This window comes from Arachis ipaensis, chromosome B4 (genome assembly GCF_059453495.1).
Source record: "Arachis ipaensis isolate K30076 ecotype BB chromosome B4, ASM5945349v1, whole genome shotgun sequence".
In the NCBI taxonomy this organism is placed as follows: Eukaryota; Viridiplantae; Streptophyta; class Magnoliopsida; order Fabales; family Fabaceae; genus Arachis; species Arachis ipaensis.
This window is the reverse complement of record NC_142439.1, coordinates 121,324,643-121,396,731: the sequence shown is the minus strand read 5'-3', so window position 1 is coordinate 121,396,731 and position 72,089 is coordinate 121,324,643. Positions and strand designations below refer to the sequence as shown.

The following is a 72,089-nucleotide window of genomic DNA, read 5'->3' as shown; positions in this document are numbered from 1 at the left end:
TATGCAATGCACCTGCAACCTTCCAGAGATGCATGCTCTCTATTTTCTCTGATATGGTGGAAAAATTTCTGGAAGTCTTCATGGATGACTTCTCAGTATATGGAGACTCATTCAGCTCCTGTCTTGATCACCTGAAACTTGTTCTGAAAAGATGCCAAGAAACCAACCTAGTTTTAAACTGGGAAAAGTGTCACTTCATGGTGACTGAAGGAATTGTTCTTGGGCATAAGATCTCAAACAAGGGAATAGAGGTGGATCAAGCAAAAATAGAGGTAATTGAAAAATTACCACCACCTGCCAATGTTAAGGCAATCAGAAGCTTTCTGGGGCATGCAGGATTCTATAGGAGGTTTATAAAGGATTTTTCAAAAATCGCAAAACCTCTAAGCAATCTGCTAGCTGCTGACACGCCATTTGTGTTTGACACAGCATGCCTGCAGGCGTTTGAAACGCTGAAAGCTAAGCTGGTCTCAGCACCAGTCATTTCTGCACCAGACTGGACATTGCCATTTGAGTTAATGTGTGATGCCAGTAATCATGCCATTGGTGCAGTATTGGGACAGAGGCATGACAAGCTTCTGCATGTCATTTATTATGCCAGCCGCGTTCTAAATGATGCCCAGAAAAATTACACAACCACAGAAAAAGAACTACTTGCAGTGGTTTACGCCATTGACAAGTTCAGATCATACTTAGTAGGATCAAAAGTGATTGTGTATACTGACCATGCTGCTCTTAAATATCTACTCACAAAGCAGGATTCAAAACTCAGGCTCATCAGATGGGTATTGCTTCTGTAAGAGTTTGATATAGAAATAAGAGACAGAAAAGGGACAGAGAACCAAGTAGCTGATCATCTGTCCCGGATAGAGCCAGTGGAAGGGACGTCCCTCCCCTTCCTTGAGATCTCTGAGACATTCCCTGATGAGCATCTATTTGCCATTCAGGAAACACCATGGTTTGCCGATATTGCAAACTATAAAGCTGCAAGGTTCATACCCAAGGAGTACAATAGAATACAAAAAAAGAAACTAATTACTGATGCAAAGTACTACTTGTGGGATGAACCCTATCTCTTTAAGAGATGTGCAGACGGAATTATCCGTAGGTGTGTCCCCAGAGAGGAAGCACAGAGAATCCTATGGCATTGCCATGGATCTCAATATGGAGGCCATTTCGGGGGTGAGCGAACAGCCACCAAGGTCCTCCAATGTGGCTTCTATTGGCCCACACTCTATAAAGATTTCCGAGAATTTGTACGTAATTGTGACAGTTGCCAAAGAGCTGGTAATCTGCCTCATGGTTACGCCATGCCTCAACAAGGAATCTTGGAAATAGAGTTGTTTGATGTTTGGGGAATTGACTTCATGGGACCTTTCCCACCATCATACTCAAACACTTATATTCTGGTGGCAGTTGACTATGTATCAAAATGGGTTGAGGCTATTGCCACACCCACCAATGATACTAAAACAGTGCTGAAGTTCCTCCAGAAACATATCTTTAGCAGGTTTGGTGTCCCTAGAGTGTTAATCAGTGATGGGGGCACTCACTTCTGCAATAAACAGCTTTACTCTGCCATGGTTTGGTATGGAATTCGCCACAAAGTGGCCACTCCATATCATCCACAAACCAACGGGCAAGCTGAAGTCTCTAACAGAGAATTAAAGAGAATCCTGGAACGGACAGTAAATACCCGTAGAAAGGATTGGGCAAGGAGCTTGGATGATGCTCTGTGGGCTTACAGAACAACATTCAAGACCCCTATAGGGACCTTTCCATACCAACTCGTGTATGGTAAGGCATGCCACCTGCCCGTGGAACTGGAACATAAGGCCTACTGGGCAACCAGATTCCTAAACTTAGATGCCAAATTAGCAGGAGAAAAACGATTGCTCCAGCTAAATGAGCTAGAGGAATTCAGATTCACAGCTTTCGAAAATGCCAAGCTTTATAAAGAAAAATAAAAAAAATGGCATGACAGAAAGCTGTCATCTAGAATCTTTGAACCAGGACAGAAGGTCCTGTTGTTTAACTCTAGACTCAGGCTATTCCCCGGGAAACTGAAATCCCGGTGGAGGGGACCATACGTGATTACAAGTGTGTCACCATATGGTTATGTGGAGCTTCAAGATATTGATTCTGATAAGAAGTTCATTGTCAATGGACAGAGAATCAAGCATTATCTTGAAGACAACACTGAGCAAGAATGCTCAAGACTGAAGCTAGATTAAAAGCTCAGCAAGGTCCAGCTAAAGACAATAAAGAAGCGCTTGCTGGGAGGCAACCCAGCCATGGGGCAACAATCCTCTAAGCATTTTGCCCTATTTCTATCTTTATTTTTTATATAGAGTTCATTGACAACAAGGTAAATAATCATTTACAGAAGACCTCGGCACACAAAACAGAGTAAAAGAGCTCACTGGCAAGAAAACGCCAGTAAAGGGGCATTTTGGGCGTTCAGCGCCCAAAATGGGCATCCACTGGGCGCTGAACGCCAGTAATGGCAGCATTTGGGCGTTCAACGCCAAAAATGGCCACCCACTGGGCGTTGAACGCCAGGAATGGCAGCAACTGGGCGCTGAACGCCCAAGAGATCAGCATTTGGGCGCTGAACGCCCAAAACAGGCAGTGTTTGGGCGTTCAAACGCCAGGAGGACAGGAAGGAGCCAAATCCAAGCAATCCCACACGTATTTCCATTTTAATTTCAAATTTTATGCTTCAATGCATGATTTTTACATGAACATATCAAGAACCCTAATTTCTAAAAACCTTAATTTCTAAAAATCCATCTTTCCAAATTCAATCCAACTCTTTTCAAAATCTTTTCTGAAAAATCTATCTTTTTCAAAATCTATCTTTTTCACTCAAAAATCTTTTTAACTAATCCATATCTTTTTCAATATCTTTTTCATATTATCTTTTTCAAAATCCAGAATTATCTTTTTCAAAAATCTATCCTATCTTTTTAAAATTAAACTATATCTTCTATCTTATCTTTTTCAACTCAATCTTTTTATCTTATCTCCTCCAATTTTTCGAAAATCCACCCCTCCCCCCTTTAAATTGGGTTCGGCCTCCCCCCTCCTTCATCAACAAGTGCTACTCAATCTCCTTCTATCCCTCTCCTTTCTTTTCTTTTGCTTGAGGACAAGCAAACCTCTAAGTTTGGTGTGTTTTTCCGAAATCACTAAAGATCATGGCTCCCAAAGGGAAACAATACACTCCTAGAGACAAGAAAGAGAGCATTCCAAAACCACTTTGGAATCAAGGGAAGTTCTTATCTAAAGAACATTCAGACCATTATCTTAAAGTAATGGGTCTGAGATCAGTGATCCCGGAAGTTAGATTCGATCTGAAAGAAGATGAATATCCGGAGATCCAGGAGCAAATTCGAATCAGGAACTGGGAAGTCCTAGCTAATCCTGAAACAAAAGTAGGAAGGAACATGGTCCAGGAGTTCTATGCTAATATGTGGCAGACTGACAAGCAAAGACTATCTGGAACAGCCTGCTACGAATTTCGGACCATGGTCAGGGGAAAGATTGTTCATACCACCCCTGACAAGATCAGAGAGATATTAAAGCTACCTCAGCTAAAGGATGATCCAGACTCCTTCAACAGGAGGATGATGAGAGTAGACATTGGCCTGGATAAGATTCTAAAGGACATCTGTATCCCTGAAGCCAGGTGGACCACCAACACAAAGGGCGTCCCAAATCAACTCAAGAGGGAGGATCTCAAACCAGTTGCCAGAGGATGGCTGGACTTCATCGGGCGTTCTCTGTTGCCCACCAGCAACCGTTCTGAAGTCACAGTTAAAAGAGCAGTGATGATTCATTGCATCATGATGGGAACGGAAGTGGAGGTTCATCAGCTGATTTCAACAGAGCTCTATAAGATCGCTAACAAAAATTCAAGAGAGGCCAGGTTGGCTTATCCAAGCGTGATTTCTCTGCTCTGCAAGGACGCTGGAGTCAAGATGGGAATAACTGAATATATCCTAATTGAAAAGTCAATCACCAAAGCATCAATGGAGAGACAACAAGCACAGGAGGATCCTATAAAGAAAAGAGCACAGGAATTCCTCCCAGAGATTCCTCAAGCAGAATATTGGGAATATCTTGAGACGTCTGTCACCAAAATACAGGAAGCTATGGAGCAAATAATAAAACAACAGAAGGAACACAGTCAAATGCTGACCCATATGCTTAAAGAACAAGAGGAGCAGGGACGTGACTTAAGGGAACTAAAGCGCCAAAAGTCTTCTGTGATACCAAGCCTCCCAAGGATCAGAGGAACCCCCATACCCCCAGAATAAAGGTTGTTAAATTCCAATTTCTGCCTTAACTCTGTGACAGTGTCCGTATAAAAAGTACCTTAGAAGTCATATAGTAGTAATTAGTATCTATTTTGATTTTATCTCCAATTAAGCTATAGTTTATTTTTCTCATCATCATTAAACATGAATAAAGTAGTAGATCTTTTGAATAAGAAGCAATAAAATTTCAAGTTTAAATAAAACAAATTCTAATTGGTTAAATGTGGTGGCAATGCTTTCTGTCTTCTGAATGAATGTTTGAACAGTGCATATGTCTTTTGAATTTGTTGTTTAAGACTGTTAAAAATGTTGGCTCTTGAAAGAACAATGAACATGAGACATGTTATTGATAATCTGAAAAATCATAAAAATGATTCTTGAAGCAAGAAAAAGCAGCAAAAAAAAAAAACAAAAAAAAAACAAAAAACAAAAAACAAAAAAAACAAGCAGAAAAAGCCAATAACCCTTAAAACCAAAAGGCAAGGGCAATTAAAAAGGATCCCAAGGCTTTGAGCATCAGTGGATAGGAGGGCCTAAAGGACTGAAATCCTGGTCTAAGCGGCTAAACCAAGCTGTCCCTAACCATGTGCTTGTGGCGTGCAGGTGTCAAGTGAAAACTTGAGACTGAGCGGTTAAAGTCAAGGTCCAAAGCAAAAAGAAGAGTGTGCTTAAGAACTCTGGACACCTCTAATTAGGGACTTTAGCAAAGCTGAGTCACAATCTGAAAAGGTTCACCCAATTATGTGTCTGTGGCATTTATGTATCCGGTAGTAATACTGGAAAACAAAGTGCTTAGGGCCACGGCCAAGACTCATAAAGAAGCTGTGTTCAAGAATCATCACACTGAACTAAGAGAATCAATAACACTATCTGAATTCTGAGTTCCTATAGATGCCAATCACTCTGAGCTTCAATGGATAAAGTGAGATGCCAAAACTGTTCAGAAGCAAAAAGCTACTAGTCCCGCTCATCTAATTAGAATCTGAGCTTCAATCAAAAACTCTGAGATATTATTGCTTCTCAACCTATTAGTCTTCTATTTTATTTGTCTAGTTGCTTGAGGACAAGCAACAGTTTAAGTTTGGTGTTGTGATGAGCGGATATTTTATACGCTTTTTGGGGATAATTTCATATAGTTTAGAGTATGTTTTAGTTAGTTTTTAGTCTATTTCTAGTAGTTTTTAGAAAAAATTTATATTTCTGGACTTTACTATGAGTTGTGTGTTTTTCTGTAATTTCAGATATTTTTCTGGCTGAAATTGAAGAAGCTGAGCAAAAATCTGATTCAGGCTGAAAAAGGACTGCTGATGCTGTTGGATTCTGACCTCCCTGCACTCAAAGTGGATTTTCTGGAGCTACAGAACTCGAAATGGCATGCTTCCAATTGCGTTGGAAAGTAGACATCCAGGGCTTTCCAGAAATATAAAATAGTCCATACTTTGCACAAGGATAGACGACGTAAACTGGCGTTCAACGCCAGTTCTCTGCCCATTTCTGGCGTCCAGCGCCAGAAAAGGATAAAAAACTGGAGTTGAACGCCCAAACTGGCATAAAAACTGGCGTTCAACTCCACAAATGGCCTCTGCACGTGAATTGCTTAAAGTCTCAGCCCCAGCACACACCAAGTGGGCCCCAGCACACCAAGTGGGCCCCAGAAGTGGATCTCTGCATCATCCATCATAGTCCACGCGTATTTTGTAACCCTAGGCTACTAGTTTAGTATTTAAACAACTTTTAGAAACTTATTATGTATCTCATGACATTTCAGATCTAAACTTTGTATTCTCTGACGGCATGAGTCTCTAAACCCCATTGTTGGGGGTGAGGAGCTCTGTTGTGTCTCGATGAATTAATGCAAGTATTTCTGTTTTCCATTCAAACACGCTTGTTCCTATCTAAGATGTTCATTCGCGCTTAACTGTGATGGAGGTGATGAGCTGTGACACTCATCACCTTCCTCAAACCATGAACGTGTGCCTGACAACCACCTCCGTTCTATATACGATTGAATGAGTATCTCTTAGATTCTTTAATCAGAATCTCCGTGGTATAAGCTAGAACTGATGGCGGCATTCATGAGAATCCGGAAAGTCTAAACCTTGTCTGTGGTATTCCGAGTAGGATTCAATGATTGAATGACTGTGACGAGCTTCAAACTCCTGAAGGCTGGGCGTTAGTGACAGACGCAAAAGGATAGTAAATCCTATTCCAACCGGATCGAGAACCAACCGGTGATTAGCCGTGCTGTGACAGAGCGCGTGAACGTAGTTTTCACTGGAAGGATGGAAGGTAGCCATTGACAACGGTGATCCACCAACACACAGCTTGCCATAGGAGGACGTGCGTGCGTGAATCAGAAGACAGAGGAAAGCAGAGATTCAGAGGACAAAGCATCTCCAAAACTCCAACATATTCTCCATTATTGCACAACAAGTAACTTTTAATTTATGCTCTACTGGTTATTCACAATTCAACTGATAAACATAATTGACTTCCTGACTAAGATTTACAAGATAACCATAGATTGCTTCAAACCAACAATCTCCGTGGGATTCGACCCTTACTCACGTAAGGTATTACTTGGACGACCCAGTGCACTTGCTGGTCATGTGTGCGAAATTGTAAGAGAGTAATAATTTCGTGCACCAATCACATTTCTGGACTTTACTATGAGTTTGTGTGTTTTTCTGTGATTTCAGGTATTTTCTGGCTGAAATTGAGGGATCTGAGCAAAAATCTGATTCAGAGGCTGAAAAAGGACTGCGATGCTGTTGGATTCTGACCTCCCTGCACTTGAAATGGATTTTTTGGAGCTACAGAAATCCAATTGGTGCGCTCTCAATTGTGTTGGAAAGTCGACATTCAGGGCTTTCCAGCAATATATAATAGTTTATACTTTGTCTGAGTTTTGACAACACAAACTGGCGTTTAAACGCCAACTTCCTGCTCTATTCTGAAGTTAAACGCCAGAAACAGGTTACAAACAAGAGCTAAACGCCACAAACAGGCTGCAACCTGGCGTTTAACTCCAAGAGAAACCTCTACACATGTAAAGCTCAATACTCAGCCCAAGCACACATCAAGTGGGCCCCGAAAGTAGATTTCTGCACTATCTATCTTAGTTTACTCATTCTCTGTAAACCTAGGTCACTAGTTTAGTATAAAAACTACTTTTAGAGACTTACTATGTACCGGATGACATTTCACATCTGAATTTTGTATCTTCTACCGCATGAGTCTCTAAACTCCATGGTAGGGGGTGAGGAGCTCTGCTGTGTCTCGATGGATTAATGCAATTACTTCTGTTTTCTATTCAATCACGCTTGTTTCTGTTCTAGGATACTCGCTCGTACTTAACCGTGATGAATGTGATGATCCGTGACACTCATCATCATTCTCAACCTATGAACGCGTGCCTGACAACCACTTCCGTTCTACCTTAGATTGAGTGTGTATCTCTTTGGTTCCTGGTTCACGAGTTTGATTGCCTCTCCTGACAACAGAGCATTCAAATCTGTGGGATCAGAGTCTTTGTGGTATAGGCTAGAATTATTGGCGGCCATTCCTGAGATCCGGAAAGTCTAAACCTTGTCTGTGGTATTCCGAGTAGGATCTGGGATGGGATGATTGTGACGAGCTTCAAACTCACGAGTGTTGGGCGTAGTGACAAACGCAAAAGGATCAATGGATCCTATTCCAACATGAGTGAGAACCGACAGATGATTAGTCGTGCGGTGACAGCGCATTTGGACCATTTTCACTGAGAGGACGGATGGTCGCCATTGACAACGGTGATCCACCAACGTACAGCGTGCCATGGAAGGAGCCTTGCGTGCGTGAAGAAGAAGACAGTAGGAAAGTAGAGATTCAGAAGACAGAGCATCTCCAAAACCTCAACCTGTTCTCCATTACTGCATAACAAGTATTATTTATTTTATGTTATTTACTCTTCATAAACCCAATCATTTTTATTAGTAATTTCCTGACTAAGAATTACAAAATAACCATAGCATGGTTCAAGCCGATAATCTCCGTGGATCGACCCTTACTCACGTAAGGTATTACTTGGACGACCCAGTTCACTTGCTGGTTAGTTGTGCGGAATTGCAAAAGTGTGATTGTGATTTCGTGCACCAAGTTTTTGGCACCATTGCCGGGGATTGTTCGAGTTTGAACAACTGACGGTTCATTTTGTTGCTTAGATTAGGAAAAATTTTTCTTTTTGGTTTAGAGTCTTCCGTTTGAGTTTAGTTTTATATTTTAAGTTTGGTGTCAATTTCATAAGTTTATTTTCTTTCATTTTTTTTTCGAATTGTTAGTGTTCAGAGTATAAAAATTTTTAAGTTTGGTGTCCTTTGTGTTTTATTTTTCCTGTTTGTTTTCTTTATTTTGATCTAAAAATTCTAAGTTTGGTGTCATTTTATTGTTTTTCTCTTTCCTCATTAATTTCAAAAATATCTTTTCTCTCTATCTAATTGAATTTTCGAAAATCTCACTTAAAAATTCAGATTTCTTTTTTTAAAAAGTTTTTATTTTATCCTGTTTTGGTTTTAAAATTTCAAAATTCAAAATCGTTTTTCAAAAATCATATCCAAAGTTTTTCAAATCTTCTTAATTAAGTAATTATTTCAGTTTTCGAATTTATTTTTTTTCTTTTTTCTATTTCGAAATTTATATTTTAATTTCTAATTATTTCATGTTATCTTATTTTTTTATTTATTTATTCGGTTGGCTTTTAATTAAATAAAAAATATATTTTATTTGCAATTCACCTCAATTCCCTTTTTTCCATCATGGACCAAAGTGGAAATGAATAGTCCAGAAGGACTCTGAGGTCATATGCTAACCCCATTACTGCTGCATATGGGAGTAGCATCTGTATACCTCCCATCAAAGAAAGTAGTTTTGAGCTAAATCCTCAGCTCATTGTCATGGTGCAGCAAAATTGCCAGTATTCTGGTCTTCCACAGGAAGAACCTACTGAGTTTCTGGCACGGTTTTTGCAAATTACTGACACAGTACGTGACAAGAAAGTAGATCAGGATGTCTACAGACTATTGCTGTTTCCATTTGCTGTAAAAGATCAAGCTAAGAGGTGGTTAAATAACCAACCTACAGCAAGCATAAGAACATGGAAACAGTTATCAGATAAATTCCTGAATCAATATTTCCCTCCAAAAAGGATGACACAGCTAAGGCTGGACATCCAAGGCTTTAAACAAGAGGATGATGAATCCCTTTATAACGCCTGGGAGAGGTACAGAGGGATGTTAAGGAAATGCCCCTCTGAAATGTTTTCAGAGTGGGTGCAGTTAGACATCTTCTACTACGGGCTTACAGAAAAAGCTCAGATATCTCTAGACCACTCAGCTGGTGGATCTATACATATGAGAAAGACTATTGAAGAGGCTCAATAGCTTATCGATGTAGTTGCTAGAAATCAGCATCTGTATATAAGTAATGAGTCCTCCATGAAAGAAGAAGCTAAGGCAGTATCAATTGACTTTAGTCCTCAGGAACAAGTTGCTGAACTCAATCAGCAACTATCTTCTATAACAAGGCAGTTAGCAGAATTTAAGGAGATGCTACAAGAAACCAAAATTACTAACAAGGATATGGAATCACAATTGAATCAGACAAAACAGCAGTTATCAAAATAGATAACAGAGGAGTGCCAAGCAGTTCAATTAAGAAGTGGAAAACATTAAATACCTCAACTCAAAGCAGCAGAAAGCCAAGAAAAGAACAGCTGACAGAGGATGAGCAACCTGCTATCCAAAATCCCTCTGAGGACAGTAAGAGCCCAGAGAGGAATAAGTCTGGCGTTCAAACGCCAGAAAAGGGTAAAAAACTGGCATTAAACGCCCAACCCATGTCCAGTTATGGCGTTCAAACGCTAGAAAAGGGTAGGAATCTGGCGTTCAACGCCCAATCCATGTCCAGTTCTGGCATTCAAATGCCAGTGAGGGATCAGACACCTGCAAGTGCTGATAATAACTCCCTCAAGAAAGCTTCTCAACCTGCCTCTGTAGGAAATAAACCTGCAGCAACTAAGGTTGAAGAATATAAAGCCAAAATGCCTTATCCTCAGAAACTCTGCCAAGCGGAACAGGATAAACAATTTGCCCGCTTTGCAGACTATCTCAGGACTCTTGAAATAAAGATTCCGTTTGTAGAGGCACTTGAGCAAATACCCTCTTATGCTAAGTTCATGAAAGAGATCTTAAGTCATAAGAAGGATTGGAGAGAAACAAAAAAAGTTTTTCTCACTGAAGAATGCAGTGCAGTCATTCTAACAAGCTTACCAGAAAAGCTTAAGGATCCCGGAAGCTTTATGATACCATGCACATTAGAGGGTACTTGTACCAAGACAGCTCTATGTGACCTTGGGGCAAGTATCAATCTAATCCCTGCACCCACTATCAGAAAGCTTGGCTTGACTGAAGAAGTCAAACCAACCCGGATATGTCTTCAACTTGCTGATGGCTCCATTAAATACCCATCAGGCATAATTGAGGACATGATTGTCAAGGTTGGGCCATTTTCCTTTCCCACTGACTTTATAGTGCTGAAAATGGAGGAGCACAAGAGTGCAACTCTCATTCTAGGAAGATCTTTCCTAGCAACTGGACGAACCCTCATTGATGTCCAAAAAGGGGAAGTGACCTTGAGAGTCAATGAGGATGAGTTCAGGCTGAACGCTGTTGAAGCGATGAAGCATCCAGACACATCAAAAGACTGCATGAGTGTTGATATTATTGACTCCCTGGTAGAGAAGATCAACATGGCTGAGAGTCTCGAATCAGAGCTAGAAGACATCTTTAAAGATGTTCAGCCTGATCTGGAGGAATCAGAGGAAATAAAAGAGCCTATGAAAATTTCTCAGGAAGAGGAGAAATCTCCTAAACCCGAGCTCAAACCACTATTACCATCCCTGAAATATGCATTTTTCTGGGAGAAGGTGACACTTTTCCGGTGATCATAAGCTCTACTTTAAATCCACAGGAAGAGAAAGCACTACTTCAAGTGCTAAGGACACACAAGACAGCTCTTGGGTGGTCCATAAGTGATCTTAAGGGCATCAACCCAGCAAGATGCATGCACAAGATCCTATTGGAGGACGATGCTAAGCCAGTGGTTCAACCACAAAGGCGGCTAAATCCAGCCATGAAGGAGGTGGTGCAGAAAGAGGTCACCAAGTTACTGGAGGCTGGGATTATTTATCCTATTTCTAATAGCCCCTGGATGAGCCCTGTCCAAGTTGTCCCCAAAAAGGGAGGCATGACATTGGTTTATAATGAAAAGAATGAACTGATTCCTACAAGAACAGTTATAAGGTGGCGTATGTGTATTGATTATAGAAGGCTCAATACAGCCACCAGGAAGGATCACTTTCCTTTACCATTCATAGACCAGATGCTAGAAAGACTAGCAGGTCATAAATACTACTGCTTTTTCGATGGCTATTCAGGTTACAACCAAATTGCAGTAGATCCTCAGGACCAAGAGAAAACAGCATTCACATGTTCTTCTGGAGTGTTTGCCTACAGAAGGATGCCTTTTGGTCTGTGCAATGCACCTGCAACCTTTCAGAGGTGCATGCTCTCTATCTTCTCTGATATGGTAGAGAAATTTCTGAAAGTCTTCATGGATGACTTTTCAATATTTGGAGACTCATTCAGCTCCTGCCTTGACCATTTAACACTTGTTCTGAAAAGATGCCAAAAGACTAACCTAGTTTTAAACTGGGAAAAATGTCACTTTATGGTGACTGAAAGAATTGTCCTTGGGCATAAAATTTCAAACAAGGGAATAAAGGTGGATCAAGCTAAAGTGGAAGTAATTGAAAAATTACCACCACCTGCCAATGTTAAGGCAATCAGAAGCTTTCTGGGGCATGCAAGATTCTATAGGAGGTTTATAAAGGATTTTTCAAAAATTGCAAAACCTCTGAGCAATCTGCTAGCTGCTGACATGCCATTTGTGTTTGACATAGAGTGTCTGCAGGCATTTGAAACTCTGAAAGCTAAGCTGGTCACAGCACCAGTTATTTCTGCACCAGACTAGACATTACCATTCGAACTAATGTGTAATGCTAGTGACCATGCCATTGGTGCAGTATTGGGATAGAGGCATAGCAAGCTTCTGCATGTCATTTATTACACTAGCCGTGTTTTAAATGATGCACAGAAAAATTACACAACCACAGAAAAAGAGTTCTTGCAGTGGTTTATGCCATTGACAAGTTTAGATCATACTTAGTAGGATCAAAAGTGATTGTGTACACTGACCATGCTACTCTTAAATATCTACTTATAAAGCAGAATTCAAAACCCAGGCTCATAAGATGGGTGTTGCTTCTGCAAGAGTTTGATATAGAAATAAGAGAAAGAAAAGGGACAGAGAACCAAGTGGCTGATCATCTGTCCCGGATAGAACCAGTAGAAGGGGCGTCCTCCCCCTCTATTGAGATCTCTGAAACCTTTTAGGATGAGCAATTGTTTGCCATTCAGGAAACACCATGGTTTGTAGACATTGTAAACTATAAAGCTGTAAGATTCATACCCAAACAGTACAGCAGGCAGCAAATAAAGAAATTGATTTCTGATGCAAAGTACTACTTATGGGATGAACCATATCTCTTTAAGAGAGGTGCAGACGGAATAATTCGTAGATGTGTGCCCAAGGAAGAGGCACAGAAGATCTTGTGGTATTGCCATGGATCACAATATGGAGGCCATTTCGGGGGTGAGCGAACAGCCACCAAGGTTCTCCAATGTGGCTTCTACTGGCCTACTCTCTATAGAGACTCCCGAAAATTCGTACGTAACTGTGACAGTTGCCAGAGAGCTGATAATCTGCCTCATGGTTACGCCATGCCTCAACAAGGGATCTTGGAGGTTGAGTTGTTTGATGTATGGGGTATTGACTTCATGGGCCTTTTCCGCCATCATACTCAAACACGTATATTCTGGTGGCAGTAGACTATGTATCTAAATGGGTAGAGGCAATTGCAACACCCACTAATGATACTAAGACAGTGCTGAAGTTCCTCTAGAAATATATCTTCAGCAGGTTTGGTGTCCCTAGAGTACTAATCAGTGATGGGGGCACTCATTTTTGCAATAAACAGCTTTACTCTGCTATGGTCCGATATGGAATTAGCCACAAAGTAGCAACTCCATATCATCCACAGACAAATAGGTAGGCTGAAGTCTCTAATAGAGAACTAAAAAGAATCCTGGAATGGACTGTGATTGCCCGTAGAAGGGATTGGGCAAAAAGCTTGGATGATGCTCTGTGGGCATACAGAACAGCATTCAAGACTCCTATAGGAACCTCTCCATACCAGCTTGTGTATGGCAAGGCTTGTCATCTGTCTGTGGAACTGGAGCATAAGGCCTATTGAGCAACCAGATTCCTAAATTTTGATGCCAAATTAGCTGGAGAGAAAAGATTGCTCCAGCTGAATGAGCTAGAGGAATTCAGACTCAATGCTTTCGAAAATGCTAAGATTTACAAAGAGAAAGCAAAACGGTGGCATGATAAGAAACTGTCATCCAGAGTCTTTGAACCAGGACAAAAGGTTCTGCTGTTTAACTTTAGGCTCAGATTATTTCCCGGAAAACTGAAATCCCGGTGGAGAAGACCATATGTGATTACGAGTGTGTCACCATATGGCCATGTGGAGCTTCAAGACATCGATTCTAATAAGAAGTTCATTGTTAATGGACAGAGAGTCAAGCATTATCTTGAAGGCAATGTTGAGCAAGAATGCTCAAGGCTGAGACTAGATTAAAAGCTCAATAAGGTCCAGCTAAAGACAATAAAGAAGCGCTTGCTGGGAGGCAACCCAGCCATTAGCAAGGTTTATTTGTTATTCAAATAATAATTATATGAGTTTGATATAAATTATCTTCAAGATTAATTCTCAATTACAGGAGTTTACAGAGTTACAGAAGGACTCAGAGGATTCACAGAGAAAAGGAGCTCACTGGCACAAAAACGCCAGTAAAGATACCTTTCTAGGCGTTAAACGCCAGAATGGGTACCATTTTGGGCGTTTAACGCCAAAATTGCAGCATCCTGGGCGTTTAGAAAAACGCCCAGCGACAAAGGATCTATGGCATTTAACGCCAGCAAGAAGCAACAGCTGGGCGTTAAACGCCCAAAAGAAGTATCAGCTGGGCGTTAAACGCCCAAAACAAGCAGCAATTGGGCGTTTAACGCCAGGAATGTGGAGGGGAGTAAGTTTTGTTTCCAACTCATTTTTTTTCAAATTTTCATGACTTCATCCATAATTTCTTACGTAAACATGTTACAAATTTTCATTTTTCAACTACAATTTCAAAAAAAAAAAATAAATAATGATAATAAATTTTATATTAATACTAAAAGTTCTCCTTATTCTTTCTTTAATTTCTTCTCAAATCTTTTTTTCAACTCATATTATCTTTTCAAATTCAAATTTATCTTTTTCAAATCTCTCTCATATCTTTTCAATTTTAAAATTGCATCTTTTGAATATCATATTTATCTTTTACAACTCACATCTTCTATCATATCTTTTACAACTCATATCTTCTATCAAATCTTTTACAAATCATATCTTCTATCATATCTTTTTTAAAATTTTCGTGCCCACCCCCTCCCTTTTAAATTGCCATTCGGCCACCCCTTCTCCTCCACCATTCGAATTTGGCTCTCCTTCTATTCCTCTCCTTTTCTTTCTTTTGCTTGAGGACAAGCAAACCTCTAAGTTTGGTGTGTTTTTCCGTGATCACCAAGCCAAGACTCACTAAGATCATGGCCCCCAACGAAAAACAAACCACTTCATGAGGGAAGAAAGAGAATAATCCAAAACCACTTTGGAATCAAGAGAGGTTCTTAACAAAAGAACATGCAGACCATTACTACAAAATAATGGGTTTAAGATCAGTGATCCCGGAAGTTAAATTCGATCTGAAAGAAGACGAATATCCGGAGATCCAAGAGCAAATTCAAAAAAGGGACTGGGAAATCCTAGCTAATCCTGAGACAAAGGTGGGAAGAAACATGGTTCAGGAATTCTACTCAAATCTGTGGCAAACAGATAAGCAGAGAAGGACTGGAACCGCCTTCTACACCTTTCGAACCATGGTCAGAGGGAAGGCTATTTACTTCCACCTTGACAAAATAAGAGAGGTCTTCAAGCTGCAACAACTACAAGATGACCCGGACTCCTTTAATAGGAGAATGGTGAGATCAGATAAGCGCTTAGACCAAGTTCTAGAGGACATATGCATCCCTGGAACCAAGTGGACAACCAACACAAAGGGTGTCACAAATCAACTCAAGAGAGGAGATCTCAAACCAGTCGCTAGGGGCTGGCTGGACTTCATTGGGCGTTCCAAACTGCCCACCAGTAACCACTCTGAGGTCACACTCAAAAGATCAATAATGATCCATTGTATTATGCAGGGAAACGAAGTGGAGATTCATCATCTGATTTCTTTGGAGCTCTACACAATTGCAAACAAGAACTCCAAAGAAGCCAAATTGGCTTACCCAGGCTTAATTTCTCTACTATGTAAAGATGCTGGGGTGAAGATGGGAGTGGATGAGTATATCTCAATCAAGCACCCAATCACCAAAAAGTCAATGGAAGGACAACAAGTGCAAGATAACTCCATCAAAAGGATGGCACAGGAGTTCCTCCCAGAAATCCCTCAGATTGACTACTGGACCCGCCTAGAAGCATCTGTCACCAAGCTGCAAGAAGCTATGGATCAACTGAAAGAAGAACAGCAAGTTCAAAATTGCATGCTCTGCAAACTGCTGAAGGAACAAGAGAAGCAAGGGCATGAGCTACAGGAGCTGAAGCGCCAAAAGCTGTCTCTTGAAGGGCCAGACACCCTACAGATTAAAAGAGCATCCATCTCCTAAAATAAAGGTTGTTGAGTCCTAATCTTAACTCTGTGATAACTTTTGCTATTAGAGATCTACCTTAGGAGTCACATGAATAATAGTAATTAGTATCTTTATTTTTATTTTTATATTTTTTTATTGTCTCCAAGTAAGCTATAATTTATTTTTCTCATCATCATTAAACATGAATAAAATAGCAGATTTTTTAGAATAAGGAGGCAGTTTTATTTTCGAGTTCTTAATAAGAAAAATTCGCATTATTTATATGTGGTGGCAATACTTTTTGTCTTATGAATGAATGCTTGAACAGTGCATAATTTTTTATAGTGAAGTTTATGAATGTTAAATTTGTTGGCTCTTGAAAGAATAATAAAAAAGGAGAAATGTTATTGATAATCTGAAAAATCATAAAATTGATTCTTGAAGCAAGAAAAAGCAGTGAATACAAAGTATTAAAAAAAAGCAAGCAGAAAAAGCCAATAACCCTTTAAACCAAAAGGCAAGGGTTATAAGGATCCAAGGCTTTGAGCATCAGTGGATAGGAGGGCCCAAAGGAATAAAATCCTGGCCTAAGCGGCGAAACCAAGCTGTCCCTAACCATGTGCTTGTGGCGTGAAGGTGTCTTGAGAAAAACTTGAGACTGAGCGGTTAAAGTCGTGGTCCAAAGCAAAAAGAGTGTGCTTAATAACTCTGGACATCTCTAACTAGGGACTTTAGTAAAACTAAGTCACAATCTGAAAAGGTTCACCCAGTTATGTGTCTGTGGCATTTATGTATCCGGTGGTAATACTGGAAAACAAAGTGCTTAGGGCCACGGCCAAGACTCATAAAGTAGCTGTGTTCAAGAATCAACATACTAAACTAGGAGAATCAATAACACTATCTGAATTCTGAGTTCCTATAGATGGCAATCATCCTGAACTTCAAAGGATAAATTGAGGTGCCAAAACTGTTCAGAAGCAAAAAGCTACTATTCCCGCTCATCTAATGAGAATTTGAGCTTCATATAAAACTCTGAGATGTTATTGCCTCTTGATTTTCTTTCTATTCTGTTTTATTTGTCTAGTTGCTTGAGGACAAGCAACAGTTTAAGTTTGGTGTCGTGATGAGCGGATATTTTATACGTTTTTTGGGGGTATTTTCATATAATTTTTAGTAGGATTTAGCTACTTTTTAGTATATTTTTATTAGTTTTTATGCAAAAATCACATTTCTAGATTTTACTATGAGTTTGTATGTTTTTCTATGATTTCAGGTATTTTCTGGCTGAAATTGAGGGACCTGAGAAAAAATCTGATTCAGAGGCTGAAAAAGGACTGCAGATGCTGTTGAATTCTGACCTCCCTGCACTCGAAATAGCCTTTCTGGAGCTACAGAAATCCAATTGGCGCGCTCTTAATTGCGTTGGAAATTAGAAATCCAGGGCTTTCCAGCAATATATAATAGTTCATACTTTGCCTGAGTTTTAACGACGCAAACTGGCGTTTAAACGCCAACTTCTTGCCCTATTCTGAAGTTAAACGCCAGAAACAGGTTACAAACCAGAGCTAAACGCCACAAACAGGCTGCAACCTGGAGTTTAACTCCAAGAGAAGCCTCTACACGTGTAAAGCTTAATACTCAGCCCAAGCACACACCAAGTGGGCCCCGGAAGTGGATTTCTACACTATCTATCTTAGTTTACTCATTCTCTGTAAACCTAGGTCACTAGTTTAGTATAAAAACTACTTTTAGAGACTTACTATGTACCGGATGACATTTCACATCTGAATTTTGTATCTTCTACCGCATGAGTCTCTAAACTCCATGGTTGGGGGTGAGGAGCTCTGCTGTGTCTCGATGGATTAATGCAATTACTTCTGTTTTCTATTCAATCACGATTGTTTCTATTCTAGGATACTCGCTCGTACTTAACCGTGATGAATGTGATGATCCGTGACACTCATCACCATTCTCAACCTATGAACGCGTGCCTGACAACCACTTCCGTTCTACCTTAGATTGAGTGTGTATCTCTTTGGTTCCTGGTTCACGAGTTTGATTGCCTCTCCTGACAACAGAGCATTTAAATCTGTGGGATCAGAGTCTTTGTGGTATAGACTAGAATTATTGGCGGCCATTCCTGAGATCCGGAAAGTCTAAACCTTGTCTGTGATATTCCGAGTAGGATATGGGATGGGATGACTGTGACGAGCTTCAAACTCACAAGTCTTGGGCGTAGTGACAAACGCAAAAGGATCAATGGATCCTATTCCAACATGAGTGAGAACCGACAGATGATTAGCCGTGCGGTGACAGCGCATTTGGACCATTTTCACTGAGAGGACAGATGGTAGCCATTGACAACGGTGATCCACCAACGTACAGCTTGCCGTGGAAGGAGCCTTGCGTGCGTGAAGAAGAAGACAGTAGGAAAGTAGAGATTCAGAAGACAGAGCATATCCAAAACCTCAACTTGTTCTCCATTACTGCATAAGAAGTATTATTTATTTTATGTTATTTACTCTTCATAAACCCAATCATTTTTATTACTAATTTCCTGACTAAGAATTACAAAATAACCATAGCTTGCTTCAAGCCGACAATTCTGGGGATCGACCCTTACTCACGTAAGGTATTACTTGGACGACCCAGTGCACTTGCTGGTTAGTTGTGCAGAATTGCAAAAGTGTGATTGTGATTTTGTGCACCATATGCCTAATTATTGGTTATGGTATCCAAGGGGTGGGTTGGTAAAAGGTGCAAAGAAATAAATGGTAAGAAAATAAAGCAACAACTAAGGAAACAAATAATAAAGAGAGACATTCATGACAAAGATTGAGAATGTAGGCTTTCTATCCTAGTCATACAATGATTAACAAGAATTTAACCTATTTCATCATCTTCAACATCGAGAGAACGTACAATGTTATCTCCTCATCGGAAGAAAGTCAAATAAGCCTAACTAATCTCAATCCAAAAGTTCTAATCAACTCACTAATTGAATTAGCAAGAGATTAGTGTCAATGGAAACAATATTAGCTAACAACCCTAGATCACCAACATGAGTTGGGTATTCATGACTCAAGATTGCCTAATTCGTCTTTCCAAGCCAAGAATACTAAAAAATCTACTCTAAAGCCCAACCAAACATTTTGTCAAACACTTGGTGGGTATAAAAGGAAAGCATGGTAAATTGCAAGGGAAGATAAAATCTACCAACTACTAATTGCAACGAAGCAACAAGAATAACTCAAATCAACAACAAAAGAACATCAATCATCAAATTGCATTAAATGAAGATCCAAATCCAACATGAGCATTCATAAAACTAAGAGAGGCATAAAAGCAAAATTAAAACTACAAAATAAGAGAATGAAAGTGTAGAAACAAGAAATCATAGAGGAAACAAGAAGAAAATAAGAAATCAAACCTAGATCTAAGATGCAAAATAGCCTAAGAACCCTAATTCTAGAGAGAATATGGAGCTTCTCTCTCAAGAAAACTAAACTACATGATGCTATCATACAACTAAGTGCTCCCCCCTTTGCTCAATCCTCAATTCTGCATGAAATAGCCTCAGAAACGAGTTGGATTTGGGCCTGGGAAGCTCAGAAATCGCCCCCAGCAAATTCATTTTAAGTGGGTCACGTGCTTGACGTCACGCGTGCGCGTGGGAGACGCGTGCGCATCGATGGCAAAAATCCCCCTCACGCGTGTGCGTGGATGATGCGTGCACGTGGCTTGCAAATCTCTTCTCACGCGTATGCGTGGATGACGCATGCGCGTGGCCCTTAATTCTCCAAATGCTCATTTCTTCATTCAATCTCCAATTTGAATGCTTTTCTCTTCACTCCTTCCATTCAATACTTGCCTTATGAATCTAAAATCACTCAACAAAACATATCAAGGCATCGAATGGAATTAAAGGTGAATTAAAATTAGCTATTTAAGGGCCTAAAAAGCATGTTTTCACTCAGGAGAATTACAAAATCATGCTATTTCATTGAATAAATGTGAGAAAAGGTGATCAAATCCCCCAAAATAAGCATAAGATAAACCACATTGGAGTTTATTAGGAGTGTGCCAACGGATCTTCGTGATTCAACCTAATCTTTCTTTTCTTTTGAAACCTGCATTGAAACTCTATCCGGAGTTCTTCTTAAATGACTTGATCATCTTTCCAGTTTTACTCCTTACGAACATGAATTTTGATTCTTCCAGGATGAGCTTGAGCTTGTCTTGGTATAAACACGTAATCCTTGAATCTTGAGAGCTCATTATGAACAGAGTTGCTATTATTCGCAAAATGTATTCTTCAAAGTCAGCTGAGATTTTCGTGAATCTGTACGCTCTGTTCTTTCTACCAAAAGTTCTTGATTTGAACTATTTTCTTGAGATGCACCTTAGTTCTTCTTGTGCATTCCATTATTTCAGTACAATTCTATTTGACCATATACAGGATTTTCTTTCTGATTTTTCACGAATGTCGTTCGTATTGTTCATTCATCTTTTGAGCTTAATGTCTTTTTGAAAATCAACTTGAGCCTATATTAATACCGCGTAGGAATCCTAGCTGTAACCATCGAGACATTGATTCTTTAGAGCAAGGCTTTTGGACGCAGAAGGTGGAACATGTAAGTGTGCGCCATCAAGAGGAGTTTTGCAGCTTTAAATTCTTGCCGACCGTAATGCCTATGAGTAAGTTAACGCGCTAGAATGCACCGTCTGTATGGATTCCTGAATGAGAAGAGAGCTTTCGAATCTCGAGAGAAGAATTAACCTCAATGCCAGTAGTCATAATACCCGAACTTAATTAACTACTCTGAATCATTGTGATGCATTATCAAAGGGGTTTAAGATGTGCCCGAATACAACATCGTGAAGTGATGACAGACACCTGAGCAGAAAGTCTCTGAGTATTGCTTGGATGACCAAAGAGAAAGAACTGTTGAGTAAGTTAAGGTCTTGAATTGGGTGTTGAGAAACTGGATGGAGGTGTCAAATTGAACCAATTACAAATTACAAGATATCATAAGGTCGAGAACTTAAGGAGCTACTAAGGGTATTGAAGCCTATTGAATTAAGAAGATACCAAGAGAGAATTTTGTATCTAAATCGGAAGTTGAAACAAGAAACTATTGTCCAAAGCTCACAAGAGAGGGTTTTCGAAATTTTCCTGAGATTATTAAAATGTACCACAAATCAAAGAAGATATTTTTGAGTGGCCAGAAATGAAGAACGACGTGGTGATGCATGTGATTGCGTGTTTGACGCATGAGAAAGTAAAGAGTGACCACCAGAAGTCATCCGGGATGCTGCAACCATTGAACGTTCTACACCAAAAGTAAGAGTAGTTATCAATTTCGTAATGGATTGCCGAGGTCTAGGACAGAAGGTGAGGCTTCCCGCTGCACTAAATGCCTTTGTATTGTTCGGAAACTGGAGCATCAAACATCTTAGTATTAGTTCCTGAAATTGATAGCCGAGACAACGGAGAAAAGCTACGCAAAATCGAGTTAAGATTCTCACTACGAAAAGCTGACAGAAGAGTTATGCGGACCTGAAGAGAAATTTTTCAAGTTTAAAGAGGGAAGTCCTGTATTCGTGAAGTTCACTTCAACAAGCCGAAAACAAGGAGTAAATCAAGACTAAGGGGTTGAAGCCGAAGTGTTTTAGGACCGGAATTAATGGCAACGGCGAACTATTTCAAATTCTGAAGAGAATTAGGCCAGTGGCGTATCGGGTAACTCTATCTCCACATCTTTTGAACCAGTACGACGTATTTTACGTCTCAGTTTCAAAAGTACACTTCGGATGCCAATCACGTATTAGGACCTAAACCAGTACAACTGAGGGAGGATCTAACGCTTCAAGTAACCTCGGTTGGAATTTATAATATGATACCATTGCTAAGAAGCTACGCAGGGGACGAGTTATGTTAGCAGAAGATGCTGAGAGTGGAGTGGTGCACGAAACTGGCTCCGCACGTTTCACACAGATAGACCGGCAAGTATACTGGGTCGTCCAAATAATACCTCAGGTGAGTGAGGGTCGATCCCACAAGGATTGTTGGTTTGAGCAAGCAATGGTTACCTTGCAGGTCTTAGTTAGGCAGATAGAAAATATAGTTTGTCATGAAAAATGCATAAAAACAGATAAATAAATAAAAACATTACTAGATATGTGTGGAATCAATGGTATGAGAACGGTTGAGGCTTCGGAGATACTTTGTCTTTCTGGATTAACTTTTCTTATGGTCTACTTCAATAACTTTCTGATTCATTCAATGGCAGTCGTAAGTGATTAACTCATGTCCTCTCATCAAGTTAACCTCCTCCACTGTAGTAATCCACCATGTTGCAAGTGACTCATGTCCTCTCATCAAGCCACCTTTAGGTTTCTCACTGTAGTAGAAGATGAAGCTCTAAGCAATGCATTCCCCTTTGTGATCCTACTCAAGGTGCCATAAACAAGGCAGATCTTCTGGATTAGGGAACACTGCTTCTCAGACTCTAGCCTTAGCGCCACAGAGACCTCACTTACCCACGGTCAACGGGATTTCATGTCACAAATCCAAAGTTGCCCAGGTACTCTATTGGAATCTGCAATGCAATCTCTAGCTTTGGTTCAACGCTATCCGGGTCAGGACTCGCACGGAACCCATGTAGAACAAGGGTGATTGTCACGGGTCACCCTCAATTCATAAGATGAAGAACGAGGTTGCATATGAGAATAGAATCAGACATATTGAAATAGAACAGTAATATTATTAATCCATAAACTCAGCAGATCTCCTAACCTTAACCTTAGGAGGTTAGTGACTCCTACTGTACAAAGAACAATGTAATTAAAAAATAAGATATGCTGGAGAGATCCTAAACATGCTTGATCTTCTCCTATATATACTAATCTGCTAACTAGGAATTACAGAAATAAGATAACTAGACTTAGAGGTGCGAATATCCACTTTTCGGGCCCATTTGGTGAGTGTTTGGGCTGAGCTTGGGGTGTCTCCATGAACTAGTACCCTTTAGGGCATTGAACGCTAGCTTGGGACTCCCATTTAGGTGTTGGATGCCAGCTACCCCCTTTTGGGCGTTGGACGCCAGGAATGGGCTGGTGGCTGGCGTTGAACGCTAGTTTTGGGCCTTTATTTCTAAAGCAAAGTAGGGACTATCATATATTTCCTGAAAGCCTTGGATGTTAGCTTTCCATAGCCGTTAAGAGCACGCCATTTGGACTTCTTTATCTCTAGAAATGCTCCTTCGCGTGCATGGAGGTCAGAATCCAGCAACATCTGCAGTCCTTTCTCAGTCTCTGACTCAGACTTTGCTAAAACTCCTTAATTTCAGTCAAAAAATACCTGAAATCAACGTAAATTACACAAACTCAAAGTAGAAACAAAAAATGTGAATTTAGCACTAAAACCTATGAAAATAGAATAAAACTTAAATAAAACATAATAAAAACTATGTGAAAATGATGCCAAAAAGCGTATAAAATATCCGCTCATCAGAACACCAAACTTAAACTGTTGCTTGTTTCCAAGCAACCAAAAACAAAGTAGGATAAAAAGAAGAGAGAGATACAATAAATCTCAGAGTTCTCAATGAAGCTCAGTTTCAATTAGATGAGCGAGACTAGTAGCTTTTTGCTTCTGAATAGTTTTGGCATCTCACTATCCTTTGAAGCTCAGAATGATTGGCATCTTTAGGAACTCAGAATCCAGATGATACTATTGATTCTCCTAGTTTAGTTCTTTTTAATTCTTGAACACAGCTTCTTTAGAGTCTTGGCCGTGACCCTAAGCGCTTTGTTTTCCAGTATTACCACCGGATACATAAATGCTACAGACACTTAACTGGGTGAACCCAATTGGATTGTGATTTAGCTTTGCTAGAATCCCCAAGCACACTCTTTTGCTTTGGATCACGACTTTAATTGCTCAGTCTCAAGCTTTTCATTTGACACCTTCACACCACAAGCATATAGTTAGGTGAATTAGCTCTTTTGAACTTTTAGGCCAAGATTTTGTTTCTTTTAGGCCCTCCTAACCATTGATGCTCAAAGCCTTGGACCCTTGCTCTTGCCTTTTGGTTTAAAGAGCTATTGGCTTTTTTCTTTTTTTTTTTCTTTTGCTTTTTTTTCACATAAATTTTTTTTGCTTTTATTGCTTTTTGCTGCTTTTTCTTGCTTCAAGAATCAAATTTTGGATTTTTCAGATTATCAATAATACTTCACTTTTATCATCATTCTTTCAAGAGCCAACATTCTTAACTCCAACATCAAATATGCACCGTTTATTCATGCATTCAGAAAACAAAGCAATGCCACCATATCAAATAATTGAACTATTCTTAATATATAACTCGAAATTCAAGTATCTTACTTTTCTTTTTCAAGTAAAATTTCTTTTAAGCAAGGTGATAGATGTATGGAATATTTCATAGCTTTAAGACATAAAGATGATCATGCACTAGAAACAGACAATAAGATAAAATGCATGGAAAACAAAAAAAATAACATAGGCAATAGGGGATTAAAGGAACGAATCCACCTTAGTGATGGCAGCTACTACTCCTTCTGGAGGATCCAATGGAGTGCTTGATTTCTTCTATGTCACACCCCTACCTTTGTTGCTCTTCCCTCATGGCTCTTTGATATTATCTCATGGCCCTTTGGTCTTCTCTTATTTCATATAGGATGATGGAATGCTCTTGATGTCCCATCCTCAGTTGGTTCATGTTGGAGCTTAATTCTCCTAGAGAATTATGCAATTGTTCCCAGTAGCCTTGGGGAGAAAAATGCATCCCTTGAGGCATCTCAGGGATTTCTTGTTGAGGCAGCTTCACATACTCTTACTGTGGTCCATGTGCTGACTCTCTAGTTTGTTCCATCCTTCTTTTAGTGATAGGCTTGTCCTCCTCAATGGGGATGTATCTTTCTATGACAATTCTAGCTGAATTGCATAAATGACAGATAAGGTGGGGGAATGCCAACCTTGCTAAGGTGGAAGGCTTTTTAGCTTTCTTGTACAACTCTTGAGGTATTACCTCATGTACCTCGACCTCACTTCCAATCATGATGCAATAAATTATGATGGCTTTGTCAATGGTCACTTCTGACCAATTACTAGTAAGGATGATAGAGCGTTGGATGAATTCCAACCATTGTCTAGCTACGGGCTTGAGGTCAAGCCTTCTCAGTTGGATATGCTTGCTTTAAGCATCCCTCTTCCACTGAGCTCCTTTCACACAAATGTCCGAAAGGACTTGGTCCAGCCTCTAATCAAAGTTGATCCTCCTAGTGTAAGGATATTGGTCTCCTTGCATCACTAGGAAATGGAGCGCCAACCTTACACTTTCCGGGCTGAAATCCAAGAGTCGCCCTCGGACCATGGTGCTCCAATTTTTGGGATGTGGGTTCATACTAGTGTCATGGTTTTTAGTGACCCATGCATTTGCGTAGAACTCTTGCACTATCAAGATCCCAATTTCTGGGATAAGATTGTTTAGGACTTTCCAACCTCTCCTCTGGATTTCTCTTCGGATCTTTGGATACTCATTCTTTTTGAGCCTAAAGGGGACTTCAGGAATCACCATCTTCTTTTCCACTACTTCATAGAAGTGGTCTTGATGAGCTTTGGTGATGAATCTTTCCATCTCCCAAGATTTGGAGGTGGAAGCAACTGCTTTCCCTTTCCTCTTTCTAGAGGGTTCTCTGACTTTGGGTGCCATAAGTGTAAGGCTTTTGCAATACCAAACTTAAAAGCTTTGCTCATCCTCGAGCAAAATACAAAGAAAAGAGTAGAAGAAGAAAAGAATTGGTAGAGAGAGGAGGAGAGCAGGATTCGGCCTAATGGGGCTTTAGTGTATAAATGGTGTGTGTATGAAGGGTAGGAAGAAGGGGTATTTATAGGAGTGGGATAGGTTGGAGTTTGAATGAATGGGTGGGAATTGGGTGGGAAATTTTGAATTGGGTGGGGGTTGGTGGGAGTTATGATGGTTTTAGGAGGAGATATGGATGTGATTGGGTGAGGGTTTATGGGGAAGAGTGTGTGAGAAGAGTGAAAGTAAAAGAGAGAAGAAGGTGGGATAGTGGAGATTCTGTGGGACCTACTAATCTTGAGGAGCTAGGGAATTTGAGTCCCCTGCCCCCTTGTGGGCGTTCCTGCTCCTGGATGGCGTTCAACGCCAGCCTGATGCTCCTATTGGTCGTTGAACGCCCAATCTAGCCCCCTTGGCTGGCGTTCAATGCCAGCAAGGTCTCTGCTCCAAGGTGTTCTGTTTTCAGTTCTGGCTGTTTCTGTTTCTGTTCTAACTACTGCACATGATCACAAACTTAAATAAATATGAAAATTAAACTGATATAATTGAAATAAACTTAATGAAAAATAGAAATAACTTTAATTATGGTTGGGTTGCCTCCTAACAAGCACTTCTTTAACGTCACTAGCTTGACGATTAGTTCCTTACAGAGATGGATAGGGGCTTAGAATTTCGCCCCTTACAGTGAACTTCTTGCATGTGCTCTCATGGATAAGTTCCACATGTTCTAGACACAGGATCCTATTCACAGTGTGCAGAATGACTGAATTGTCAGTGAAGACAACTCTCATGCCAAGTGAGAGGCCTTCAGTGGGGATCTTTTTGTCCTTCCAACCCTTAGCTACTTTCTTCTTAGTACCAGTGTTTTTAGTGCTTGATAATGGCTGCCCAACACCAAACTTAGAGTTGGTGTCTGGGGGCTCTGTATAGCTCTGCACTGAGAGAAAGGGTTGGAACACTAAGTGTTGCACAACTGTCTCTTTTATCAGAGGGAGAGTTGGGGTTAGGCATCTTGAACAAGATGTGGTCCTCCCATAACTGTAAAATCAGTTCTGCCTTTGCTACATCATAATGGCATTGGCAGTGGCTAGGAAGGGTCTTCCAAGGATGATGGATTCATCCTCTTCCTCCACATTATCCAAGATTATAAAATCTACAGGGATGTAAAGGTTCTCAACCTTTACTAAGACATCCTCTACCAGACCATATGCCTTCTTCATTGACTTGTCTGCTATCTCTAGAGAGATTCTTGCTGCTTGTACCTCAAAGATTCCTAGCCTCTCTATTACAGAGAGAGGCATGAGGTTTATACTTGATCCTAGGTCACATAGAGCCTTCTCAAGGGTAATGGTGCCTATGGTGCAAGGAATCAGGAAGCGTTTGGGATCTAGCAGCTTCTGAGGCAGCTTCTACTGAACCAAGGCATTGAGTTCCTTGGTGAGCACTGGAAGTTCTTCCTCTAATAGTTCTGTGCCAAACAACTTGGCATTCAGTTTCATAAAGACTCCCAGGTACCGAGCAACTTGTTCTTCCCTAGTTTCCTTTTCCTCGTCATAGGAGGAGTGATCCTCATAATCCATGATTTCCAATAGGGCATTCAAGGGAACCTCTATGGTCTCCTCATGAGCCTTAGCTGCCTTCAATTCTTCAATAGGGAAGCCTTCAGAGGGCGTTGAATGCTCAGCTGCCCTATTACTGGCATTCAACGCCAGCTTTTGTACCGCTTTGGGCATTGAACGCCCAGTAAGGCCTTCTTTACTGGCGTTCAACACCAGTGATGGTGCTTCTGTGGGCATTGAACGCCTAGTACAGTCTTCCTTACTGGCGTTCAACTCCAATGCATCCCCTTCAGATTTGGCCTCAGCTTCTACAGTGATGGCCTTGCACTCTTCTCTTGTATTAACCTCAGTGTTACTTGGAAGAGTATTAGGAGGAGTCTCAAGGATCCTCTTGCTCAGCTGACCAACTTGTACCTCCAGATCTTTGATGGAGGACCTAGTTTCTGTTATGAAACTATGAGTGGTCTTAGAGAGTTCAGAGACTATGATTGCTAAGTCAGAAAGGCTCTACTTAGAAGTCTCCATGTTTTGCTGAGAAGGTGGGAATGGTGGTATATTGTTGAACGTTTTCTGTGTTCTTCCACCTTGGTTATTGTTGAAGTCTTGCTGAGGGTTCTATTGATCCTTCCATGAGAAATTAGGATGATTTCTTCATGAAGGATTGAAGGTGTTTCTATAGGGTTCTCCCATGAAATTTACCTCCTCCATTGAAGGTTCATCTGGATCATAAGCATCTCCTTCATAGGAGGTGTCTTGAGTGCTGCCAGCTGCAGCTTGCATTCCAGTCAAATGCTGAGAGATTATATTGACCTGTTGGGTTAAGATTTTGTTCTGAGCCAATATGGCATTTAGAGTGTCAACCTCTAGAACTCCTTTCTTTTGAACTACCCCATTGTTCACAGGGTTTCTCTCAGAAGTATACATGAATTGGTTGTTTACAACCATTTCAATGAGTTCCTGTGCCTCTGTAGGCGTTTTCTTCAGGTGGAGTGATCCACCAGTAGAATGGTCCAATGACATCTTGGACATCTCAGATAGACCATCATAGAAGATTCCTAGGATAGACCATTCTGAGAGCATGTCAGGAGGACACCTCCTGATCAATTGCTTGTATCTTTCTCAAGCTTCATAGAGGGATTCACCCTCTTTTTGTCTGAAGGTTTGAACTTCCACCCTGAGCTTGCTCATCTTTTGAGGTGGAAAGAACTTGGCCAAGAAAGCATTGACCAACTTTTTTCAAGATTCTAGGCTTTCCTTAGGTTGAGAATCCAACAATATCCTAGCTCTGTCTCTAACAGCAAAAGAAAAAAGCATAAGCCTGTAGACCTCAAGATCCACTCCATTAGTCTTAACAGTGTCACAAATTTGTAAGAATTTAGATAGGAACTGATGTGGATCTTCCAGTGGATGTCCATGGAACTTGCAATTCTGTTGCATTAGAGAGACTAACTGAGACTTTAGCTCAAAGTTATTTGCTCTAATGGCAGGTATGGAGATACTTCTTCCATAGAAGTCAGAAGTGGATGCAGTGAAGTCACCAAGAACCTTCCTTGCATCTCCTTCATTATTCTGTTCGACTGCAATATCTATATTTTCATCTTCTTGTTCGAATACCTCTGTGAGGTTTTCTCTGGAGTGTTGTGCTTTAGCTTGTTGTAAACGCTTCCTATGGGTCCTCTCAGGTTCAGGATCAAGATCAAAGAGAGATTCTTTATCCTTGTTCCTGCTCATAAACAAGAAGAAAGAATACAAGAAGAGAGAAAGAAAAGGATTCTCTATGTCAGAGTATAGAGGTCCTTTGTTAGAGAGAGAGATAGATCAAAAAGAAAAGAAAAAAAATATTTCCTTTAATAATGATAGTTTTTGAAAATTAATAGAGAGAGAAGTGAAGATATTTTCGAAAATAGAGAGGAAAAAGAAGAGAAAATTTTCGAAAAAGAAGAGAGAGAAAGTAGTTAGGAAATTTTGAAAAAGAAGAAAGAGAATGGAAAATAAAAAGAGAATAAGATAAAACATGTAACTAATTAAGAAAGATTTGAAAATAAAATAAGATAAAAGATTTGAAAAAGATTTGACTTTAAAATTTTAAAATTAAAATTGGAAAGAAAAAATCAACAAGATAATATAAGAATTGAAATTATTTGAAAAAGATTTGATTTTGAATTTTGAAAAAGATTTTATTTTAAATTTTGAATTTTGAAATTTAAAATTTGAAATTTTGAAATTGGGTTTTTAAAATTTGAATTTGAAATAAAATAAGATAGAATTTTTGAAATTTAAAGAAAGATAAAAAGATAAGATAAAGATTTCAAAAAATTTTGTATTTTAAAATATAAAAGAAAGATAAGATAGGAAAGAATGAAATTAAAAAAAAAGATATGATAAGATTTGAAAAGTTAAGATTTTGACTTTACTAACAAGAAAACACTAAACTTTAAAAATTTTTAAATTAAATAAGAAAAGAAAGTAAGATTTTCGAAATTTTTGAGTAAAGATAGAAAAGGTATTTATATTTTTTTATTTTTTGAATTAATGAAGAAAGAGAAAAACAACCAAAAGACACCAAACTTAAAATTTTTAGATCTAAAGACACTAATTTTCGAAAATTAAAGAGAAAAACACCAAAGGACACCAAACTTAAATCTTTTAAGATCAAAACAAGAAAAAAAACAAGAGCCACTTAAATACCAAAGAAGAACACTTAAGACAATTTCGAAAATTCTAAAGAAGAGATAAACACACAAGGGACACCAAACTTAAAAATTGACATACATTAGACTCAAACAAAAGACACTATTTTTGAAATTTTTTTGAAAAGGAAGCAAGAAACTTCGAAATTTTAACAAGAACAAGAACAAAAGACTCAAACAAAAGACAATGATTAATAAAGAAAAGAGAAGATTTTGAAAAACACTTGATTTTTTTTTTTGAAAAACAAAACAAAAGACTCAAACAAAATAGTAAAAAGTACCTAATCTAAGCAACAAGATAATTTGGTAGTTTGTCAAAACCAAACAATCCCTGGCAACGACGCCAAAAACTTGGTGCACAAAACTGGCTCTGCACGTTTTGCACAGATAGACCGGCAAGTATATCGGGTCATCTAAGTAATACCTCAGATGAGTGAGGATCGATCCCACGAGGATTGTTGGTTTGAGTAAGCAATGGTTACCTTGCAGATCTTAGTTAGGCGGATAGAAAATATAGTTTGTCACGAAGAACGCATAAAAATAGATAAATAAATAAAAAACATTACTAGATAGGTGTGGAATCAATGGTATGAGAACAGTTGAGGCTTCGGAGATACTTTATCTTTCCGGATTAACTTTTCTTACTATCTACTTCAATAACTTTCTGATTCATTCAATGGCAGTCGTAAGTGATTAACTCATGTCCTCTCATCAAGTTAACCTCCTCCACTGTAGCAATCCACCATGTTGCAAGTGACTCATGTCCTCTCATCAAGCCACCTTTAGGTTTCTCACTGTAGTAGAAGATAAAGCTCTAAGCAATGCATTCCCCTTTGTGATCCTACTCAAGGTGCCACAAACAAGGAAGATCTTCTGGATCAGGGAACACTGCTTCTCAGACTCTAGCCTTAGCGCCACAGAGACCTCACTTACCCACGGTCAACAGGATTTCATGTCACAGATCCAAAGTTGCCCAGGTACTCTATTGGAATCTGCAATGCAATCTCTAGCTTTGGTTCAACGCTATCCGGGTCAGAACTCGCACGGAACCCATGTAGAACAAGGGTGATTGTCACGGGTCACCCTCAATTCATAAGATGAAGAACGAGGTTGCATAAGAGAATAGAATCAGACATATTGAAATAGAATGGTAATATTATTAATCCATGGAACTCAGCAGAGCTCCTAACCGTAACCTTAGGAGGTTAGTGACTCCTATTGTACAAAAAACAATGTAATTCGAAAATAAGATATGCTGGAGAGATCCTAAACATGGTTGATCTTCTCCTATATATACTAATCTGCTAACTAAGAATTACAGAAGTAAGACAACTAGACTTAGAGGTGCGAAAATCCACTTTTCGGACCCACTTGGTGAGTGTTTGGGCTGAGCTTGGGGTGTCTCCATGAGCTAGTACATCTTACGGGCGTTGAACGCTGGCTTGGGACTCCCTTTTAGGCGTTGGACACCAGCTACCCCCTTTTAGGCATTGGACGCCAGGAATGGGGCTGGTGGCTGGTGTTGAATGCCAATTTTGGGCCTTCATTTCCAAAGCCAAGTATGGACTATTATATATTTCTAGAACGCCCTGAATGTTAGCTTAACATATCCATTAAGAGCACGCTACTCGGACTTCTGTAGCTCCAGAAATTCTCCTTCGAGTGCATAAAGGTCAGAATCTGGCAACATCTGCAGTCCTTTTTCTGTCTCTAAATCAAACTTTGCCAAAACTCCTTAATTTTAGTTAGAAAATACCTGAAATCATCATAAAACACACAAACTCAAAGTAGAAACAAAAAATGTGAATTTAACACTAAAACCTATGAAAATAGAATAAAACTTAAACAAAACATAATAAAAACTATATGAAAATGATGCCAAAAAGCGTATAAAATATCCGCTCATCATGGAGCTGGAATTGGGAAATATACTTGGGAACTCGAACCAGATATGTAGAAGGACTACTGACACCTCTTTTCAGATAACTAAATCTGAATTTTGAGGGCAAAATTCTTAATTAGGTGGGTAGGATGTAAATCCCGCAAAATTAGCAAATAATTAATCAATAAATTAAATTTTTAATAAAAGAAATTTGAAATATTAATTTTATAGTAAAATAAGATAGATCTAATTAAAACGAAAATTTTGACACTAAATTTAAAGAATTTAACCCAAGATTGGATTGAACAGGTCGAACTGTAGCCGAACCGGGCCCGTGGGCCCAACCAATTCACTTACTTAAGTGAGCTTCAGCCCACTTCTCTCCCTTCTTCATGTATAGGATGCTGAAGCTCAGCACAAGGGAGAATAAGGTAACAAAATTCACAAAACCCTTGATTTTCATTCAAATCTATGTAACTTTTGATCCAGAGCTTCGATCCCCGTGCCGTTTGCGGCCACGCAACCGCAACGTCGAGCTCTACAAAACCCAGTCACTAATTAAGTAAGAAAATCACTTATGTGTTCCAATTTCTTCCTTTCCAATTTCAAAAATTATGAGCAATTATGTTGAAAATTATTCAATTCCGGTGTTTAGGTTCGAATTAGCTTGAGGAGAATGTTTAATCTTGCTTATTTGGTGCTTGGGAAAGGTGAGAATCCCAGAACTCTAGCTAATTCTTTGAATTTGTGTTTTGGGTATTAAGCTTTGGATATATATGTATATATATGTGTGTGTGTGGTAATGTGAATTTTAGGTATATATAAATATTGGAGTTGATTTGTGGGCATTAGAGGCTTGGGAAGCTGGATTGTGGTGAGGAAGGCTTGTGAGTTTGCCTTGTGGGTTGCCTTGGGAAATACTTGAAAATCGGCCAAGGTATGGTTTAGGTTTCTGGTATTTAATATGTAAGGTTTTTTGAAAACTTGGGCTAGATGACCATAGGATAGGTTGGAACATATGAGTATGTTTAATGCATAGCGCCCTTGATGATGATTGTGACATGAACTGAATATTTGCTGCATGATTATTGTTTATGATGATGCTAGGTTGTTAGGTGATGAGTTGATGATGATGATATGAATAAATAGGAATGGATGGTGGTATATAGGTGATTTTGTTAACATTATTGCGAAATTTATACATATGGTTGTTTAAAATTGAAGAACGGTTGTATATGGTAATATGTGATGGATGTGATATGGTAGTTGATGTTGGGGTGCTAAACATATGTATAGTTAGGTTGGATTTGAGTTTGGTTTTTAATGGAAATTGAGGTTTGAGGTTTTTGTATAAAATGGGTTTTTGGCCAAACATCGATGAGCTATAACTTGGCTTCTAGACCCCCAAATTATTTCAAACTTATTTCAATTAAAAATTGGGTCCGTGAAATTTATTCCGTTCAAAGAACGGATGAAAAATATTTTAAAACAAAAATGTTATGCGCATCGGAAGTTCGGAGGGCGAAGCTGAAATTCTGCAGACTTAGCCATTTCTGGCCAAACTGCAGTGTATCGTATGGATACCCTTCATTCGCGAAGGGTCGATTCTGCCCCACGTACATGCGTACGCGGACAAGGCTATGCGTATGCGAAATGGGCTAAAATGCACTCCCACACGTACGCGTGACCCCTGTTTTCAGCAAATGAGATTTTATGTTTTAAAGCATAATTTTGGATCCTATAAACCTCTATTTTCATTTCTTTGACCCTAGATTTTGTTAGTAAGCCTAGTAATGAGATGAAGCTAGGAATAGGCAGTAACTTGGACATGAAGAAAGTTTTGTGAATTGATAATTTAGGTATGAGAAAGAAGGGCGCCTATGTATATGATATATATATATATATATATATATATATATATATATATATATATATATTTTTGAATGATGAAACTGGCTAAAGAAAAGAATGAATGTTGCATCTGAGTACTCTTTCTCGAAAGTGCAACCCCAGAAGATGGTGAAAGGTGGGGATCCGCTTCTTTGTTCCTCATGGTATTGTAAAATCGTCCCCAACGAGATGGTCGGAGGTTAGGATCCCCTCCTTTATTCCTCATGGGCATATGAGAACGTACCTCCTGGGTAGCCGCAAGGGTTGTGGTTTCACCCCCACTTGCTCCAGTTTGGTTAGTATAAAGGCTCCCCGGGTAGCCGCAAGGGTTGTGGTTTCGCCTCACTTGCTCCGGGTTATAATGAGTTATGTATAAAAGTGCAATTATATGATGAGTAAGTAATGAATGATTATGAAATGTTAATGAATGAATATGGAATGATTATCTGAGATACGAGTTTTTCTGGGTAAAGTACCATGGCTTACCACCACGTGTTCCAGGTTGAGACTCGATACTCTATTGACCCTACGTTGTAAGGGTGACCGGGAACTTATAAATTCCTGGGAAGGTTAAACCCCCATTGAGTATGTTATATATATATATATATGAATTATGAATGAGAAGAGAAAAAGCTATGCATAGTCTCATGAGGATGTGCGACAGGGGACAGTTCAGGGTTTAGCAGCCGGACTTGTTGGGTTTGCTTGATAACCGACAGATGAGACTCATAAGGCATAGGACAGGCATGCATCATATGCATATTGTTTGAATTTCTTGCTTGTGCATTGATTGGGATTGCCTAAGTGATTATAACATGCTATTGTTATATTTTCTATTTGCATTACTTGTATACTACCTGTATTTGCCATTGCCTACTTGTTTGTCTTTATAATTTCACTGGAGATGGAGGAACGGAAGAAAGGCAGAGAGATTCAGCATTCTAGTTCAGTTTTAGTTAGATTTAAGGAATTAGTTTAGTTTAGAAAGCCTTAGAGAACCACCCTGATTCATGGTTTCTGTTTTAGTTCTTTAAGGTTTATAATCTAAGTGTTGGCGTTCTAGGATTGCCTCTGGCATTTCCAGGACCTTATATCTTATGTGCGTGGTACCTTTACCATGTTGAGAACCCCTGGTTCTCATTCCATACAATGTGGTGTTTGTCAGATGCAGGTCGAGAGGCACCTCGCTAGGCGTCTGGAGTTCTCCAGCAGCGAAATGGGCTTTTTGGGATTATACTTTTGTTCCGCTTTGTTATATATATATGTATAGATTCTCTCTGTGTATATATGTTTTACTGTTGCACCTCATAAAGGTTTATGGAGAACTAGGGTTTCTTTTATGTATGTTGGGTTATGGATTATATATATATATATATATATATGTATGTAACTATTCTCTGGCCAGCGTAGCTTCGTAGGTTGAGTTTTTTCTTACGCAAGTTACGTTATTTCTGATCGTTGCGCTTTTATATTTTGTGATTTTTGCTTTACCTTTTCTCCAAGGCTCCTAGTACACTACCTTCTTTCAATTATTATATGTATATATTTTATTATAGAGGTCGTAGCGCCTCGCCACCTCTGTTTTACATCCTTGGTGTAAAGCTCTGTGTGGTAAGGTGTTACATTCCACGCTTTTAAAGTATGCCAAAAAGTGGACATAACACCACACTTTCAGAAAAATGCCCATTGTTTTGGTTTTGGCTACGCTTCAAAAGAATGCCAATAGAAAAAGATATGGCTACACTTAATAAGCGTGGCTGTTGATAACTACAAGAAGATATGGCTGTGCTAGAAAAGTGTGCCAATAGAGTACATTGAGTTCTGTACAAATTATGCTGTATTATTGACTTACACAATAATTATATATCATATTTTAAAAATATTTTTGCTAAAACTTTATAGAATAAATGAAATTTACAATAATATTTAAGTAAAAATCTAATAATAATCTCTTAAAATTAAACTCAATATCTTACCAGTGCGCACCCTTCCTTATCCTACACCTCCACGGCATTTGTTAGCAGCGCGCACAACGCAACTCCACCTCCTCCAAAACGGTGTCGTCCGGCTCTAGCTCCCCTTGCAGCTCTGAAATTTCCACATCACCAGAAGGTTTGAGGTTTACAGCGACAAAAGAGAGCGTCGGCGAGGGAGCGTCGACGGAGGATTTGCAAGAGAGAGTGAGCGCCAAGGAGGGAGGCCTTGCCAGAGCGAATCACCACCGAAGGAGGATTAGGGTTTACAACGTTGGAGCACAAACGAAGGGAGCGCTGGAGGAGCGAGCGTCGACAGAGGCCTTGCTAGAGAGAGTCACAGCCGAAGGAAGGTTAAGGGTTTAATGCGTACAGAGGAGACTGATGAGTGAAAATTTTATACCCTTTTTAGCATTATTTCTTTAGTGTTTTTAGTATATTTTGTTAAGTTTTATTATGTTTTAGTAGGTTTTAGTGCGAAATTCACATTTGGGATGCTACTTTGAGTTTTTGTAGGTTTCTTATGATTTTAGGTGATTTTTGGGTGAATTTGGCAAGTTTTGGCAAAGTCTGATTCACAGGCGAAGAAAGGATAGCAGATGCTGTCAGATCCTGACCTCCATGCATTCATACAAGCATTTCTGGTGCTACAGAAGTCCAATTGACGCACTCTTAATGGCGTTGGAAAGCTAACTTTCAGAGCTTTCCAGAGTTTTGGAGAAGACTGCCCAAAACGGGCGTTGAACGCCCAACTTCACCCCTTTTGGCATTCAACGGCCCAAAAGGACTAAAACCAGCGTTGAACGCCCAAACCTGGTGTTCACCGCCACCAAGGGAGCACAACGGAGCGTGGACACCATCCTAATGGGCGTTCAACGCCCATTCCTCAATTTGGACGCCAAGCTCAGCCCAAAACACTCACCAAAGTGGGCCCAAAAGTGGATTTTTGCACCCTTAGCTCAGTTTATCATATTTTCGTAAATTTTAATTTTTAGATTAGTATATATAGAATAAGGATCAACCTTGTTCAGAGACTTTTGACAATTTACACGTTTTTCATATTATTTCTGTACATTATGAGCGGCTAAAACCTCCTAGATTAAGGATAGGAGCTCTGCTCATTCCTATGGATTAATATTATTACTTTTCTACTTTAATATATGTTTGATTCTATCCTATGATGCATTTTTGATCTTCATCCTTATGGATATGGGGTTTAACTGGCGTATGATCCCTCATTCTACATGAGTTCTTACGAGTCCTTGGCGGGATAGTATTGAGCTGCAACTTGAGAATGCATCACAGATTCCAATAGAGTATCTGGGCTAATTGGGATATGTGACATAAACTCTCGTTAGTCATGGGTAATTGAGGTTTCTGTGGCGCTAAGGCTAGAATCATAGAGCTTCATTCTTCGATCCGGAAGATCCGACCTTGTCTGTGGCGTTTTGAGTAGGATCATCAATTGGGGCAAGCAATAATGAGTCAATTAGCTTCCCGGCGCTCAAATATACAAGGATCAGCCACAGCTCCATGTGGACAGTCTAGTGAAGAGCGTAGCATGAAGGAGATACCAGAAGCCCCAGTGAACAAGACAGAGAATGAATTCGTACTAGAACAAGTAGAAGAAGCTGTCATTGTTCAAGAAGAAGAAGAAGAAGTGGTTGAAGACTTAGGAGATGCAGAACCTCCATGGGAAAGTCAAGACATCGAGCCTCCTTCAAAGAAAATTGAAATTGATGCTGAGGAGGGTGTACAACCTCCAAGGCATATCACAGTTGAAGACTTGGAAGAGGTTGATCAAGAGATAGAGATTCAAGAAGAAGAAGCACAACCTCCCATGCCCTTGGAAAGCAATGAAGAAGAGATTGAATTGGAAGAGAGCTACCAAGAGAAAGAGGTTGAAATTGAAGAAGCTTGCAAAGAGGTGGTAGTTATCCGAAAAGAGCACAAGGGAGTGGAACTTGCAATTTCATTAAAAATACCTCCCCTTAAGTTGCCATCATCCTTCACAACATTTAAGTGGGTAAAATTCATATCCCTTAGCTTTCTAATCCCACTTGAATATGGGCTACTGGAGACGGATGGTCAACTTAGAGCTCTTTGTGACATTAAGAGTAAGAGGAAGATGGCCAGTGGTAAGAATTGTCCTGCAAGGTTCATCATGGTTGGAAGCTTTGAGTTTAAGAGTAAAGGTTGGTATAGAGCTCAACTGAATGGGTCTAGGAAGTTGTTTGGCCGCTTACGTGAGAATTCAGACTGCTTGCCACCCGGATGGAACAATATTGCTCAACCAAAAGACGGGTGCAAAGGCAAGGTCTGGGACCCCGGAATCTATTCTACCAATCACCACTCTTAGGGCCTTGTCACTTGCTTCAACTTACTTGAAGGCTTTCTGCGCCTAGTTTGGGATCCCGGAGGACACTGGAATCACAAACATTGGTGGAGATTCCTGGATGAGTTCAAGCACAAGCCACCATAACAGGAAACTCACCAAATGTCCAACTTAAGGACTTTAACTAAAAGTGCTAGGTGGGAGACAACCCACCATGGTATGATCTTTCCTTTTTTCAATTATAATTTTATTTAGTTTTGTTTAATTTTGAATTTTATTTTATTTCATTGAACCTGGAGTTTTGCATAACATTCATATTAATATTGCACTCTGCATATTGTATAAAAAAAAAAAACAAAAACACGCATGCGACGCGGCAGCGTCGCTGACGCGTCCGCGTCACTAGTGCGTTGGGGAGAAAAGAATTGAAAAGAGAGTCACGGGAAAGCGTGGCTGGAGGCGCGCCTTTAGCATAATTTGACCCCACGCGACCGTGTCGCTCACGCGACCGCGTCATGTGGAACTTTGGCCTCCCACGCGACCGCGTCACCCACGCGGCCGCGTGCCCTGTAAATCGACGTAAAAAGGGTGTCTGGCCGAAAGTTGAGCTGGAATTGGGCTAGACTCGTGCTAGCAGCACAAGCCCACTCACGCGATCGTGTGCCCCACGCGTCCGCGTCATATTGGAAATCAGGCCATTCACGCGATCGCGTCACCCACGCGACCGTGTCACACTAAGATTTGGCAAAATGAGTTTTGAACAGAGAGTTGTGCGAGCGCGAGGCTGCCCTCGCACCAGTAGCACAAAACATGTCATGCGACCGCGTCGATTAACTTAAAAGCGCAAGTCATGCGGCCGCGTGCCCCACGCGTCCGCGTCGCTCGCGCCGCACAGCTTATCTTAATTTGCCAAATATTTTATCTTGTCTTCCCCCAATCCTAATTTTTCCCTCCCTCCTTTCTTACTCACTTCTTTCCCTTCTCATTCTTCTTATCTTTCATTTTATTTATTTGCATATTTCATTCATTACATTTTAATTTTGTGCATATTTTTATTTTCTTTTCTGAATTTTTTATTTTTTCCATTGGTGTTAAAAATTTTTCTTATTCAACTGTTGCTTCTTTTCTTGAATTTATTTTGATAACTTGTTTTACACTGTGGGATGATATTAGTTATCTGCCAATGCCAATTTTTTATGATACTTGCACTCTATTTGCATTGACATGAGCTTATACTGTCTTCCATTACCCACACTCTCCTCCCCTATGTTACAAATTTTGTACCACTGGCATGCCTTGGCTTCTATTGTTTTCTCACATACATGTTGAAGCTTCCATGTAAATGAGACCATTATCATTTGGCATTAACCCACCCATACTTCATTTATTTTCTTATCTTTATTTCTGGATTACCTTTTCTTCCCTTTTTCTTTCAGGATGGCCACCCGAAAGGGAACCGGAAGACGTTTACATGGGGAGACAGACAAGTCCATCTGCAAAATCTTGAAGAAAAGCAGCAGTTGTAACAACCCGTCTACCTGCACAGCTCAGCATGCACCGAGGACGGTGCAATCTTTAAGTGTGGGGAGGTCGATACCGATCTCCATGGGTTAGTACTTTCTTGTCTCAACGCCAATGTTTAATTTTCTTTGTAGATTAGTTGTTGCATTTGCATATTTGTTTGATTTTTGCATATTTTACCACTTGGTTAAAGTAATATTTTCTTTTTCAAGAAACCTTTTAGAGCATTTCACTAATTTGAATAAAATTTAATGTTACACTTGTTTGAAGAAATATTATTTTGGAACATGGTTTAGAGTTCGAACACACAAAACCTGTGAGATTTTGAGCCTATTTGAATTGGTTGCATTTTATCAACCAAAATTTTGTTTTAGTGTGTATTTTTCTCTCTAAAATTGTGATCTTTGTCTTGCTTAATTCTATATTTCCATTTATTTGATGTATGCATGCACTTACATGATTGAGACCATTGTTTGATTTTAACTCACTTATCCCAAAATTAACCTACCTTTTACATCACCCTTGTTAGCCCCCTTGAGCCTTTTAATCCCCTCTTGTTTTATAACCACATTACTAGCCTTAAGCAAAAAAACAAAATAAAAATCCCAAGTTGAATCCTTGGTTAGCTTAAGATAGATATTGTGTATAATTTAAGTGTGGGAAATTTTATGGGAACATGGAATGATATGAAAAAAAAAGTAGGGAATTAAATTGAATAAGTTATTTGAAAATTTGGGAAGCATGCTCATGTGAAATCAAAATAATTAAATTACCATGTGCATTGAAAAAAAAAATATATATATATATATATATATTAAGTAATTAAATAAGGGGATACAAAAAAAAAAGAAGAAAAATAATATTACCCCAAATGCAAAATAAAAAGAATCAATGCACATGGGACAAAATTCAAAAATAAATTTGATACATGAGCATGTAATACAAAAAGTGGGAAAATTATGGGAAGCTAAGTATAATTTTAAAATTTTTATAGAGTATGTATATGTTAGGTGAGATCTTAGACTACTCAAGGATTCACTTTACTAGCTCACTTAGCCTTATATATACCCTTACCTTCACCTTAGCCCCATTACAACCCTTAAAAGACCTCTTGATATGTGTATCTGTGCATTAAATTTATGTTGATTGTTAGATGAAGAGCAAGCGTTAGAAAATAAGGTTAGCAGAGAATTGAGAGAATCGAACCTTAAACACATGAATGATTAGAGTGATATACACTACTAGTGAGGGTTCGATGCTTGATTCTTTGTTCCCAGCTTTCATGAGCTATTTTCTTCTACAAGTCTATTTGTACTTCATTTTTTATGATTTGAATTAGTGAAATCCAGTTCATATTTATTCTTGGAGATTTATTTACTTTTAACCAAGTAGGTAGAAACATTTCGCATGTAGTTGCATTCATAGGTTGCATTTCATGCATTCTACCATTCCTCTTCATTCCTTTATAGTTTCTCTTGAGCTTAGCATGAGGACATGCTATTGTTTAAGTGTGGGGAGGTTGATAAACCACTATTTTATGGTTTATCTTGTGCTCAATTGAGTGGATTTTATCAACTCTTTACCCACTTATTCATACTATTTGCATGTTTTACATTTTCCTTCCTAATTATGTGCTTTGATTGAAAACATGCTTCTTTGGACTTATATTTACTTATTATTAATCCTCTCTTATCACCATTAGATGCCTTGATATATGTGTTAAGTGTTTTCAGAGATTACAGGGCAGGAATGGCTCAGAGGATGGAAAGGAAGCATGCAAAAGTGGAAGGAATACAAGAAGTTGGAGAAACTGCTAAGCTGTCCAGCCTGACCTCTTCGCACTCAAACGGCTATAACTTTAGCTACAGAGGTCCAAATGACGCGGTTCTAGTTGCGTTGGAAAGCTAACGTCCGGGGCTTCGATTTGATATATAATTTGCCATAGTTGCCTCGACGCCAGGCGACGCGAACGCGTGGGTCACGCGGACGCGTGACCTGGCAGGAACGCAACCCGCGTGGCCGCGTGAGCCATGCGGCCGCGTCACTTTTCCGCGACCTGTACGTACCAGAATATGCTGGGGGCAATTTCTGGGCTGTTTTTGACCTAGTTTGCGGCCCAGAAAATACAGATTAGAGGCTATAAAGTGGGGGAATACATCCATTCATCAGGAGGCTCTCATAATTCACTTTTCATGTTTTAGATGTAGTTTTAGAGAGAGAGGTTCTCTCCTCTCTTTCTCTTAGGATTAGGATTTAGGACTTCTCTTAGTTTTTAAGAGTGACTCTCGATCCAGGTTCAATGTTACTTTGATTTATGTTTTTCTTCCATTTGAGATACTCTAATGCTTTTATTTTATTACTTTAATTATTATTTATCTTTCTTTTATTTATGTTACTGTTGCTCCCATCTGAAGGTATTTTTATTCCAGTAGATTTACTTTTTTCCTTTTGGTTTTGGTTAAGAAATCAGTAACTCAGGAAGTTATCCAACTCAACAGCATAATTGTTAATTGTTATCTTGCCAATTGAATTGAACTTCAATAATCCCAATCTTTTCTTAGGAATTAACTCGGATTTGAAGATCAAACTAGTTAGTCACTTGACCTTCCTCTGCTTTAAGTAAGGGTTAACTAAGTGAAATTAAGATTTAATTTTTATTATCATTGATAAGGATAATTCGGTATGGACTTTCAATTTCTTATACCTTGCCAAGAGTTTATTTTATAATTATTTATTTATTTTATCCTTCTTATCATTCAACACACTGCTTCCTTACTTTCAAAAACCCCAAAACATACCTTTGCATAACCAATAATAAGAACACCTCCCTGCAATTCCTTGAGAAGACGACCCGAGGTTTAAATACTTGGTTATCAATTTAAAAGGGGTTTGTTACTTGTGACAACCAAAACGTTTGTATGAAAGGACTTTTGAAGGTTTAGAAACTATACTTGCAACGAGGATTTATCCGCAAATTTCTAGACCACGCAAAAGTTCTCTCATCAGCGTTTCTACAACAGCTAGTCTTTTCTATTCGCCTAACTAAGATCTGCAAGATAACCATTACTTGCTCAATCCAACAATCCTCGTGGGATCGACCCTCACTTACCTGAGGTATTACTTGGACGACCCGGTGCACTTGCCAGTTCAGCTGTGGGAAATTCAATTTTCTCGCACCAGAGACGGTGGGAGCGCCGGAAGAGGGAGCGCCGACGGAGCCATTGCGACAAAGGAGAAAGGGCGAGCACCGGTGATGTGAGTGTTTGTTAGGGTTCTTTGAAGATTTTCAGGCCATTGTTCCAAAGGAGAGTGTGTTTCAAAGAAAAGAAAGGGTAGGGCTCTTTGTTGTGTGTATGTAAGTCTGATCTCATCGTTTCAAATATTGGAAACCTATTTTTTTTTTGAAACCTTGTGGCCACGCTTTTGAAGCGTGCCGAAAGAGTTAAAGGAAACCAGCACGCTTCAAAAACGCCACGATAACAAAACTTTTTCATCACACTTCAAAAGTGTGTCTGTTGTTCTCTATTGCTATGCTTTTGAAGCGTAGCAAAAAAACCGTGGTCAAATCGTGAAGCAATTGCCACCCTCATAAAAGTATGGTCGTTGACTTTTTCGACCACGCTTTTAAAACGAACAAAAAAAATCTGTGATCAAATCTCTAAGCAATCACCACACTTATAAAAACGTGACTGTTGACTCCTACCGGCCACGCTTGGCAAGAAAAAAGCATGGCGAAATGGATTTTTTCTTATAGTGTTTATATAATATATTCACTTATTAATAAACATTGGCATACCTATTTGTTCATATTTTTATATGAATATAATAATCATATATAACCACAATAATAAGTAACAAAATATTTTATTTTATAAATTATATATAATAAAAAATATTTTTAAGAAAAAAAACGCTTTTTATTTTTGGTGCTATGATTCAAGTGGTGTTTTTTAATAATATGGATATTTAATGATTTTTTTGGTGTGGATACCACAAATTTGAGAGTCAAATTTATTGTTTTAATTTTTTTCTTTTAAAAAATATAAATTTAGAGTCAGATATGTGATTTATAATTTTTTTTCCACAAAATTTTTCTACCAATTTGTTTATCCTTTAAAAAAAAAATTCATCAGACACAAATTTAAAACTCAGATTTCTTTATTACTCCAAATTGAACCTTAAGTTTTGTTTCCAAAACAAAACTTAGCCTTCAATTTGTGAATTCCAATTAAAAAAATTTATCTCCATATTCATAAAAAATACATCATTTTTTTATAATTGAGTGTAATACATTCTAAATTTCCATAACTAAAAAAATTAGCCACACAATATACACAGCAAAACTATTAAACTACTCTCATATTTTATGGCCACTAAAGCTATCATTGACTCCATCAGTGTGTTACCATTGACTCTACCAATAAGTGTTCGTACGACGGGTAGGGTCTATTATACCCTAACTTCCATTCAGTTTCCTTGAATGTAACACTATTTTTGACTATTCTGTTTAACAAGTGATATTTAATGCGTGTTAGTAGAACTAACTGGTAAGAACATTGTACTCAAATCAAAAGGATTTTCGCAGTACTCATCATCACATTAATTCTTCCCTTTTGGTACAAAAATGGAAACTGGGATTATCTCAGTTATCAACACTAATTATTGCAAACCTCATCCTATTACTATAAAGATCGAAACTGACAAGGGGGTCGCATACATCAACAACGAAGTCATCTTTCGTATTAAGGAATCTTTCTCACTTAAGGGCCGTCGTGTCATATACGATGTTTCTGGAAACCATGTTTCGACTCTATCAAAAAAGGTTTCAAAATTTCTATACATCACGTAATCCTTTAATTCATCAGCTATATATATTTTCTATCTTTTAGAAATGTAATACTTACATTTTATTACTTCTAAAATAATATTTATTAGTTATTGAATATATTTGTGCAGATAATATCGATGCATGATCGATGGGAGGTTTTCAAAGGCCGTAGCATAGATTCCAGTGATTTGTTGTTTACAGTGAAGCGATCAACGTTTTTTATCCCAGAAAAGAAGAATATTGACTTCAATGTGTATCTGGCTAAAAATATCAAAGGTGTGTGGGACTTTAAGGTTTGCGCTGGTGCTGAGAAAAAGTCTTGTGATATTAGTGCTCATGGATCTTCTTCCCTTCTTGCCAAGGTTGGTGAATTCATTACCCAAAAATCGTTGAGAACTTATCAAAATATTTTTCTGGAAAATATCAATGAATAAAAAAATAACAGCCACGATTTTTTTATCAAAAATATTATTTATTCATTTCATTAATTGAAAAATGAATACATTGTGGTCCAAAATAGGACAAGTGGCGGATAAGAGGATGAGTTTCTTCCGTAATCCCAAAACATAGAACATAGGCTCAGTAATCACTATTTTAGTATTTTCATTTTATTTGGAGAAAGCATCAGGGCAGTTTTGTAATTTGTAGTTATTAATCAATTATTATTAATATTTTTATTGATGTAAAATTTTATTTATAATATGAGATTATTCGTTTTTTTCTTTTGCTATTTAAATATTGATCAAATTTTAATAAAAAAACTCACTCTAAATTTTTTCTTTTATTTATTCATACAACCTAATCACGGTAGCTATTATTTAACGTGGTTAGCAGAGAATTCGTCTCTCTCTCTCTATATATATATATATATAATTTTATATTTTAATAAAATCATTTATTATTATATTAATAAATATTTTATAATAAAATAATAAATTTTATTATAATAAAATAAATAATATAAAAAATTAATTTTTAATAATCAAGCATAGTCAATTATTTTTTAATGATAAAATTGTTTTTTAATTTTTTTAAAAAATTTATAATTTATAATTTATAATATAAAATAAAATTAATTTGAAAAAATTAATTAATACTAACTAAAAAATTATTCTCTATTCAAATTCAGTGACTAATTTTTTCTATTTATATATAAAGTTTTTTTAGTGAATATATATATATATATATATATATATATATATATATATATATAATTGTTGTTAATTCGGTGTTAGTTAAACTGATGTGATATAAATTTGTATCAAGAATAGAGAGAATTAGAAATAATCAGAGAGAATAGAAGAGAAATTCATAGAATTAGGACAAAAAAAAAAAGTAGAGTTTCTAATTATATCATACATATCTCACATTATTATATCATATTCCTATCTATAGTATAATTCTCAAATTAGATTATAGACCCAATACTAATCTTATTATTACCCTACCTTTCAAAACAACATTGTCTTCAAGGTTAGGAAAAATATAACTCCTAATTAAATATATAAAAATGTATTACAATTAATAATAAAAAAAATAATTAATTCTAAAATAATATTTTCTATTTTATTCTTATTCTACTGCAAAAAGAATAAAATAAAATAACCGCCAAGATCTCATTGAAAAACTTTTTGTTCAATCCAAAACCAACAAAATATAATTGCGTAGAAATCTAAAAATAGACCATAAGAACTGAAATTCTTATAATTGGACTTGAAGTCATTGTACCATTCATCACCTTCTGATTTTAGGCTTTAGAAGTTAAAATTTGGCCCAATGAAATACCAAAGCAAATTGCCCTAATTCCTTCTCCTTCCAGACTTTTCCTACATCTTCATTGACTCCCCTTCCTCCCATGGAAAAAAACCGCCGCTGCAGCTCCAACCAGCGTACCGCCAGCTGTCGCGAGCTCACATGGGGTAACCAGCGATCTGCGCCGCATTTGGTCCCCTCTGGCGCACTTGGCACTGCCTTACCCAGAGCTGCAGCCGCCGCCGCCACTGCGTCCAACCCGCAACCACCCCTCCATGGCGCACTTCGGTCGCCACTACTTCCGGCCATCCCTGCGCCTGAAACAACCCCATCACTTAGGTACTGCTTCTTCTCTGGTGCGATCCCATTCTCGCGCTCGCAAGGGAACACTGCCGCCATGAGTGGTGGTGGCGTCACCACGATTGGGCAGACGCGACGGCGATCTCTTCCACTCCGTCCCGACTCTCTGGAACCAGTCGCAAGGCCGCATCGTGAGAGACCGTTGACAAATCGCGCCCTGCATTCCTCGCATCTCCGTTGTAGAGGTACCGTGATGGTTGTTTAGATTGGTAACTTCGTCGTCATCCACCGTCGCTGCTCCGTCAACCCCGGCCTTCGTGAGTGTCCGCTCTCCCTTTGCAACGGCGCCGAGGCCTCGGAGTAAAAATGTAGCCTCGCCGGTGCTGGCTGTTGGTGCCAGGCCAACCGCTGCATCTGGAAACGCGTAAGGTGGCTTTGGTTGTGGTCGATTCACCCCCTCCACCTCTGTGTGATCTAGAATTAGAGGTATTTGAATTGAATTTGAAATTCTGCTTGATTTGAAATTACTGTTGATTCTTGTTCTTGTTCTGGTTGGAATTCAAATTTGAAATCTGATTGTTCTTCATTGGCCAAATCGGTTGCTTCTTCTTCTTTTTCTGCATCGATGATATTTGAATTAGGCAAGAATTTTGTTGTTGCTGAAATTGTGTTATTGCTTTGTAATTACAAATTGACAATGAGAACTGCTGAATTGTTGCTTGATTTAGATTTTCTGTTGATTTTGCTTGTTGTGGTTGAAATTTTGATTAATCTACAATATTTGTTGATTCTATTGGTTAAAAATTAAAATTGAAATCTGATTTTGCTGCCTCCTCTGTGTGTGCTGCATTGCTTTCGAACTCTGGAATTTTTATTCCTGCATTCTGGAAATCTGCATCTGGTTTGTCTAAAATTGTTAGATCTGGTGTGTCTATATAGCTGAATCTGGTTCTGGATAATCTGATTCTAGAGTCTGAAATTGCAGAACTAGAAGTGCTGAGATATTTGCCGCTGGATTTGTTGAATTCTTGTGGAGCAGGTGCAAATATATTATATATTTCTAATTATACCATCAAAATGTGTTACATGTCACTTTCTCATTGTAATTAGAATCAAATCTTTTCTTCCAAAATTAAGGAATTCTCCTCTCTTCCTTACTAATTTTACAACCAAAATGTGCCACATGTCAATCCCGCATTGTAATTAAAATTAAATCTTTTCTTCCAAAATTAAAGAATTATTCCCTCCTCTATACTAATTTTACAACCAAAATGTGCCACATGTCACTCCCTCATTGCATTTGAAATCAAATCTTTTCCTCCAAAATTAAAGAGTTCTCCCATTCTCCATCTTCCTTTCTCCATGTCTCTCGTTCATTCAACCACTTTATCTATTTTATATATCATTATTAATATCAATGACTAATTACTAATTTGACAATCAAAATGTATAACATCACATTCTTTAATTGCATTAAAATTAAAATTAAAATATTAAAATTAAAATATTAAAATTGAAATTAAAATATACCTATATTATGTATCATATATTACTATCTAATTTAATAATCAAATGTGTCACATGACACTTTCTTCTTAAAATTGAGCAAAAATATTTTTTTTTCCAAAATTAATAAACTCCCTTCCTAAATTCTCTCATCTACCTCCCTCTATTTTTCTATTTCTCTCTACCATTTTTACTCTATATATTATTTACATTTTATATTCGAAATTTGATAAATCAAAATATGTCATCCGGTATTTTTTTATTATAATTAAAATAAAAAAAATTTCTTCCAAAATTAACAAACTCTCACTCTCATTTTTCATCTTTACCTTTCTCTCTCTTTTCTCTCATTCTCTATTTTTTCACCTTTCTATTATATAGAAAACAAAATTGACAAAATAATATAATTCAAATAAAAAATATTATTATTATTATTATATACATATTTTTTTAATTTTTTATTTAGTTTTAAATTCTCAACACTTATCTTTTTAATCTATATTTTCATTTCTCTTCTTTCAAATATTTATTACATATAATTTAGAGAGAATACTAATATTATAATTAAAAGTTAGAATCAAGATCATATTGTTTTAAAAAAAATTAGTTTTGAGTTGAGTTTATAACTATCCATATAATTTTTTTATGCTAATATCTAATTATATTTATATATATATAGAGAGAGAGAAAATATTACTTTTAAATAATACAACAACAACAACAATAAAAGCCTTGTCCCACTAAGTGGGGTTGGCTACATGAATCAAACGACGCCATTGTGCTCTGTCATGTATCATGTCTACAGAGAGACCGTTTACATGTAGGTCTCGTTTGACCACCTCATGGATGGTCTTCTTAAGTCTTCCTCTGCCTTTCGCCCTTTGTTCCTCTGACTTATTATTACTTTTAAATAATAAGTATAAAAATTAATTATTTCTACTTGTGCAATAGACTTAATACCTAATTAAATGTAAAAGTATACATGTTAAATTGTTTCAAATTTTAGATAACAAGTATTGAAATTAATTATTAATAAAAAAAATAGACTTTTTCATATAAAAATAATAACAAAATTTTATTACTTGATTTTTTATCAATAGATACATTGGTCATCTTATTACTAAAAAATAGACTTAACACCTATGATTTTTTTTTTTGTAAAATTAGTTTGATTTTATAAATCTTTTGTGTCATGCATAATCTATACTGTCAGAACAAAGTGAACTGTAGTTTTAAAAAATGTATATTCCCGTAATGTTATTATGGGTAAAAATACTAGTGTGGTTCTAATTTGGCCTAAAATGTTGTACAAATTCTGGCACACGTTTCTTTAATTTCTTTAAGTATCTGATACAGAAAACCCAATGAATTGAAAAAAATGTAGTGTGGTATTAGTATATGGTATGTGTATCAGTAAGCCATTCACAATATAGAAGTATGAGTATGAAGAAATTCAGAAATAACTAGTACAGAATGAATAATGGGGCACAAGCAGAAACGAGATGGTGCAAAGCCTTAAGCCTTAGGAAGCAGCCATTATCCAGTAACCTGAGACAAGAATAACATGTGTGCGGAGAATTTGAGAAGAAATAACAAAGGGGAAGAATGGGAGAAAGAGAATATATAGTTCCCAAGAAGGGAGATTTCATACCACAATTCACTAATGATCACAATCCTCCAACGACTTGCTATTTGTTTTCTCCCTGGTGCTCTTTCTGCTGCCCGAAATAGGTGGACCAGCTGCCACCTGTCCATGGTTTGTTACAACCCTTCCTTCCAACACTACCTGACTTTTGTTTATGTACTCATCGCTTTTGTTTATGTACTCCTCGTTTGCTATATTCGTATCATTACCCTCTCCATCAACAACAATCTTGTCCTCAAGGTTGAATTCAAGAAACAACTTGTGAAAGTGATGAACATTTTCCTATGTTGTCTATGTCAAGCTGCCCTGTCCCCACTGCACCTGACATTGTGGCACTAGTCTGTCACCCCACATAATAGAATGTGTAGAAAGTATAATAGAAGGCTCTAACACTGGCTCCACATTAGTAGTAGTCAATGGAAGAGGAAAGTACTGGGAAGTACCCTCTCCCCGAAGTCGTTTGAGAGCTAAAACATGGAAGACATTATGGATACGCGCTTTCGGAGGTAACTCCACCCTATAGGCCACGTCACTGAGTTTCTTACTGATTGGAAAAGGACCAAAATAACGCAACCCCAGCTTCTGATGCTTATGTAGTCCCACGGAGTGCTGGCGATACGGCTGTAACTTCACTAGCACCAAATCGCCCTCTTGAAATTCAATTTGCCGGCGATGTTTATCAGTAACATGTTTCATATACTGCTGGGAGCATTCCAAAGTAAACTTTAGCTGATCGAGTAAGTGATCATGGTCCTGAAGCCACTCTTGCAAAGAAGAATTATCAGTACTAGAGAATTCATAACGAGCCAAAGTAGGAGGGTCTCTGCCATAAAGAGCTTTGAAGGGAGTCATCTTGATACTGCTATGCCACGAGGAATTATGCCAAAACTCATCCCACGGCAAAAACTCCAGCCAGCGCTTAGTGTTCTCGAAACAAAAACAACGTAAATACATCTCCAAGGTTCGATTACAAACTTCACTCTGGCCATCGGTTTGGGGATGATAAGCTGACCACAATGCTAATTTAGTACCTTGGATGCGAAAGAGGTGCTGCCAAAATTTGCTGATAAATACCCGATCCCTATCCGATACAATAGATTTTGGGAAACCATACAACTTAACTACATTGTTGATAAAAGTTTCTGCAATTGTCCTGTTATTAAAATCTTGTTTCAAGGGAAGAAAATGGGCGTACTTAGTCAAATGGTCGACAACCACCATGATAACTGAATAGCAGGATGAAACTAGCAGAGACACAATGAAATCCATTGCAATATCTTTCCATACCTGTGAAGGGATGGGTAATGGCTTGAGCAAACCAGCTGGTGCCTTGTTTTCTACCTTGACTTGTTGACAAATGTAGCAAGATAAGACATATTGCCTGATATCCTTTTGCATATGAGGCCAATAGAAAATAGAACAATTGTGTTCCACAGTCTTAGCGATTCCCGCATGACTACCAATCACACTATAGTGGTATTCATGGAGGATTTGCCTAATTAAACTACTTTTGGAAGGTACCACTAATCGGTTCTTCCACAACAAGAGGCCATTTTGACAAGAGTAATTCAAATCCTCAACCAAATTGGAGTTGCACTTTGCCAATAATACTCGGAGATCCTTATCCGCCACCAATTCTGCACGAAGTTAGTCTAGCCACTCTGCTCTTGGCGCAGACCAAGCTCTAAGAAGCTGCGAGAGAGTGCATCCACTGCAACATTTTCAGCCCCAACCTTGTAATGGATTTTGAAATCAAAACCGAGCAATTTATGAAGCCATTTATGTTGCTCTGGTGTATGAAGATCTTGTTCTAATAGCGCCTTCAAGCTTTGGTGATCAGTGCACAAAATAAATCTTTTGCCAAACAAGCAATGGCGAAACGCCTCAGTGATGGCGTAAAACTCTCTGATGTAAGCAGATTGCTTCTGCAAAGTAGGAGGTAGTTTCTTGGAAAAATAAGCATTGGGATGTTTTTGTTGAATCAAAGCAGCCCCAACACCAATACCTGAAGCTTCTGTCTCCACTTTAAAAGGAATATTAAAATTGGGCAGTGCTAAGACTGGTTTGGTGCATATAGCATGCTACAGCTGTCGAAAGGCTTGAGTAGCTTGCTCTGACCAATTAAACGAGTCTTTCTTAAGTAAATCAGTGAGAGGAGCTGCTAATGAGGCATACCCTTTAATAAATCGTCGATAATAACGAGTAAGGCCTAAAAACCCTCGAAGCTACTTTACACTTGTAGGTTGAGGCCATTCTAGAATTGCCTGAACCTTAGCCGTTTCCATGTGAACACCACCGCCCCTGATTGTATGTCCCAAATAGTCGACTTCTGGGGAGCCAAAAAGGCATTTGGAGAGTTTAGCAAATAGCGACTCGTGCTGCAGCAGTTTTAAGACTAGTTCCAAATGCTCTAAATGTAAGTCGAAGCCACTACTATAGACTAGTATATCATAAAAAAAAAAAAAACTAGCACAAATTTGAGCAAGTAAGGCTTGAATATATCATTCATAAGGCTCTGAAAAGTAGCAGGGGCATTGGTGAGGCAGAAGGGCATCACTAACCATTCATACAGCCCTTGATACATGCGAAATGCTGTCCTAAAGCAATCCTCAGGTTTGACTAAGATTTGGTGGTAACCCGAGCGAAGATCCAGTTTCGAAAAAATAGTAGCCCCAAATAGTTCATCTAACAACTCATCCACGGTAGGAATAGGAAAGCAATCTTTGACTGTGATTGCATTTAGTACCCGATAATCAGTGCAAAAAGCCAAGTGCCATCCTTTTTCTTGACCAAAAGAATGGGAGAGGAACAAAGGCTTTTGCTGGGTTGAATCATCCCCTCTTGCATCATCTCAGACACCATTGTTTCAATTTGTGCTTTCAAGTTGTGAGGGTAACGATAAGGACGGAATTTAGCTGGTGCAGCCCCATCAATTAAATGGATGCCATGATCTTGGGAACATTGGGGAGGAAGACCCGAAGGCTGCTCAAAAACAACAGCATATTGCTGCATCAAATTAACCAAGGCAGAGTGAAGATATTCTGGTAACTGCAAGGGTGGCTTGACAATCCCATCCAAATGCTGAAGTTCAAGAGTAAACACTGCAGCTACTGCATCGGTGCTTACCAACCTTCGTATATGATGAAATTGAGCCTGAGATGAAGGTGGACTCTTATAACCCTGCACATTAACAAATTCCCCTTTATGCCAAAAGCGAAGAAATGAAGAATTATAGTCTCAATATGAGCCTTCAATGTTTGTAACCAAGTTGAACCAATCACCAACTCTCCCCCAGCCACATGGGGCACGTAAACCTCTGGAATGCTAACAAGGCAACCTGATAGATTAACATCCAAACTAGCAATGCGACCCTCTACCGGCAAGACTTCAAAACTGCCCACTATCACCTTAAATCCGGATGCGGGTTCAATAGGTAGATTAAAAATTTTGGCTATGCGAGGTTGAATAAAACTATCCGAACTGCCACCATCAATTAAGGCTTGGACCTCTAGCCCATTGATGATGGCGTTAACATGGATCGAAGCAGGACCACTTGTACCATGCATAGCATTATAAGATAAATGATGATCAACTACCTGAGACTCCAAGGCCTCTAAACTGGGCTCAAATTCCAATGACTCCTGCATCCCTGTGTCCCTTCCATCTGGATCATCTAACACTAGTTGCAGCTGCATATACTGGCAATTCGGGCAACGGTGAGCAGTTGAAAATTTCTCATCGCACCAGTAACATAATCTCTTTTCCCGTTTGCTCTGAATCTCTGCTAGGGACAGTTTCTGCACCGAGCTTTTCATTGGTGGTAAAGCAGGACGCTGGAATGGAGTCGGAAGCAACGGCGGCAGAGTATTCTACTGAATGGGCCTATTACTCAAAATTGCAGCTACAGGAGTCGGCTGAGGACGGGGAGAGGTCGGACCATTAGTGCTTCTTGATACTGAAGAAAACTTGTCCTCGTAAAGTCTAGCTAATGTGACCGTACGCATCAGGGAGGGAGGGCACTGTGCCTTCACCTCTCGTCTAATATCAGATTTTAACCCACTAATAAAACAATCCTTCAATGCATCTGGTGGATCAATCTGTGTGCGATTAGCTAAAGCAACAAATTCAGAGTAATAATCACTCACAGTACCCAATTGTTGCAATTTGAATAATAATTTCCGTTGCAATTCATACAGAGAAGGCCCGAATTCGATTTCAATGGCACGCTTCAACTGATTACATGAACGAAATTGAGCATAGCGTTGTGACATTCGGAACCAAGGAATCGTGGCACCGGTCATGTGAATAACCACGATGCTTATTTGCTCTTCGTCAGGCACACGGAAGTAGTCAAAATACTGATCCAGAGAAAAGATCCAACCTAACGAATCAGAACCGTTAAATTTGGGCAGATCGAAACCCACTCGACGCAATTACATAAAAGGACGTTGGTGGAATTCTGACCCTGAGCTCGAACCATGGGAGAGCTCATGCAACTCAGATCTGTGATGAGGCTAAGCATGGAGAAGCTGAGTAATAGACTGTTGTAGCGTGTTAATTTTCAGATTCGTCGCTTCTGACGATCACGCATGCTCAGCACGAGTCTCCTCCGAAATGGATTCAAACATCTGAAAGAGTTTCTTGATGTCAGCTTCCATGCCTTTCATGCAGGTATTGTCAGTTATAGTCATGGGATGAAAGCACCAAATGGTACAGAGAAGCCAATGAATTGAAGAAACTGTAGTGTGGTATTAGTATAAGGTATGTGTATCAATAAGTCATTCACAATATAGAAGTGTGAGTATGAAGGAATTAAGAAATAACTAGTACAGAATGAATAATGGGGCACAAGCAGAAACGAGATAGTGCAAGGCCCTAAGCCTTAAGAAGCAGCCATCATCCAGTAACCTGAGACAAGAATAAAAGGTGTGCTGAGAATTTGAGAAGAAATAGCAAAAGAGAAGAATGGGGAAAAGAGAATAGTTCCTTGGAAGGGAGATTTCATACCACAATTCACTAATGATCATAATCCTCCAACCACTTGCTATTTGTTTTCTTCCTGGTGCTCTTCCTAGTGCCCGAAATAGGTGGACCAGCTGCCACCTGTCTATGGTTTGTTCCATAGTTGTAAAAACCGGACCGGACCGGCCGGTTCGACCGGAAAATCGGTGAACTGGACCTTGTACCGGTCCGGTTCGGTATATTGACCGCTTAAGAAAATGAACCGGTCAAAACCGGTACGAACTGCTCAAACCGGTTCAAACTGGTCAAAACCGATACGGACCAGAACCGAACCGGTCAACCTGCGTACCGCTGACGTCACGCTGACATCAGCATGCGGGTTTGAAATTTGAAAAAATGCAATGCAGGGAGTAGGAGTCAAACTTGGATCTCCTGAATTGCAGACCAAGTTGGCAACCACTGCACTAATCCATTTCTTTATTATTGTTAATGCTTTTTATAATATATATTTCAATTCTTTATAACTAATACATATATATACATATACATGGAAATATTTATCTCAATATTTTTTAAATTAATTATTTTTTAATTGAAGTACAAATTAATTAATTTTAAAATAAAAAATAATAATGAATATAAAAATAAAATAAAATTACTTATTCTGAGAAAAAAAATAATTTATATGATTATTTAATTATACAAAAATATTTAGATCTTGAAATTATTCTTCGAATATAATTCATAGATTGTTATTCTTATTGTATCTAATTAAGATATTATATAGTAGTATGAACTAATTATATGTCTATTTTTGTATTAGTTATTTATAGAATTCGACTTAATTGTTCTTAGAATGTTAGTAAAAATATATATTTTTCAAAATTTAATTTTAGGTTTTTGACTATTTTTATTTTTTATTTGCATAGTATCGAGTCAACCGGTTCAACCAGTGACTCACCGGTTGAACCAATGACCCAGTGACCCAGTGACTTGACCGGTTCGATTACCGGTTCGGTTCTGACAACTATGGTTTGTTCCTTCCAACACTGTCTGGCTTTTGTTTATGTACTCCTCGCTTTTGTTTATGTACTCCTCATTTGCTATATTCGTATCAGTATCTTATGCTGATCTTGATAAGTTGAATTCAAGCGTTTTAAGTTATGTTGAATCGGATTCCAAATTGAATCCAGTGAATCACCATGAATATGTGGCATGGTGTTTAATGAAAGCACCATTTGATACGAATTTGTATCAAGAATAAAGAGAATTAGAGATAATCAGAGAAAATAGAAGAGAAATTCCTAGAATTAAAGTAAAAAAGGGAAAGTAAAATTTTCAATTATATCATGCATATCTTACATTATTACATCATATTCTTATTTATAGTATAATTCTTTAATTGAGTTATAAGTCCAATACTAATCCTATGATAATGATAAACTTAATTCACCTATATAAAATTAGAAGTCAAATTAATAATTCTCATCAACAAAGAGAACCACTAATTTTAACATCCATTGCATGAATAATTTTCTTAAAAAATTAAATGAATATATATAAAAAAAAGAGTTTGAGAATCAGTAATTTTAATTTATTATTTAACAGTTTAATATCTTTACTCCAACAGTTTAATATTATATTTTTAATTAATTTTTGTAAACATTATTAATTAGTTCTTAACTAACAATAATAAATTATACTAATGATGTGGCATTACTCTAAAATATGAGTTTATGTATATGTGTGTAGATGACGAATAAAGAGGGCTGCTTCGAGGTAGAGGTTCAACCAAACGTGGACTATGGCTTCGTAGTAGCACTTCTTACCATTGTTGATGAGATCAAATACATTGAGAAGAAGTCTACTAAGAAAGATGAAGTCAAGGGTGCGGATACAATCGCAGGAGCAGCTAGAATCGCAGGAGCAGCTCTAAAGCTTGGTGTGGTAAGTTTTTATTTTTCGACACTAATTTATGAAAATTGTCTTTTAAAGTTTAGTTTTTAAAAGCTGCACGTGCATTTGATAAAATCAATCTAAAAATTATTTTTAAAAATAAAAATAACCATAATAAACATGTATAATAAAAAATAATTATTTTTTTAAATTTTAAAATTTTATATATAATATAAATATTAAATTTTTATTTTATCATAATGGCATTACGAGAATACTAAATCAACTAAAACTAAATAAGTAATCTCAAAATTTAAAGAATGATAATAGACATAAATATAATAAAAATTATTTTTTAATTTTAAACTTAAAATCTTTATATAAATATCATAAATATCATCGCTAGAAATATTAAACCACCTAAATCTTTATATAGCCCAATTCTTTTCATTAATTAAATTTGATGCTATATTATTTCAAACTATTTCTATAGTTTTAAGAAACTCATCACCATCTTTTTAAAAATTATCTTCAACTTCACTTTGATCGGTATCTTCATCTTCTTCAAAGACAACGTATATCTATTTGGTCATATTTCTTAACCTTAGAATCACTTGTAAAATAATGTCTAATATAGTTATGCAGCAGCGTTATTGTTGCGATAACAATTTGAACTTGTTTTTTATAGTTAAAATTAAATATATCTCATAAAATCTTCTAATTTTTTTTTAAACTTTAAATGTACGTTCTATTAAACTTCTAAATGAAGAATAAACATAATTATATATTCTGTAGTATACTAAAAGGTCCATTAATACGATAAAATTTCGGCAGATGATATATCTCTTTTTTATATAATCTTAGATAATCTATCCTTTTTGGATAGCCTGCATACCAAATAAAAAAGAACAAATTGTACTTTATATAATAACTACTCTAGATGATGACAAATGGAGAAGTAATAATGCCATACATATATGAACACTTAGAGATGCCAACAAAAAATATATTGTGCAGATAATATTGAAATTGAACTATTTCTTTAATTTTCTCCTTATTAGTAATAATTTAATTATTTTGATGTAAGTCTTATGGTGAGTGAGGATGATGATGGAGGTTTAATCTGGATTCTGCAGAGTTTGAGCTCGTGATTGGTGAGCCTCTCCTGTTCCAGGGTTTGTGTTCTTCGAGTTAGGTGGTGCAGGTTTTGTGTTTTCTATATATTTTTAGATGTTTGTGTGCATGTATGTGTGTTTCTTTTACTAGATGTTTGTATTTGATAATACATAAAATTATATTTTTATTTTTAGTATTTTTAACTATTTTTAAAATTTTGTGAATAATAATTCAATCGCGAAATTTTTAAACTAACAAATATTAAAAATAAAAATATTTTTATATAAGGATGAAACAAGTACAGTATTAATGGTTCTCCGATTATTCGTTATTGGATATGGTTGTATTATATAATAGTCTTCAATAATGATGTTTGAATTATATGGTCAATCTTACTTAATCGGATAAAACTTGATTGTTGTTGCATGATGTTAATCTCTCCTAAGCACTTCCCCCAGTTCATGTTCCTCGGAACCAAAAAAGAAAAAATATTTATTCATTTTAGTCCTTAAAAAATTTTAAATCAGATACTTTAGTTTTTAATTAAAATTAATTATTCGATTGATCTTTAACAATTAACTCTGTTAGTCACTTAGATCCATGGCTCCATCAATTCTAACAAAAAATAAAATGGTCCCTGACAACTCTAACACGGGACAAATTATCCCTAACAACTATAACAGATAGGAGTGTTTAAAACCGATCTAAATAAAATAAAATCGACCAACTGAGCCGAAAAAACCAAAAACCAAAAAAATCAAAAAAATGATATTTTATAATTTTTGTGCTGTTCGGTTCGATTTTCAATTCTAATTCAAAAAATCCTAACCGAACCGAATCGGTTTATTAAAAAACCCTAAATAAAAGTATAAAACCAAACCCTCCCCTTTTCCACACACAGCCGCCACACTTGGGATTAGGAACCCAAACATACCTAACTCATTAACTCAATCCATTGTCCACTCTCCACTCTCCATTCCACAGCGTCGAAAACTCTTCCTCCCACCCTCCACAACGCCGTCGTCCTCTCAGCCCTAACGTCGCCGGATAGCACACTCGTGCCGGCCCTTCCTTGTCGCTCTTCCCTTTTCTCGACGCGCGCGGCCCTTTCTCTCCTTCCCTTCCTCGTCGGGCTTCCCTCTCCTCTGTGTTGCCCTTCCTTCACGAACAGCAGCCGCTTCTCCTGCATTCTGTCGTCCTCGAGAATGGATTGTAGCGTCTTTTCTGCAGTTTTGCTGGCGCTTCGCATCTGTGATTCATAGTTCTAAATTTTTTTATCTGACTATTCATTATTAGTTTTGTTTTTTGGTTTTGATATGATATTTGTTTATGTTCTGATTTGTTATTTTAATTTTTGGTTATGATTATTTGTTCTTGATAATGAGTTTTTGTTTAGGGTCTGGATCTTATTATTTCTTGATTTTAATTGTATGTTCTATTCTGAGTTTTTATTATAACTTTTTTATGATTATTTGTTTTGGATTTTTATTTTTGATTTAGGATTTTGATTCTGTTATGATTTTTTTTCTTCACATCATTTTATTGTTAATGGAGAAAGTGAAAAGAAGGATAATTTTCAACAGGGATTTCTGTATTTTGTTTTTAGGGAAATTTATTATAAAGGACCGTTACGAAGATTTAATTATTAAAAAAACTTTTAATATTAAAATTATATAGAAAGACTTATTTTATAATATTTAAAAAAAAAGACCAAATCTTTTTCGTGAAGAGACAAATATATTCTTAGATTATTTTCTTATTTATTTCTTTTCTTTATACATATTTTTTTTTCTAATTATCTATGATACTCAAATTCTTATTCTTTATCTATAACTCATAGAGACATTTGTTGCTACCAATCACAAAACATAAGACTTGGAGTACCTATGAGTATACTAATATTTTACTATTATCATATATAGAGTAGTCAATAATGAGCATCAAACAAATTATTCAAAACTTATGGAATTTGTCTAAAAAAATCTTTCTTCAATTATTCAAGGCTTAGTCCTTGAATCAAATGCAATAATCGGAGTTGATCTAATTGGTCTCTAGCGTGAAATATTTGTATACCTTTGTGATAGATATCGGCTCCTCCCAGGTAAGATGATTTTCCAATGCTGCATTTGGTATACCTTTGCAGAAACATTGCTATTGAGTAATATGTTTCTTTCAAACTCGTTTTTATATCTTAATGTCTCTTCCCTCTATTACCCCTCAGGACTTGCTTGCTTTCGAGGAATCTATAACATCTTACTATTTTGTTTTTTAGAGTAGTCAACAATTAGTAGTAAATATTAGTATTTCTTTTTTCTTGTAATCCATATTCTCATTATTGGTTATTTATTGTTTTATATTTTTGTATAGACATGGAATTTACTGTTCGTCGACAAATTTTTTGTTATTTTCACGTTGGAGGTAATATTGAAGTTGTACCAAATCAGAAAATTATTTATCATGGAGAAAAAATCATAGGAGAGCTAATTGAAGAAGGATGTACGATACAAATTTAATGCATAAGATATGGCTTCGAACCAAGGAAAATATGCAGAATAAACGCATTACCTACACAGTCAAGTTTAACCAATCTCAACTTATAGATCTCATTGATACTGATAGTGTTAACCAATTGATCACATTCAATGATGATACAACTCATGTATACATCATGGAGGTAGAAAAGACTAACCATGATAGTACACCTCATGAGGACAATGATGACAACGTTCATGACAGGTATGTATTCCAACTGTGTTATCTTTTTATAAATTTTTTTTATATTAGTGATTAGTGAATTGTTATGAAAGTAATTTAATTTTTTTTATGATTAGTACACTATCAAGTAATTCAACTCAAGGAGTCGACGTCGTTACTAATATTTATGGTCAAAATCCATTGACACCAATTCTATGTACAACGCAACTTGTCCCTACTACGCAACTTAAAGTAGTGAGATATAGAGATCATAATGTTATGGTTAGAGGGTCAAATGTTGATGTATGTGTGAATCTACTACACAAAGAATGTACATGTCTTGAATGGCAAATGACTGGAATTCCATGTCCAGATGCCTGTGCTGCAATTAAATTATTACATGGCAACATCTACACCTATGTAGAGGAGTGCTATCTAAAAAGTTCACAAGAAAAGATTTATGAGATCAGTATGATCCCAATTGAAACTCATGACATGTCTGATCTCAACAACCTGACCCTAACAGACTGGGAGAATAATATTTTTCTTATGCCACCTACAACAACTCGTCCTCCAGGAAGGCCGTACAAGAAGCGCCGAGAGTCACAATTTCAAGATATGCGTGTTTACAAATGTAGCCGATGTGATCAGAGTGGTCATAATCGTTCTAAATGTAGAAATCTTAATCCAGAAAGAATATGAATGTTTTTAGATAGTTCTAACTTTATAGATTGTCACATTTACAATTACAATATTGGTTTTTCTTAATTTATGCATATTAGGTGATTCTACTGAGTTTCTTAATTGTATTTGTGAAAGTTTGCACTTAAACTTTATAGTTTTACTTTGATTTTTAATTAAATTTGCGTAATCTTACACTTGAGTTTTGTAGTTTTACGTTGATTTTAATAGCGTTTGTGAAAATATACACTTAAATTATGCAACAGGTTTGGCTTTAGTTCTATTGTGCAATTCTACAATTAAATGACAAAATTCTATAATTCTGCATTAAAGTTGCTGCACTTAGTAAATAAAAATCTACAATTTAATTTTTTCTATGATTTTGCACTAATGTTCTGTAATTTTCTGCACAAACTCTGCAATTTTACACTAAAATTGTGTAACTCTACTCATAGTTAAACAAAAGAATCTTAGAAAAAGAAACACTTTCTATAAAATTTTCAATTGATATTTTCATTACAAGTCAAAGATCCAATGAATAATTTTGCTTCCATACCAGTCTTCCAATAAAATTAGATCACTCTAATGTTTTCATACCACTATTCCTTATGCTTCATTGATAGCCTTGATAGTTGCTAGTTACTAATAATCATGGACAATGATCATCACACTCATAAAAAAAGAAATTCATATTTCAAATCAATTCAGGTTCATAGACTCAATGAGGCTGTAGAGAAACATTTCAGCTTCTCTTTCAATTTGTTTTCAAACAAGAGATAGAATTCATGTTTGAAAGTAACCTGATTCTCCCTACAGCCATGTGTACTCAATGATGTTTCAATGTAGATAATACATTTCACTCTAATCAACTCTCTGAATTCTCAGATAGTCTCGAAGCTGAATCTCGAAGTCGGAACAGAACAGCCACTAACCATAACATAGAAGCCTACTTTGCACCTAAAAGTGACTTAATGATAGTATCACTCATACCATCAAGATAAGGGAACAAGTGACCAGATCCTTTGAGTTCATGATACTGAATCCAGGGAAGATTTTCGGCGATGTATCGTTGCACTATAACAGGCACCATCAAATCTTTCTCTCTATGCCAAAGAAGATGGACAAAAGCTTCATTATTTGGAAACATGTTTTCAAGATCCAAAGGACTAAATCCCATTTACCGAATCCAATATTTAAGTCACAGTGGAGAGTCTCGTATTCTCCTTGCTATCTTGCCTGAGCCTATAGAAACAAAGTACAAAGTGAAATCAAGAACTTTGGTTAATTCTCTAGCAAAACAATCACCATAAACTTTTATTATTATAACCAATATAAATTATTTTAGGTCACTAAATTGTAGCCACCTAAAGGCTAGTAGTGATACTTACTACATGACCCTTTTTATTAGACCAAATTGTTGAAGTAAGCTCTTTATATTTGAAATCCTGCATTTTTTTGTGTAAACATAATTAAGAGTCATGACATATAATTAGGTTCTTCTAATTAGAAAAATAGAAAGAAATGCTACAATCATAAGCAACGCCAAAGCATTGTGTTTAAAGTCCATGAAAAATTTTAGAACACAAGTTTAGAAACAAAAACTGATCCATCTTTATTTTCAGCCTCATACCAAACACACTTTGAACATAAACCCTTCAAATTCAGATTCATTCATTCATTAATGTATTTTTCAATATAGACAACAAGTGTTATTAGAGTTCTTACTGGGGCCAAAGATAACGCTCTTAACATCAATAATGCACTACTATATTCATTAAAAAAACTGTAACTTAGATTCTGTTTAATGCATATGCCCTTATGACTTGAAAGAAACAAAATTGGAAATCACGTAATCAGTAAAACGAAACAGTGACTAATAGCGTCATCAGGTTTGAATTAAGGCATTTTCATATCACATTAAAATCTTACTCATGAATTGAAAATGTTCAAACTTCATCATGTATTGCAGTTTTCACCTTAAAAGCTATACAATTTCTAATTTCAGGGATACTAATATAGCTCAACAGCTTAAGGCAGGGACTTGAACCTGAAAGAAGCGTGTGCTTTTGGGGAGCTTCAGGTGGGGCTTGCTGCTGCGAGCGACTGGAGGACTCAAAGGAGCGATGGCCGACGTGGGACGAATGAGTTTCACCATTGGCGGCGAGCTTCAGAAGATAATTCTGCCCGAAGATGACGATTTTGCCTATGACAACCTTGCTGGATGGTGATGAAGACGAATCTCCTTTGACGCGACGAAGACGACATCAATTTCGCCTCTGGTACGACGATTCTACCTTTGGCGAATCTTCTCAGGTGCGCGCCAACGACGTTTCCCTCAAGCTGGGTATGGAGTGAGTTTGAGAATCATGATTTTTCTGTGGGTGAAGAAAATGGGGAAAGAAAACAAGGGGAAGGAGAAGAAAGATTATTAGGATATTATTGTCTTTTCAATTTTTATTTTTTTATTTTTATTTTTAATAATATATAAATTATTCCTTTTTCATAATTTTAAAATTAACAATCTTTTTTATTAATTAAGTTTTATTAATGGTCTTTTATATTAATTTTTCCTTGTTTTTAGATGATGAACAACACTACAACTTAAAAAACTGAGATATATGAATAGTAACTACTGATAAATCATAAGTGCTACATTTGAACATATTATATTATATTTTATGTTACTATTTTCTTTGGAACTGAATTCCAATTTCAGTAAGTACATGAAATTAGGAATGTTTGAACAGACTAATGCTTCCTGCAATTTTTAGACTCTTTTTTTTCTGAAATTAATTGGAAAATCGAAAAAACTGAATGATTCGGATAGTCTCAATAAAAAAAACCGAACCAAATCGAACCGCATAATTAAGATAACATTAAATTGGTTGAGTTTTTGTCAAAAAACCGAACCAAACCGCAAACCGAACACCTCTACTAACACAGGACAAAATAATCCTTGACCCCGTTGTTCGAAAACGATACTTTTCTTTCCTAATTTTCATCATATCTCGCATAAACCTAACATTCATACTCTCCTTCTTCACCTTCACAGTCTTCTTTTCCATCTTTTTCTTTTTCCTCTTCAGCTCCAAGATTAAGCCATTGTATAAATGCCACGCATGTCGCACCTACCTCAACATGTCATGGACCACACACTTCCTAAATCTCTGTGACTGGTACACCCACCTCCTCGGCACTTCACCCACCAAAAACATCCACTTCTACGTCCATGATAACAACATCACCTCCAACCCTGACAATGTCCACCACATTCTCAAGACCAAGTTCCATAACTACTCCAAGGGCACACCTTTCTCCACTCTTCGACAAGTAATATAGATTGTTGGACATTAGGACATCATAAGAAGATATTCTTCTTCGACATCATATGCAAATTCTCTTTTGAAAAGGACCCCAAGTGCTTCATTCCTTCTTTCCTAGAGTCCAAGTTGACAGACTGCTTCGACCTCGCATCTAAACTATCAGTACAACGAGCAATGTCACCGTTGCCACTCATATGAAAACTGAAGTGATTACGGAACATTGGTTCGGAGAAGAAGCTGAATGAAGCAATCGGAGTGGCGGACAATGTAGTCATGGAGATGATAGGGAAGAAAAGGAGGGAGATGTCATGTAAATTGCATGTTTTAAGTTTCCTTCCTAATTTTGTGCTATGATTGAAAACATGCCTCCTAGGCCTTAAAATTGATAATTTTTAATTCTCTTTTATTACCATTCGATGCCGTGATGTGTTTGTTAAGTGTTTTCAGGTTTATAGGGCATGAATGACTTAAAGGATGAAGATGAAGCATGTTAAAGTGGAAGGAACACAAGAAATTAAAGACTTGAGAAGCGAGTAGCGACGCGCGTGCATGGCTGAGGCGTTCGCGTGATCGAGCCATCCTTCCAGCGACGCGCACGCATGGATGATGCATGCGCGTGACCAGGAGCATCGTTCAGTGACACGTACGCGTGACCAGCACAGAAGTTCAGACGACGCGTACACGTGGCTGACGCGTACGCATGACAGAGCGTCACGTGCTGCATTAAACAGAAGACGCTGGGGAAGATTTCTTGGCAATTTTTAGCCCAGTTTCAAGCCCGAAAACACAGACTAGATGCAGGGATGGAGCTGAGACTAGACGCACTTCACTTTACACTTAGCTTAGTTTTTGAGTTGGGAATTCTAGAGAGAGAAAACCACTACTTCTCCGAGGGTTTTGGCATTCTTATTTTTATTTTTTAATTGGATCTTGAGAGAGCGACTGCTACCTTCGTTCCTCGTCCATTTATTTCTAGTTCCTTCTTTAATTCCCTCAATACTCTTCTCCATTTGGTTATTGAATTTATGTTTGGATCTTGTTACTTTTGAATTTTAGTAATGCATTGAATTATTTTTATGTTTATTTTTATTACTTGTTTGATCATTGTTAATTATTGCTAGTGCTAATTTCGATTTAATTAATTTCTCATAATTATCATGTCTTCTATTTACACCCACCATGTGTTTGTGAAAATGGCATTCACGTTAATGGAGTAAATTTCCTAACTTGGTTGGGGGTTGAGTAATTGGAACCCTTTGAGTTGTTATACCCAAGTACTAATCTGTAATTGGAAATTGCTGCCTAACTCAAATCTCACCAACTCTAGTCCTTTTCCATGAAGTGACTAGGACTTGTGAGCTAGAGTTAGTGACGCCCACTTGACTTTCCTTCAATTGCTAGAGGATAACTAAGTGGGAGCGATGAACCTTTACTATTACACTTGAGAAAGACAACAAGGATAGAAATTCCAATTCTCTCCCCTAACCAAGGCCTTTTAATTTGATTAATTATCAACTCCTGCCAGTTATCCATTGCTTTAATTTCTAGCTATTTATTTTTCCGTTCTCGATTTCAAAAATATTCAGAAAAATCCTAACCAATAATTTGCGTCCTATGTCAACTCTTAGGGAAACGACCCGGGATTCTACTCTCGGTTATTTATTATTAATTGTGACACATTCAAAATTAATAGTGAAAATTTCATCGGTTAAGGCTGTACTTGCAACGCTGTTTTAGAAAATACTTTTCAATATTTTTTCTAGCTATTTAAAAAACTCGATGGAGGAAAAATGTCGGTAAAGATTTTCACAAAAATATCGCGTTGCAAGTATATTTCTAAACCAAAAATTAAACCTCAATCAATGTTTAGATTGTTTGTCACTTAAGCAAACCCAATAAAATTAACCAAAGTATTTAAACCCGGGTCGTCTCAAGGAATTGCAAAGAAGTATGGTTATTATTGGCTATGGAAAAGTATATTTTTGGGTTTTGTAATAGGAAACAAGAAAGTAAAATGGCAAGAAAATAAACTAATAACTAAGAAAGCTCTTAGCAAGAAAAGAGAATTAGAAGTCATATCCTCATTATCATCATCAGTTGTGATGGTAAATGTAAATTGCTTTCACTTAGTTATCCTCTAACAAATGAAGGAAAGTCAAGCGAGCAAAATCGACTTAAGTTCACAAGTCCTAATCAAAGGCTAGATTTAGTGAGGCTCAAGCCAACCAGCAACTTTCAACCACCAATTAACAAAAGAATTTTGATAACTCAAGAGTCTCTAATTAATCAATCTAAGTCAAAAATATAAAAATATAAATTAAAATCCACCCAAGTATTTTATCAAATACTTGGAAGGCATAAAATAAAAACATAAAAAATTGACAAGACATAGGAAATTCTAAGACTAACCAAAGCAAAGAAATAACCATAACAAAGTAATTGAACAATAAGAAACATGAAACATAAATTGCATTAATGAAAATTGAGAGTAACACATGAACTCATAAACTTAATTATCAAAATAAAGGAATCAATAAGGGAAGTAGATAACTAAAGTGCTAGAACAAATAAAAGTAAGAGAAAACTAAATTAAAATAAGACTGAAACCTAAACCTAAGGAGAAATTGGAAGAAGAAACCCTAAACCTAGAGAGAGAAAAGAGCCTATCTCTCTAGAATTCTACATCTAAAACCTAATGTGTAAATGAATGAAAAGTGAATGATTGATCTTCCATTCATCCCACTCTGCAGCCTCTAATCTTCATTTTTGGGCTTGAAAGTGGGCCAAAAGCAGCCCGAAGTCGCCCCCAGCGAATTCTGTTAATTGCAGCACGTGACGCTCGTCACGCGTACGCATCAGCCACGCGTACGCGTCGCTAGACTTTTCACTGGTCACGTATAGGCGTCAGCCATGCGTGCGCGTCATTTGTCTGCTGCACCAGTCACGCGTATACGTCGTCCATGCGTACGCGTCGCTACCAGATTCTAAAATCCTTAATTTCTTGTGTTCCTTCCACTTTTGCATGCTTCTTTTCCATTATCTAAGTCATTCCTGCCCTATAAACCCTGAAAATACTTAACAATCATATCACGGCATCGAATGGTAATAAGAGAGGATTAAAATTAGCAAATTTAAGGTCAAAGAAGCATGTTTTCAATCATAGCACAAAATTAGGAAGGAAACTTAAAAACATGCAATTTATATGGATAAGTGTGAGAATAGTTGCTAAAATCCACTCAATTCAATACAAAATAAACCGTAAAATAGTGGTTTATCAAGATGGCGAGGACGATGACGGGTTTTAACAAATCAAAGTTGTTGTCTAGATTCATGGGATTCATCGAAGACGACACGTATTTGAGAGACATAGTCATTAGTTTCCTGAGTATAAATTGGTTGAGAACAAGTTGAGGATTTTTTTTTTTTGTGAACATTGAAGTTCAGAGTGTGCATTGTGTAACTTGAAATTACAGTGTTAGATTGTTAGTGTTATGCGAGATATGGTGAAAATTGAGAGAGAACAATGTCGTTTTCGAATAGAGGAGTTCAGGGATCATTTTGTTCCATGTTAGAGTTGTCAAGGATTACTTTGTCTTCCGTTAGAGTTGATGGAGCAAAGGGCCTAAGTGACTGACAAAATTAATTGTTAAAAACCAATCGAATAATTAATTTTAGTTAAAAATTAAAGTGTCTAATCTAAAATTTTTTAAAGACTAAAATAGATAAATACTCCAAACAAAATTACTTTGCTTTGGATGTACTTGCCCCCCAAGTGAAACATTCCAGACTTCGAATTAGTACTTCCCGTTTCCGAACTATTTAAATATGTAGTTATTTTTCATACACTTTCTAATTTTGATATTGGATAAAAAAAAATATTTTATATGAAGGACATAAATTTGACATGTGTTTTAAGATTTGTTTGAAGATATCTCTTTATTATAGTTCCGTTGTAAGTGCATTACAATATACAACTTTCATTGTTTATTCTGTTTATAAAAAGTGTAAATATATAGTGTAAATATCTGGCTGGTTTTTCAAAATAAGGTCTTTCCTTTTCTCCTTAGACCGATTTTAGATTATTCGCCTTTTTAGATGGATTTAGCTGATTAAAAATCTCATACTAACTTTTATATTTATTTAAGAAGAATTTGATAACTAATTTTTATGTTTATAAATTATTTTATAATAAATTATGTTGTTTTTTTAATTCATAAACGGATAAGAGTGTAAATTTTTTCTGTCAAATTTGATTTTTAAATTTAACTGCTAGTTCAAATATTTTTTCATTTATATTTCTTAAGATATCACAAGAATAAAAATTTTTATTATTTCAATATATGATTGAATTGACAAATAATATATTATCATTTTAATAAAATAAATATAAAATAGTTATAAAATAAAAAAAAATAATTGACTTAAATATAAGTTTTGAAAAAAAATTTTATAACACTTAATACATGAGTGAATATAAATGCAAAATGAACTTTGATTTTTTTTTATCCAAGTTATGTTGTTGTTGTCTATCACAAAATAAAAAATAACACATAAATATATAGAATTAAAAAAAATAATATTCAATAAATGATATTCTAATCATTTTCGTCAAGCACAACTTTACGGATAATGAGTTGTCCAAATTTAAACCTATTCTCCTAAAATTTTTTAAATAATATTTCAGATTTACGACTTCCACCGTTTTAATCTCTTAAATAAAAAATTCGCTATATTAGTCTAAAAAATTTAACTATGGACACTATATTAGTCCTGGACTATTTCTAGTATTGAGTCAGCGAACGAAATGCTGAACTAATTCTGACTTACCACCCAAGATACAGGGATAAATGGCGTTGTTTCCTTTTGGTGCTTAAACAAAGCAAGACGAGAAGATGAAGAATACCTTATATGATTTGCAAATTGTTTTATCTTCTCATTATCTAAAATAATCTCGTTTTTGCCTTGTTTAAGCATCAAAATGAACAAACATCATTTAGCCTTGTGTCTAGCGTGGCAAATCAGAGATAGCTCGGCAAATCAGAGATAGCTCGGCATTCCGATTCGTTCGCTGACTCAATGTCGGAAAGGGTCCAAGAATCAATATGGTGCCTGAAATTAGATCTTAAGGACCAATATAGTGAATTTTAAATTTGAGGGACTAAAATAATAAAAATCATAAATCTCAGAGATCACTATAGAGATTCAGTCGTTCTCCTAAACCACTTGTTGATCATATCATTACAACCGTTTAATCTGAAAATCTTTATACCCTAAAGTTTTTATTTTGATTCAAATTACTATATAAATAAAGAATGAATTGATGAAACGATCAATTAATTGAAAAGTGAAGTCAAAATCTTTGTTGCCTTCATAACCCCATAGATCGTTACTGACCTAATTCCATTGATCTCTACTCATCTTCTCTGTACTGTAGTTTGCCCTGTCACAAAAGAGAGCAACACTCATACTTGAAGAAAATCTCATGCCCTAAGTTATTCAAGCTGTGATGTTGATAGTTTGATGAACCAGAAGGGATTGAGAAAAGGAGAAAAATAAGTTCTTCTCATTTTGAAAAGAATGGAAAATCCCTTAAAGAATATTTGTTGAGTTATTATACCTTATATACTATGTACTCTTTATGTACTCCCACTATAAAAAATTACAACAAGTAAACCTACATCTACTATTGATAAAAGAAATAATCTAGGTAACACCCTCCCGTAAGTTAGAATTGTATAAAGCTAACAATCCTAACTTGGAAACATTAGTAGAAAAGGGACCCGGTGGTAGAGCTTTGGTAAGAAAATCAGCAAGTTAGTCCTTGGACCGAACCGGCATAAGATGAATGAGACCAGACAAATATTTTTCATGAACAATGTGGTAGTCTACTTCAATGTATTTAGTTCTTTCATAAAAGATGGGATTGTTGGCAATATGAATAGCTGACTGGTTGTCACAGAATAGGGTGATAGATTTTTGAAGTGGCAAACTAATGAAATCCATTAAGAAAGATAACCAGCTAGCTTTACAAGTGACAGCTGCAAGAGATCTGTATTTAGCTTCTGCAAAGGACTTGGCAACAGTGGTTTGTTTCTTACTCTTCCAACTGACAAGAGAGCTTCCAAGCATGAAGCAATAACTGAAAACAGAGTGACGAGAATCGGCACAGCTAGCCCAGTCAGCGTCGACAAATCTGGTGATAAGCATATCAGAAGTAAAGGAGAAGAATAGATAGACCAGTTGCAGGTCTACCTTTTAAGTATCGGAGCACGCGGAAAGCAGCCTGCAGAGGGGAGGTGGTTGCATAGTACAAAAACTAACTCAAACGTCCCACAGCATAGGAGATATCGGGTCTAGTGTTTGTGAGGTAAAGGAGTCGGCTGATGAGTTGTCTGTAAGTAGTGTTGTTTGATAAAATTGTACCTGAATCTTTTGAGAGTTTCTGACTATAATCAAGTGGAGTGGAGAGAGGCTTGCAATCCAGATAACTAAAATCTTTGAGAAGGTTCATGGCGTACTTCCGTTGATAAATGTGAATTTCCGAATTGGAGCGTGCTACTTCCATTCCCAAGAAGTACTTGAGATCACCAAGATCTTTTATTTAAACTTGTCATCCAAAATCTGCTTGATGGAATTGATTTCACCAATGTTATCGCCGGTTAACACCAAATCATCCACATATACTAGGATGGCAGAGAAGCCTTCAGAAGTTTTCTTGATGAAAAGGGAGTGATCATCAAAAACTGCTTATAACCAACATCAACAAGAGTCTGAGTGAGCTTAATATTTCATTGCCTGCTTGCTTGCTTAAGTCCATATAGAGACTTTTGCAATTTACAGACCAAACCTGGTTGTGACACATCCGAACCGGGTGGTATCTGCATATAAGCTTCCTTGTCCAAATCTCCATGAAGAAAGGCAGTGTTGACTCTAGCTATTTCAAATGCCATTTTTTTTTCCGCTGCCAATGCCAACATTACTTGTAGAGTAGTCATTTTGACAATTAGACTAAATGTATCATCAAAATTCACTCCTTGCACTTGAGTGAATCCTTTTGCAACTAGCCTGACTTTGTGCCTTTCTATGGTGCCATCGGGATTGAATTATACCCAAAAAATTTATTTGCAACCCACAACTTTCTTGTCTTTTGGGAGTTCAGTGAGACACCAAGTTCTGTTCTGATCCAGAGCTGCCAATTCAGCTTGTATTGCCTTTCTCCAGCATTCATGTGCAGCCGCTTCCTCATAGGTGCTAGGTTCTGGATTCAATATGATGGCTAGAGAAGGAGACTTATATTATAGGTTTAGTTTATCATATGACAAGTGTTGTGAGATAGAATATAAAGTTCTAGAATTGGCAAAGTTACTAGGATGCGTTGTATGGATTATCATACAATGGTAGTCCTTCAAATAAGCAGGCTATCTCTTGATTCTTTCAGATTTGCTAGTGATGCAGTCATGCGGGATGCTATAGTTTTGTGATGCAGGTGCAGTGTTAG

At 37.2% G+C, this 72,089-nt stretch overlaps 2 protein-coding genes, 1 non-coding gene and 1 pseudogene across 5 annotated transcripts; 3 read left to right on the top strand and 1 right to left on the bottom strand.

Moving 5' to 3' along the window:
• Positions 1-28,675: 28,675 nt before the first annotated feature.
• On the top strand, positions 28,676-28,779 carry LOC148569010 (small nucleolar RNA R71). Its single transcript, XR_015882523.1, has one exon. It is a non-coding gene; the product is annotated as a small nucleolar RNA R71 (small nucleolar RNA).
• Positions 28,780-44,281: 15,502 nt separating this feature from the next.
• Positions 44,282-58,108, top strand: LOC107639629 (protein LURP-one-related 10). Of its 3 annotated transcripts, XR_001620243.3 has the most exons (5): positions 44,282-44,710; positions 44,845-45,078; positions 46,536-47,254; positions 47,754-47,807; positions 56,634-56,731. XR_001620243.3 is itself a non-coding variant. In XM_016343187.3 (4 exons), the coding sequence occupies exons 1-4, from the start codon at positions 44,513-44,515 to the stop codon at positions 57,926-57,928; spliced, it is 642 nt and encodes a 213-aa protein (XP_016198673.1). In that variant the 5' UTR covers positions 44,307-44,512; the 3' UTR covers positions 57,929-58,108. The 3 variants fall into 3 exon arrangements, 2 of the variants coding, with proteins under 2 accessions (XP_016198672.1, XP_016198673.1); XM_016343187.3 differs by lacking the exons at positions 46,536-47,254; positions 47,754-47,807 and adding an exon at positions 57,914-58,108 and having other exon boundaries at positions 44,307-44,710; positions 56,634-56,828; XM_016343186.3 differs by lacking the exons at positions 47,754-47,807; positions 56,634-56,731 and having other exon boundaries at positions 46,536-47,363.
• LOC148569009 (uncharacterized) lies at positions 52,659-54,610 on the bottom strand (annotated as a pseudogene).
• A 1,533-nt stretch (positions 58,109-59,641) lies between the features above and the next one.
• On the top strand, positions 59,642-61,358 carry LOC110271180 (uncharacterized). The gene is made up of 2 exons (XM_021121528.2): positions 59,642-60,629; positions 60,725-61,358. Exons 1-2 carry the CDS (start codon positions 60,388-60,390, stop codon positions 61,287-61,289), a joined length of 807 nt encoding a protein of 268 aa, XP_020977187.1. The 5' UTR covers positions 59,642-60,387; the 3' UTR covers positions 61,290-61,358.
• Positions 61,359-72,089: the final 10,731 nt, after the last annotated feature.

Excerpts from the sequence above, each read along its gene's own strand:
- LOC110271180 (XM_021121528.2), top strand. The coding sequence starts at position 60,388 with ATGTACGATACAAATTTAATGCATAAGATATGGCTTCGAACCAAGGAA. Across the intron at positions 60,630-60,724 it reads GATGACAACGTTCATGACAG|TACACTATCAAGTAATTCAA; the intron begins GTATGTATTCCA and ends TTTTATGATTAG.
- LOC107639629 (XM_016343186.3), top strand. The coding sequence starts at position 44,513 with ATGGAAACTGGGATTATCTCAGTTATCAACACTAATTATTGCAAACCT. Across the intron at positions 44,711-44,844 it reads TTTCGACTCTATCAAAAAAG|ATAATATCGATGCATGATCG; the intron begins GTTTCAAAATTT and ends ATATTTGTGCAG. Across the intron at positions 45,079-46,535 it reads CTTCTTCCCTTCTTGCCAAG|ACTTTTCCTACATCTTCATT; the intron begins GTTGGTGAATTC and ends TTCTCCTTCCAG.